At 41.5% G+C, this 63,545-nt stretch overlaps 3 protein-coding genes across 14 annotated transcripts; 2 read left to right on the top strand and 1 right to left on the bottom strand.

Annotated features, from left to right (window-relative positions):
- The first annotated feature begins 2,798 nt into the window (after nucleotides 1–2,798).
- Nucleotides 2,799–14,322, top strand: smg5 (SMG5 nonsense mediated mRNA decay factor). The gene is made up of 22 exons (XM_047037002.1): nucleotides 2,799–3,278; nucleotides 4,010–4,108; nucleotides 4,480–4,603; nucleotides 5,137–5,293; nucleotides 5,566–5,655; nucleotides 5,900–5,989; nucleotides 6,399–6,477; nucleotides 6,759–6,884; nucleotides 7,180–7,248; nucleotides 7,452–7,687; nucleotides 7,879–8,016; nucleotides 9,240–10,106; nucleotides 10,275–10,444; nucleotides 10,545–10,620; nucleotides 10,784–10,959; nucleotides 11,739–11,897; nucleotides 12,189–12,248; nucleotides 12,367–12,526; nucleotides 12,662–12,752; nucleotides 12,987–13,061; nucleotides 13,431–13,569; nucleotides 14,200–14,322. The coding sequence occupies exons 1-22, from the start codon at nucleotides 3,214–3,216 to the stop codon at nucleotides 14,281–14,283; spliced, it is 3,330 nt and encodes a 1,109-aa protein (XP_046892958.1). The 5' UTR covers nucleotides 2,799–3,213; the 3' UTR covers nucleotides 14,284–14,322.
- Nucleotides 14,323–15,932: 1,610 nt separating this feature from the next.
- paqr6 (progestin and adipoQ receptor family member VI) lies at nucleotides 15,933–27,975 on the top strand. Of its 9 annotated transcripts, none has more exons than XM_047029175.1 (9): nucleotides 16,100–16,118; nucleotides 17,172–17,302; nucleotides 20,591–20,883; nucleotides 21,406–21,533; nucleotides 21,781–22,004; nucleotides 23,274–23,400; nucleotides 24,054–24,150; nucleotides 24,422–24,566; nucleotides 24,886–27,975. In XM_047029175.1, the coding sequence occupies exons 2-9, from the start codon at nucleotides 17,287–17,289 to the stop codon at nucleotides 25,149–25,151; spliced, it is 1,296 nt and encodes a 431-aa protein (XP_046885131.1). In that variant the 5' UTR covers nucleotides 16,100–16,118; nucleotides 17,172–17,286; the 3' UTR covers nucleotides 25,152–27,975. The 9 variants fall into 9 exon arrangements, with proteins under 9 accessions (XP_046885107.1, XP_046885131.1, XP_046885115.1 ...); XM_047029159.1 differs by lacking the exon at nucleotides 16,100–16,118 and adding an exon at nucleotides 16,422–16,517; XM_047029169.1 differs by lacking the exon at nucleotides 16,100–16,118 and adding an exon at nucleotides 16,423–16,512.
- Nucleotides 27,976–29,186: 1,211 nt separating this feature from the next.
- ntrk1 (neurotrophic tyrosine kinase, receptor, type 1) lies at nucleotides 29,187–46,916 on the bottom strand. Of its 4 annotated transcripts, none has more exons than XM_047029111.1 (17): nucleotides 46,512–46,916; nucleotides 43,789–43,863; nucleotides 42,977–43,048; nucleotides 40,427–40,495; nucleotides 39,975–40,129; nucleotides 39,617–39,759; nucleotides 39,337–39,475; nucleotides 37,345–37,680; nucleotides 37,207–37,227; nucleotides 36,912–36,970; nucleotides 36,663–36,765; nucleotides 35,233–35,397; nucleotides 34,861–34,991; nucleotides 34,525–34,697; nucleotides 32,869–33,109; nucleotides 32,544–32,702; nucleotides 29,187–31,511 (listed from the first exon to the last, which is right to left on the bottom strand). In XM_047029111.1, the coding sequence occupies exons 1-17, from the start codon at nucleotides 46,718–46,720 to the stop codon at nucleotides 31,326–31,328; spliced, it is 2,436 nt and encodes an 811-aa protein (XP_046885067.1). In that variant the 5' UTR covers nucleotides 46,721–46,916; the 3' UTR covers nucleotides 29,187–31,325. The 4 variants fall into 4 exon arrangements, with proteins under 4 accessions (XP_046885067.1, XP_046885059.1, XP_046885050.1 ...); XM_047029103.1 differs by having other exon boundaries at nucleotides 34,861–35,012; XM_047029094.1 differs by having other exon boundaries at nucleotides 37,207–37,680.
- Nucleotides 46,917–63,545: the final 16,629 nt, after the last annotated feature.

Consider the following 63,545-nt stretch of genomic DNA (forward strand, 5'->3'; position numbering starts at 1 on the left):
CTATCTCAACAAAATGGGTTTGTTGGCTCATCAAGCATGCGAAGAACAGCTATGCAGACTGACATGATACTAACCTCTTTGGATTTACAAAATAAAAGGAAACACAAAACAAAGACAAAGAAGGCAGATAGCTACAACCAAGAAAGAGAGCGAGAGATACTGTACTGTGGGAAAGATGTATTTCAAAGGTGCTCTACTTCTTTCCTTTTTTGTGATTGATTTGTTTGTAAAGAATACCCATTTTAGTTTCAAATTTTTTGAATGTTCCTCCCCAATCTCTTGGTTCATCTATTTTGTAAAAAAAAAAATATTTTGATCACTCTCTTAAATCATTATTTGCCTACATTTTAAATTCCTAAACGGTTAAAACTGATCACGTTCTTTTTATCCTTAGTTTTGCAATCCGAACTTTAAGTTTAGTTATTTATATTTTTAGGTCTTTAAAATGAAATATGCACAGTCTACATACACAAGTGAAACAAGTTCAATCTTACTTCAGTGAACTTTGAAATGAACACAGTGCAATGATTTATATTTCTATAACTTATTAAAAAGTAGAAATGTTCCTGCCCAGATATGTATTTATTTATTAATGACAGACTCCTCTATCTTATGAGAGTTCATAGATTAAACATTTTATATCAACCAAGTTTTCATATGACAATCTCATGGAACATTGCCCTTTTGTGGAAAGTGATTGCCCTTGGATTGTGAACCAAACTAACAAAGAAATGGTTGTTTTACCTGCTCCCCTTACAACGATTTGCACGTTGCTGTTACCTGCACTCCATTTCTCTCTGGTAATCATGAAAGAATGGAGGATGGATGTTGTTTTTGTACTTAATAATCGCCGTGGAGCTCTCCATTAATGGACGATTTGAAATTCCCTGGATGAAGACAACCTGAATTTTGTTAATCTAATTCAGTCTACGACATGAGCTTAGTTGAGCACAGATGAGGTAACCAAGTTTTTTCAGTGGTGATGTGACAGAATTCTGGAGCCAGTTGCTAAACTTCTCTTTTATTTCTTTGTAATGGACTCCATTGACACACAACCCTATAGTCAAATCCTTATGTCACCTTCCCTCTCTACTGTAACCACTGAAAATGATTCTTGTCAAAATAGATAGAGAGAGATATTAAAGACTCATATTTTAAGTGATTGAATGGTTGTGTATGTGTCTGTAAATACAGTGTGTGTACAGTCTCTCTGTATATACTGGATAAATGTGTATATATAGTATGTCTAGGTGTATATACAGTGTGTTTGTATGCAGAGTGTATAGTTTTTCACTATCTCTAATATCTCTCTCTATCTCTCTCTATTATGTCTCCTTAAAGTAGGAATGTTGAGGCATGGAAAGTTTAAGAAAACTAGGATGCACTTTCTGTGCAGACATTTTAGTGTGGTCTGTCACTTACAGTTAGCACTTGCATTCTTTAATATTTTACACGTAATATGCCTCTCTCACATAATCTCATAAACAGGGGCATTTTTTAAATATACATTTGGGTGACCAAGCAATGTTTGTACATAATATATATAAAGCTAAATAGAATAAGACAGTATTTCCAGTGACCACCATCTGCATTTCTTTAAATTCCTGGAATTGTTTTGATTCTTCCTGGTTATCTGATTTTAAGTTGAAATGAGTACATTATATGTTTGCAATGTCATTTAAATTTATATATTTATCCAAACAACCCGTATCTATTTATCTCCCCGAACTCTGCCTTTTATTGACTCCTCTTAACATTTGTCAGGCTAAAAATTGGTGCAGATTATATTGTTACTTTTAAAATATCCTTGAATGCAGAGAAACACTAGTTATAATAATAACAACATATTTGCCATTGCCATTAAGTTCTTATTAAAGTAAGTGTACCTTCAAACCAGAGAGCCCCTCCCCCTTTACCTTTGACATTATAATAGGTCATACATTTTCATATCCCTTGACAAGCCATATAGCCCCCCAACCTCTCTATTGATGTTTTGAAAAGGACAGATATTCGGGGATTTTTGTGTATATTAATGGAAGTTGTATGGAAATTGAGTGATGTTGAAGAGTGTATTTCAATTGTATATGGATTTGTTATGAATGTGGATATTCTGATCATTTAATTATTATTGATATAATGATAATGATTATTGCCATCTTGATTTTGTTGATTAATTATTTTGATGCGGTTAATAACAAGTCCATCAGTTCTTTTTTGAAATAGCCGGAATTTATATTTTTCGGGTGGGTGAATCTTGGAAATAGAAATACTTAAATACATTAATAAATAATCAAATGATTAAATTCTTAACAAGATATGCAGTGTTTTTCTTTATCATATTTGTGTCCAAGTGTTTCACATACGTATGTTCCATGTACATTGTCACAAACAGATGCTGACTGAAACACTTGATAATATGGTTAATAATAATTAACCAAATATATATATATATATATATTTTTTTTTTTATACAATTATACTCATTTTGGGTTTGGGGATCCATTGCGAGCAATCTGATTTTACAAATCTAAATTTTTGGGATCGGATTTTTTTTTTTTAATCAAAATAAATGTATATTTACATTTTAAAGAGGTAGATTCAAATCCAACTACTTCGTTGGTGTAACATTTTCAATATTAAGTATTCAATACTTTTAAAATTCAAAATATTATGTCACTGATTTGCTTCCATAAAAATGAACATAACTAGTTACATTTTAAAAGTGAAAGTGTGATGCTATCCGCCAATCCAAATTAAAACCGAAGAATCTGTCAATCTTGAGATCCACTGCTGTAATCTCGCGTTGCTCATGCTGTCTGGCACTGCCTGAGAAGAATAATGGCCGCCCTGGTAGCGATGCCAGGAATAGGGAAGAACACAATAAACATATCGGGGTATTATAGCTGACCGAGAATTAACGATAGACTCGGGCACTCCCTCTCCTACCCGCTTTCCGAACGGATGGGTAGAGGGGGTATTGCCAAGATATACAAGACACGGAAGAGATTTTGGTTAGGTGGCTAGTGGGAAAGAAAGCTAGACCAATACACTAGCATTAGCTTTTTTTAGCGTAGCTAGCTAGCAAATCAACACTGTGCTAATTTGACACTGCTGCTGGGAAGGTAAGCCTGATCAACCCTGTCAAGTGTGGGTTTGAAAACATACTCTCATGCAAGACTGGAGTGTGTGATCGTCACTCTAACAATAGCTAATATGAGTGGACCTGGACAGGACAATGAGCCGGAGGCGAAGGTCCTTCTCATCAAGAGGCTGTACAGGTAAGTGAACTCGTCTGGTTGGCAGGCTAGCTACCTAAACGGCTAAACGCTGCTAAACGTCGTTAGCAGAAGAAACCCTGCTAGCTACCTCCTAGCTTACTTCTAGCTAGCAAGGCCCTTCACGTCGTGGGTAGCTAACTAAGGTTTTCAGCGTTAGCTCTAGCTATCTGCTTTAGTCGGTATGCTACTACCCAGTGTTTCTTTACATTTGCCACTGTCATTCATTTTTTTCGAGCTTCCTACCAATCCAGTTTGTAGAACTAAATTGGTCAACATTAGATAGATAGACAGGTTACTGTCATGTGCCTATTATTACTCTCTAGCATACATGACTGACCACATTCTTATGACAATGACTCAACGCTCATTCGGTTGCAATTTGCTTACTAGCTTGCCAGTAACGCTAGCATGTATGTTACCTAACCAGTTAACCACAACTAGCCAACAGTGTTAGAAACATATGTTATTCGACAGCGAATCAAATGAGCTTGCATAGTAAACTTGGCAGCTGCCTCACTTAAGTTGTTTTTGATGTTGCTATCCTTATGTTGTATTGGCTAAATTGGCGCCTGATTCAATGCCACACAACCTAGGCTGTCTAGCAAGCAAGTTATCTAGTCCAGGTTGAAACAATAGTACTGTTGACAATTGGAAAATTGTCAGAGACAATTCCCAACGGTTATAGTAATATGTACGACTATGTTTATGTCCTCTCTCTATTGCTTGATTAGGGCTGTGGTAGAGTCTGTGCACAAGCTGGATGTGATCATTGGCAGCAAAGCATCCCACAGAGAGGTTTTCAAACCTGAGAACATCAGCCTTCGAAACAAGTAAGTATAACAGTGACCTTGAACCAGTAATATTGATGTGCATGACCAGTTTGCCAATCTACCTATCATCATGAGTTAAGAAGCTTCTTGTTGTAGATGTGTATAACAACTACTATACGACAGTAGACTGTGACATGCTGTGATCTGAGAATTATTGCCATTTCTCAAAGATTTAAGAGCTGAGATACAATACCTAGAGTGACTGGAAGTGTAGCAAAGCAATAACGCAATCAGTTGCTGCACACCAATTGGCTGATTATAGTTACTGCCATATCCTAGCAGTAGAGGAGTTTAGGAGAGTAAATAAATGATGAATACCTATTGTTCATGAGGCGATGTGCAAGTACTTATTGTGTGTTCTGTCTGTTAAGGTTGCGGGAACTGTGTGTGAAGCTGATGTTCCTCCACCCTGTAGACTACGGCCGCAAGGCAGAGGAGCTTCTCTGGAGAAAGGTCTACTATGAGGTCATTCAGGTCATCAAGACTAACAAGAAGGTACTGACTTGGACCCATAACTGCTACACTGATCCCGACTTCTTATTTGTGATGTTATCGGATCTTGAATTTCTTTCGGGATTAGTAAAGTGAACTGAATCTGTTCATGCTATGTTGTTTCCGGGGGTTAGATGCTTTTCTACAGGTACACTCTTGCACTTTTGAGGTTCATGTTGTTTAATTGTAACTTGTTTAACTACATGCTCTTATGGTTCTTCCCTAAGGGACTCATTTGGTTTTTCACACTGTATGCTTCATGTTTTGGCTACCCGCAATGTTTGGGGGCTATCTCGTCGTTATGATCAGTGACCTGTGCACTTTTGTAAAGCTCTCTCTTGGAAGTCGCTTTGGATAAAAGCGTCTGCTAAATGCATACATGTGAATGAATCCGTTCATGCCATTATTTCCCAGGGTTAGATGTTTTGCATATCCAAATCATTGGGTTGTCAATTCCCTTACACAAGCTAGTCTGTTTCTTCACTGAACGTACCCCCCCCCCCCCCCCCCCCCCTCTTCCTTGTTTCCTCCTGCAGCACATTCACAGCCGCAGTGCCCTGGAGTGTGCCTACAGGACTCACCTGATAGCAGGAGTGGGATTCTACCAGCACTTGCTGCTCTACATTCAGTCTCATTACCAGCTGGAGCTGCAGGACTGCATCGACTGGACTCACGTCACCGACCCTCTCATTGGTGAGAGCCACACACACAAACACTCGCACACACACACTCTCACTCACACACAAACACAAGGCACAAGGAAGCGGAGTCGCTGTCGCTCTTAAAATTAAGTACACTTTATTCATCCTGAAGGAAAATCACATCGGTAGGTTATAGACCTCACAAAAAATGCGGCGTTCCGGTCGCCGCAAACCCGTGGGCAGAGTGTCATTAGAAGTGAGAATGACGCATAACAAAATGCATTTACATATTTGCATTTAAAGACACTGCATTTGTTCCTGCAGGCCGAAAGCAACCTGTGTCTGCCAGCCCCAAGGAGATGGAGTGGGCCCAGATGGCTTGTCATCGCTGTCTGGTGTATCTGGGAGATCTAGGTAGAACACACGTATTGGAACTTCTCTTCATCGGCCAGAATATGTCGGACGCATCTACACAACCTTCAGATTTTTCTTGTAGACGTTTTTAGGCTAGGTGTAATACCAAGCATGAATGTATTGACATGTATCTAGATAAGCCTATCCTCTGTATTCCCAAGGTCACCTTGGTTGTTGTAAGGGAATGGTTTCCAGCAGATGTTTGAGGTTGTCTGAGTGTGTGTGTGTGTGTGTCCCACTGCAGCACGCTATCAGAATGAGTTGGCCGGGGTGGAGTCTGAGCAGCTGGCTGAGCGCTTCTACCACCAGGCCCTGTCTGTCACGCCGCACGGCGGTGAGTGCCGACAGCCTCCTCTGCTCCCTTGTCCGATACGCGCCCCCCTTTATCTCCTGAGCACGTCAGCTACTGATTCACCTGTGCATATCAGATGCATATCAGAAGACAAGTTAATTCTTCTACATGATTGATTGTCTGCCTTTGTGATAAACATGTAGCAGTCACACGGTCAGCCTAAAGGATTTGGTTTTGAATGTTCAACTGCTGTTTGGGCCAGAAGAGGGCACTGCCCGTCTTTTTATATTGTGTTCTCTGGAAAACCTATATTTAGTTTTGGTTGATGGGCTTTATGATCAGAAATAAGCAAGTTATTCATACAAATGTTAATACATTATTTCCAAAAAACGAATCCTATGTATATATTATTTGCTGGATGTAATCACTAATTTATGTATTTGTTTTTCAGGAATGCCTTTCAATCAGTTGGGTACATTAGCAGGCAGTAAGTTCTTCAACGTGGAGGCCACCTACTACTACCTTCGCTGGTGAGAGACCTGTTAGCTATCCGTTGTTCCATATGAAACCAAATACAGTACACTAGATAGATGTGCTGGCTGCTCTTTTGATCTCTAACTCAGTTATGGCAGAAGTTCAGGAAAGTGTTTGGTCAGTATTTGAAGACTAATTCAGTTTTGTGGAAAATATAATGAAATATTAAAGAAAACAATTACATCAAATTATAAAATCAGTGGAGTGTAAGACAATGGAACTCCTGTGGTTGTTTTCACAAATGTTTTCACTCTCGTTTTGCTCCATCCTATAACAGTATCCAGTCAGAAAGTCCTTTTGAAGGTGCCTATGGAAACTTAAAGCGTCTCTTTGACAAGGCTGCCAAGATGTACCATCAGGTGAAGAAGCAGGAGATGAAGAAGCTGTCACCGTCTCGCCAAAGGTGAGTGGCATCCCTGCACGTATGAGCGCCCACAGTTCCCAGACTGTCCAAAACTGCTAAATGTTCTACCCTTCGGCTTAGCAGAGCAGCAATTATTTTGATTTGGGCACTGTCCCGATGAGGTAACAAGGTAGCCGCCCCCAATTTTTTGTTCACTTAAATGTATTCAAAAGAAATGTGAAATGAAATAGAACAACTCCTTTTACGCTTTTTTTCCGGGCTGGATAGCAGTAGATCACATTGGCTTGCATGAGTTGCATACATTTGTGTGGATTCAACCGCTATGCTTCCCCAGGTCCAAAGACATCAAGCGACTCCTGGTGAGCTTCATGTACCTTCAGAGTCTACTGCAACCCAAGAACAGGCAAGTCCTAAACACTCCCCCAACAGACCTGTTTCTGTTGATCAAAACGGCAATTGAAATCCCCCAGTAGGTCATTCAAGCGGTGATCCAGGAGGGGTGTGTCCTGCGTCTCTGCGTGACTGTTTAGTTGCGTGTGTGTGTCTGCACATTCCGAGTTCCACCTCTTCCTCATGGTCTTCCTCTTTTCCTCGACCACTCTCTAGCCTGATGGAGACGGAGCTGACGTCACTGTGCCAGTCGGTGCTGGAGGACTTCAACCTGGTGCTGTTCTACCTGCCCCCACCCGCCCAGCCCCACGCCCACGCCGGCCACTCCCCCAGCGAGGAGGAGGAGGAGCCTCAGCTGCAGCACGACTCGGCCTGCGCCCTCCTGCCCGACGCCCTGGTCTTCAAGATGGTGGTCACCTGTCTCATGGTGGTGCACAGTCTCAAAAGGGGAGGTCAGTGGCAGGATTATGATTCAATATTGGTAGAAACCAGATGTTTCCTGAGCATGGTATCAAAGGGGTCTGTCTCTTGAGCCAGCGGTGAAGAACATTTTCAGGTTATGAAAGGAGGTTCATGTGAGAGGAAAAAGTGCACATTGTGTTGGCTTTCATTCGGACTCAATTTGAACGGAACTCCTCCACAGGGTCGAAGCAGTACAGTGCGTCCATAGCTTTCACCCTGGCTCTCTTCTCCCACCTGGTCAACCACGTCAACATCCGGCTCCAAGCCGAGCTGGAGGAGGGCGACGGCCAAGTGCCTGCACTGCAGACAGACAACACTGGTAACACTGACAAATCTGGCAACCCTGCCATTTCTGGCAACGTCTGCAGCACCTTTTTATGGAGTTAGATTAGTTTCATAATTCAAACAAACAAACGCAACACGATCCAAACAAACGTAACACGATTCATACAAACATAACACGATTCAAACCAACAAACGTAACACGATTCAAACGTAACACGATTCATAAATGTATTTCGTGATTCACAAGTGTAACGCGATTCACAAATAAATGACCCTATTACATTCGTTTGCAACTTGACAAACACAAGTTACAAATCCCTGCATTCGTTGGTGTGAATCCCTGCATTCGTTCGTGTGGATTTTTGGAACTTTCCTGACGCGCTTAGATTCACAAATGCTTCACAAATATCCTCTGCAGCCTATCAGATCGTCTCTTCCAATTGTAGCCAATCACATTACAGTAACGTGTCTATGTGGACTTCAACAACCTGCCATAATGACGGACATCGTCTCCTTCAGATCACGAGCAATGTCGTCTGGTAGCATGTAGGTGAAATATTGCTTGTTAATCTTATTAAACCGATGATCATACGTGATTGGATATTGTTGAGAATGGCAGGATTCATGTTTAGTCATTTTCCGTGTTTCCTAGGCTAACGCAGAGCCCGTCTACCCATATTAGACATTCTCCGGTGATTGGCTAAAATTGGAGACATCTGATAGGCTGCAGAGGATATCTTTTAGAAAAAATGCATTTGTGAATCTAAGTGCGTCAGGAAAGTTCCAAAAATCCACACGAACGAATGCAGGGATTCACACCAACGAATGCAGGGATTTGTAACTTGTGTTTGTCAGGTTGCAAACGAATGTAATAGGGTCATTTATTTGTGAATCGCGTTACACTTGTGAATCACAAAATACATTTGTGAATCGTGTTACGTTTGTTTGAATCGTGTTACGTTTGTTGGTTTGAATCGTGTTATGTTTGTATGAATCGTGTTACCTTTGTTTGGATCGTGTTAAATTTGTTTGAATCGTGTTGCGTTTGTTTGTTTGAATTATGAAACTAATCTAACTCCATACCTTTTAAATATAATGAAATGTTTATCCAAAATATAAAAAACATATCACCCAGCTTTGCTAAACACTTGATCACTTCCGAACATGAATCATTTTAAAGGGATGGAAAACCTGTTGAAGTATCTTTGGTGTTCACCCTAACACCCCCTGCCCCCCCCCCCCCCCCCCCCCAACTAGATGACGCTGAGATGAGAGACCTGTCCGAGCCCCTGACCCCTGCGGAGAAGCCTCTGCAGAACGGCTCTCTGGAGCAGGAGGACGAGGAGGACGCGCAGGGGAGGGCTCGTCCCAGGAGCGGGCCTGCCGCCGGCGAGCAGAAGAAGTCCGAGGAGGAGAAGCAGAAACAGAAGAAGAAGTACACCCGCCTCTCGCGCCTCCGCCGCCGCCGCGCCGCTCGGAAGGAGGACGAGAGCGACCTCAGCGAGGGTTTCGAGAGCGACGAGGAGGAAGACGAGGAGGAGGAGGAGCCGAGGCCGGGCCACGGTGACGCGGGCACCCCTCCGCCCGAGGCCTCCGCCCCGAACAAGGAGAGCAAGAGGGAGCCCCTGCCCAAGCAGGGGAGCTGGGAGAGCGGCTCCGAGGAGGAGGAGGGGGGCACGGCGTTCGACGTGGAGACGGATTCGGACATGAACAGCCAGGAGTCCCGCTCCGACCTGGAGGACATGGAGGACAACCCCGACGGCACGGAGAACCTGGATGGGCCCCGAGAGGCGCAGGACGCCAAGGACCGGACGAGCCCCCCCCGCGGGGACGGGGACAGCCCTCCGGCCACCAACGGGCCCCTGCTGCCCTGCAGCGACCCCAGCATCAGCAGCAACCTCCAGGCCATGTCCTCGCAGCTCTTCCAGGCCAAGCGCTGTTTCCGCCTGGCGCCCACCTTCAGCAACATGCTCGTCCGCCCTCAAGGCTCCACCTCGGCGAACGCCGCCCCGGCCCCCGCCGACCCCAACCACTCTGCTAGCCCCTCCCTGGAGACCCCACCTCCCCCCGGAGACTCTCCCTGCGACGCTGGCCCTGGGACTGCCAACGGAACCAACGACAACGGTAACGGTAACCTAGTAATTCAGCTTCCTGTTCCACAGAGTGACAACATATGAACTACACGTTGTTCCGTTTGTTACATTGCACAATGCACCGTACTTATGTAGTTATACTGTCACATGAACACAAATGTAAAGTGTTGCCCTTTTATTACATTTGTTTCTACTACAGACTTGGATTCGGATTCAGAAGGCAGCCAGCACAGCACCCAATCAGTGCCTACTGAGAAGACCCTATCCGAAAGACTAGAGATTCTGACAAATCAGGGCCTCATCCAGGTGGTGAAGGTGTTTGTGGATTGGCTGAGGACAAACACAGATATTATACTCATGTGTGCACAGGTAAAGGAGGACCCATCATTTCAGAGTCTCCTCATTTCAAATAATGCGTTAATTTCATCCAAGGCGCTGTACAAGTCCCTTTCTTTCTCTGTCCGTGTAGAGTTCTCAAAGCCTATGGAACAGACTGTCAGTGTTACTCAACCTTCTACCAGATGGGAGCAAGATGCTGGAAGCAGGTTAGAAGCAAAAGCTTGCCTCTGTCTTTTTCCTCTATAGCATTCCTTCATTTTCGATCTCTCTCTCCCCCCTTAAAAAAACAAAAACAAAATTCAAATGATACACCTGTGACCTCTAAGGGCAAAGTTGCTTGTCTGCCCCCCCTCTCTGTTGCGGCTGTAGAGCTGGGTCTGAGCGCGGAGGTGAAGGAGCTGCTTGGTGAGTGTGAGCAGTCTGGCCTGGTGCAGAGCGTGCTGCTGCCTGAGGACCTGGCTCTGCGCCACCTGCCCGCCCTCAGCCTGGCACACCGCCGCCTCGACTTCCAGCGCCAGAGACCCTCGCTCAGCCCCGTACAAGAGGTACACACTTGCTCCACACACACACACACCTGTCTCCATTCTTGACGACCGTTTCCTCATGCTGGCTGCAGTAGACGTGAGCGCATACACAGGTCTCAGACCACACACGTTATGAATTATACATATTTGCCAACTTCTTTTTAAGTGTGGAAACCACTTCCCTTAAAGTGCCAAAAAGCCTAACTAAAATGTGCCCAGAGTTAAAGTTTCGACTTTGATATTCATGTTTAGGAATATGTTTTTTTTCTTCCGAAAGTTGGATTAAACATTAGGAAAAAGAATTGCTCCCTTACTGTGCCAATGTTTCTACAGCCAACAAATTACTTCAAATATTTGGCAAATGTGATTCCTTGACATCGATTTACAAGTGGGCTACGTCAAGCTTTTCATTTGCAGTACTTATAGTACATTACAAATTCCCTAGTGGGTAAGTGGTTTGTAACGTAGTCATAAATTCGTCTCCAAAAGTATGATATCATATATCAAGAAGACACTATTGTTCAGATAAATAATGTATGAATATATGTTATTAATAAGTGATGATAAGATTAACTTGATGGGGACATTACTAAATATTCAGTTGGAAATTCCAGCAGACATTGTAGTGAAGTGCCTAGTCATTGGACTGTAGGTCCAACCTGACCAGACTTTTTTACAATCCATCCTGCTCAACTTCTCCTTCCCATTGGTTGCTTCTTGACACTGATAGATTATCCATATTCCTCTGTAGTAAACTCACTGTCTCTGCTGTTCTCTCCTTTTCCTCTCTCCTCTCCTAGTGTGTCGTGCGCGTGTGCTGTATCCGTAGTTTTGGCCACTTCCTCACCAGTCTCCAGGGCAACGTGCTTCACTTTAACCCAGAGTTGGGCATCTTTACCAGCATCAGCCAATCAGAGCAGGACAACCTGGTACAACAGGCCAAGGCCCAGTTCCGCATGGTGAGGAACACTCATAGACTAATTACTGCAATAGAAGTCTACCAGAAATAAAAACCTGCAATGACCTTTGATAAGTTGTTTTGGCAGTATGGCGTTTTTGTGATTTGATGAAATGGTATACCACAAGTATCCAATGATTAACATTGGATCTGCAAATATTTTATATAGTGATATAATGGCCATCGTTGAGTATTTAAATCTGGCGTAGGTGTCATGCTGAAATGTAGAAGAAAACCTCCATCCTTCCCTCTGTGTGTGTGTGTCTGTGTGTGTCTGTGTGTGTGTGTCCAGGCGGAGGAGGAAGCCCGCCGAAATCGCCTGATGAGAGACATGGCACAGCTTCGACTGCAGGTCGGCATCACATCCGTCCCCGTCAAAATCCCCACCCCCAACCTCTCTTCTCCAGCTTCTAAACCGGCCGATGATTCTCGCATCCCTAACATCTCCCACCCCGCCTCTCCTCTTGCAGTTGGAGGTGTCCCAGCTAGAGGGCAGTCTGCAGCAGCCTAAGGCCCAGTCCTCCATGTCCCCCTACCTGGTGCCTGACTCTGCTGCCCTGAGCCAGCACCTCAACCTCATCAGGCAGCTGGCCAGCAGCGGGTGCTTCATCATCATCATCCCACGCACAGGTGAACGCCCGCTCGCTTCCTCCACCCTCCGCTGCGACCTTGCTCGGCTGTTTCCCTCCCCCCACCGTTTGGAATAGATAAGCCTTCGCATATTTTCGATATTTGTCAATGTTGACCCCTTGCTGTGTGTGTCAGTGATTGACGGCCTGGACGTGCTGAAGAAGGAGAATCCTGGTGCAAGGGACGGGATCCGCTTTCTGGAGGCGGAGTTTCGCAAGGGCAACCGGTACGTGTCGGGAGAGGACCGCTCCAGGGTCAGATACCATATAAAAGACTGATGGGTATTTCCCAGTGACATCTAAAAGCATTGCTTAATGCTTTTCCTTATCTTGGGGTATTTAGGAAAGCACTCAAAAGACTTTACTGTAAGTCAACCGCTCTGAATGCTAACCCCCCCCCCCCCCCCCCCCCCCCCCCCGCCGCCTCTTTTTTCACACCCTCCCCACAACTTCACCCCCAGGTACATTCGCTGTCAGAAGGAGTCCGGGCGGAGTTTCGAGAGAGACAAACTGAAACGGCAGGACATGGAGGCCTGGTAAGACCTGACTGTTTGGGCCGTCTCTTCGCACACTCCCTCTCTTGCTTCCTTGTCAGTCCCTGAACAATACGTCCTAAATACGTACCTCGGGTGCCCTCGGACAGGCCTCTTTTTTAATTCAGTGGATGAAAACCCCGACCCAAATTGAGTGTCTGCCTCACATTCCAGAGAGGCAGACTCACGGAACATGCTGTGGAAGCCAGTGCACTCTATATAACTATATGATCCAGCATAGGCTACTGATGTCACTGGTTCTTATGTTCTACTGTCAATAGCTTCACTTCAGACACACTCGTCACTAAGTGACACATCTTTGGCGCGCGTCGACATGTTCAAATCTAAAACGGTGATCTCTGGTTTGTCAAGGCATCTCTATAAGATGGTGGACAGCTGTCGCCAGCTGACCGTTTCCCAGAGTAACGGAGAGGAGGACACTGCTGGCATGGTGACCATCCTCACAGGTCACCCCGTGGAGGAGCTGAGTTCCAGATCTGTGCCTATGAAGGTCAGTGACCCAGGACATGGGCTGTGTTAGACGGGTTTCCTAGTTCCAGTAGTTTGCTTTTCTGATTGTCCTGAGATTTGTGTACTAGTGAGTCGTGACAGAGACAAAATACTATCCATAAACTGTACCGAAATTTTCGGACTATAAGGCGCACCGTTATTTAAGACGCAGCAGCTCAATTGAATGATGTGTACGTATGTAAGCCGCACTGGACTATAAACCTTAGGTGTCTTAATGTTTGATTATCATATGTAAGGGTTCGTGCACAGAGGGGATTGTCGGGAAAGAGATGGCTGCTTGAGGAAGCTCCCTTTTATTAACCGTTAGCTGTAAAAGATCCATAGATTAGCCGCACCGTTATGTAAGCCGCAGGGTCGGAAAAAATATTGGACCAAAGGCGCAGCTTATAGTCCGAAATTTACGGTATATTATGTTTTCTACGATCTGTACAAAATGAATCTCATTATATTACCCGAGACCGAGGTTGTGTTTTTTTTTTCTTCGTTTTTTAAACAAAGAACTGACGGTTTTATTGGCTGATGGTTGAATTACTGTTGATATCAGTGATGAGATTTTTCCGGGGGCGGGGTTAATAACCCTTTTTTTTTTTTTTCGTCTCCCTGGCAACAGTCTGCCATCCAAGCAGTGGCCTCAGCAGGTATGGAGCTGAAGAACATTGTGGAGTTCTACCGGCAGTGGAAGGAGATCGGCTGAGAGAGTTCGAGGGGCTCGGTCGGCATGGCGGACGACTGATCACACACTCACTGCCTCTCTCTTTCTCTCCCACTCCGTTGCTCTGTCTGTATCTGCGTCTCCAAGGAAACATCAACTCTGTGAAAGGAAGCTGGACAGAAGTCAGGAAAGGAAAGCTAGAGGTTGGGAAAGTGAAACGCCGGAGGGTAGAAAGGGAGAGTAATATGGGCAAAGGGGGGCTTATAAGAAGTAGCAGACCAACCCCCTCTCCCCTCAAACTTCCCAATCATAAAGAGCGACCTCTAGAGGTCAGGGTGAGTGTAGGCGGGGAAATGCTACACAACTTTAAAGTGCCCCGTGGTTCACATCATTACCAGGCATATACTGTTTGATATCAGCAAGTACATACGTGTCAAGAGAACGCACACACATTCACGCTCAGATACATCCATTGGTATAAATATATAGAGCAGTGTTTTGGATTTCCGTGTTCTCCTTCCCTTTTATCTGTTGAGAGTAGGGCAAAAGACGGCCAGAGGCCGTCTGTTTTGTGGAGGACAGAGGGTTACGTAGGGGGAATCTAGATCCAGTGTGAGAGCAGATCCCTGGTTTTCAACATCCCTTGCTTGCCAAGCTTCCAGCCTTGCCACACAACAAGGTGTTCTAGCTCACAGGGCTAAAGAATGGGTTGAGGTCAACGGATGTACACTTCTACGGGATTGGTTTTCTTTTGTGGCTAATCTGTTTGTCTTTTTTATTTTATTTTTTGCTGTGAACTTTTGTGACCAGTGACTAATGTATTGTGGTATCTGTGTGTAATGACAAAAAGAGTAAAAGATGATGGGTTGTTCCCTGTTGATGGTTTTAATTTGAATTTTATTTTTGTACCCAAATGTACTTTATTTTTTTGTAAGCTGCGCTAAATGAAAAAACACCTGGACGTTTGGTTAAGATGATGAGGGTTGTTGTCTTGAATTGTTCCCTAAAGCCAGTTGGATAATCCTTCTTTAAAACAACACATATTACAGATTTGTCATGTCATGCTTTGAGTTCAGCCAGAGAAAGGCTGGACACGGTGTTCAGCTGTTGCCAGTGGCTGAGGAAAGAGGGGTCTGACTCTCACAGTGGCTCACTGAGAGATTGGGTGAGATGTTTGTGTTTTGACCCCTGTGATCTCCTATATACCATCTGCCATCATCCCACCATAGTAACTGTCCCATCTTGCACAGTGCAAAGGAAATGTATGTGTGGCCATACATTGAATAATTACAAATTAAAATTTACAAATTAAAGATGTTTCTGGATATTATTCTTGAGCAATAGCAAGTAACCCATAGCAATAAAACCTGTAGGTTATTCCAATCACCAAATTGTCACCGGTACACCATTTGGAAATAGTTAAATGATCTAAATGTAGGCTTAATCTATTCTCTAACTCCTCACCGAAGCCCTTTCACTTCAGACACAGACTGTCTCATTCTGCAGTCTGGGTCTACTAACTAGGTCTCTGTGTGCTGTCCTCCACTCTGTCTCGTGCCCCATTCTGCCTTGGGCTTCGTGCCCACGGCTGCATGGCATAGAAAAGGGGGACCAATCCCCAGGCAGCAGGGTCGGTGCCACCCGAACAAATAAAAAATGTTGGCAAAGCATTGGCCCACTTTTAGGGGGGAATGGGGACAGTCCTATTCTGCGCCCATGTTAACTCTTAGGATGGTTTGTGGGAGCAAGATCGATAGGCTTTAATGGAGCACATATTTTAAGATAAATTATTGACCATTCATCGAGGAACCTCCTGTCTATAAGAAGTATTTTAAGGAGTTGGAATATGAAGTGTCCAGCCTGCCTTGACATATTGAGTGAGTGTGATAGAAGTAACTTAGCAATAACTCAACTGACGCCTTATTTTCACAACTTATAATTGTGCATGTCTTTTGATATGCATTGCCATGAGGCGCGCGTTACATTTAGTTACAGTGATGCAAATTTAACTGATTAATGACCGTAGCCTACCGCTCAACGAGGAATAGCCTGATTCTCAAAAACAAGATTTCTTGCTTGTCCTCGTCCAATGAAGTCGCCCAACCGAGGGTGGGACGTCTACATGAAGGTCTGCTGTGTTTTCATTGGCTAGTAAAGGAATGCCATGTGAAAGCTATTTGCACATATCTATAGGTGATGGAATAGTTGCATAACAAAACTAAAAAGTAGCTGGTGACTGCATCGTTTCCGAGTCGGATAAAAAACGTATCTGTAAGGTTTGTGTTTTATTCCGGTCTGTGTTGCATGCGTGTAACAAAAAAAAGTCCATACTTAAAGACTGGGCTGAGTAGGCTTAACGTTATAGATTTTTTTCAAATAACTGCGAAGTAACTTATCGACATCACTGCGCTCCCATCCCTGGACAGCTTTTGAATGTGAACTATGGGGATTTTTGAAAGATATCCTAATCTTCTTCTTTTGCATGCCGTGCAGTGTTATTCGGGACAGAGAGACTGTATTAAATTAAATATTGGGGAAACTAAACAGTCAATGTTGGCAATGTGATACTATTCAGTAGCAGTTTGCATTAAAAGTGTGATAAACTGTTAATGTGAATTATGAATGTAATGCTGATAGTTCACCATGATAATCTTATTTACCTACAGTTTTATAATCTCGACTATGCACAAACTGTGATTGAATTTAAAATGTACAATGAGTGCATAGCTTTTAAATGAAACCACAAAAAATGTTTGACGGTAAAGTTGACATTTCATTTCCCCTCTGCTTGCAGCTATGTAAAGCACGGTAGCACATTCCTACGCAGAGGACATTCTGCCCTACAGAACACATGGCTCTTGTTATTGTTGTTGCAAAATTCCACGTGAGCAGCAAGGAATGTTTCTTAGTGGTTTCCCTCGATGTTCCAGGGGTTGCCTTAGAGAGCGTACACCTAGAGGGCTACTAGATCCCTACCGCAGTAGCGAGGCCTTGCCAAAGGATTTTCTCATCTCTCCTCTGTTATATGGTATTCAATTCCTCCGCATGCCCGACTCGCACGGTAAGTGGCACTTTAAAGATGTATTTAGAAGATCTATATTATTGGTGCCACTTTCTGTTATACTAATGCTGTCTTCTGCTACCAGATGGCTAGGTTAGTCCTGTCAAGGGAAGCCAGCGGAGGGTTCTCCGATTTTCTACGGCTTGGAACTCATAAATCAATGCATATTCTTGAAAAAATATAGCTATTACAGTTAAGATGAATTTGAATTGGGACGTTGTGTTTGTGTGAAGGTATGTTCTTGAGTGATAACTTCAATATTCAAGTTGACGGGTTGCTCTACACTTTTCCAAGTCACTAATGACAATTTTAGCTGTAGATTACTTTCAATTACTTTCAGTTAGAATTCAAATTACAGCCTACACGAGTTACTTGTCATAAATTAGCTACTTATTAGAATGTAAACCATTGCAGCAAACATTCTGGTGTTTCCCATTATGTTATTTTGTAAAATAACCTATAGCTTTTCAATTTAAGAGCGTCTGCTAAATGGCTAGCGGTAAATGTAATGTAAATATGAATGTGATTCATGTATTTCATGATTGCTCCATTTCCAGATCAAATTAAGGGAGTCAGTTGTGAAGTCTGCAGAGAACATGTAAAGAATTTGTTCTTCTGTGCCAAGAGGAACCAGTAAATCCTGTTTTCCTTCATCAAACTGTTTGGTTGTGTAATCTGTCTTGACGTGTGTGCGGCGTCCCTGTGTGGGAGAGTGTGTTGGGCGTATATGGTTCCCTGTGTGTGTACATGTGTTCACACGTGGGAGTGTACAAGACGTATGTGATGTCTTCCATCCCTTGGACACGATGTTCAGTACAAAATCGTGTCGCAACACAACAATGGAATGTTCTGTGGCGTGAACTCTTAGGCCTTGGCTGTTTGAACAAAACGGACCTGAGCCCATGTTGACACAAGCCCCATATAGACATCTTTTTGTCAGCCCTTGAGTGAAAGACACCTATTGGAGTAGGTCATATGATGAAATCACGAGCAAAGGAAAGCATCTCAAATTATATAGGCTAAATTGACTTTACTGTATCTCTCTTGTAGCTCAGAGCCATTGACTAACAAAATCAATCAACAGTAGGCTTATTTTGCTGCAATGCTATTGGACAGTGTACTATTTTCTCACTCACCTTTCCTTAACAGTAGGCCAAACTTTCTACATATGTAACACTTTCACGCTCATATAAGGATGTGCCAGAGGGAGTTAAGTCCAAAGCATCATAAATGTAGGTGTTTTCTTTTCAACTGTCTTGGGAGTGTTCCTGTCAGCTGAATGCATGTTGAAGAGTTATCAGAAAGGCTACTGGGAAAACTATGAAAAGGCTTAAACTCACTTTAGAAAAACATTTACTTGGACTGAGACTCATTTAGCAAAAAGGGTGGAATTGAGTCGTGTCTCACACTTGTTTCACACTGCAGACAGGCCATCATGTTATAGGATAAACAAATGAAATATGCATCTGGTAGATGCTTTAGCAGGATGGCTTCTTTATTTTAAAGCTCATGTTGTTTAATCGAAGACTAGTGCTTCTATCCTTCCTCTGCTGCAGTTGAAACATGGTAGCTGAAAAATCCTGTCAGGGTTATGCAGATGTCACATTGTACTGTCCCTGTTCCCAACAATGGAATGGCTTTCTGTTCAACCTCAGTATACTCTATCTGCATATACTCTATGTAAATCAGCAGCATTTGCATTTGCAACCGAAAAGCCACACTGACAAATTGTTTCAGGTCCTCTGTTCCAATCATTTGCACCTCATTTGCTAATGAATCCCTCACGGACTTTGCTCATCCCGAACCCAGTGACTCTACCAGCATGGTCTCAAATGCAAGCCATTGTTCTGCATTGTGTGTGTGTGTGTCAATGTAAGTGAAAGCATGCGCTGTTCTGCGCTTCTGCCTGTGTACATATCTGTAACTGTCTGCATGTCTGTGTGAGTACTTGCGAGTCTTTGTGTGTATCTTTGAATCACAATACACTTCCCATACAGTCTGTGCGTTAGGGTGTGTGTCTGTGTGTGTGCAAAGTGAAGAACAGCCCCACATTTTCATCCATCCCAGTGTGTAACAGTCAGCACTTGGCCCTTCTCTTTTCAGACGGGACCTCACAAAGCACACATTGTACAAGTAAACAGGATAGGGTCTGCAGCTGGGCTCTCTCTCTCGCTCTCTCTGTCTTTATTTCAGCTCACACCCAATGTCCAGGAGGCCCTAGGTAGCCTCGATTATGACAGGGGAAGTGGAAGGCCATTTGTGGCCCCTCTGCCACCCAGCAGACTAGGCTGATCCCACATGGATCGGAAGGTTCTGGAGTCTGGGAGTGACGTAAGAACGCTCCCTTCAGGAAGTACTGTGGAGCAGTGTGGAGAGCTCAGTTAGTTTTCTCGGCTTTACAACATTGGAATTTGAGAGGGGTCACTAATATAGGATGGGTCGCAGGTTAAATTGTATATCATTACTTTGTAGGAATTTGTCGGTCTGTTCATTTTCACAGTGTTGTGAAAGCATAAGTTAAGTTGTGTGAAAAGAATCGATTTTTATGGATGGTGTATCAGTAGTTTTTTGGATGGGAAGCTATTCTGGCTGTTTAGTCTGGGCCCACTTGTGATCTTATAACCTGCTGTACATTACATGTCCAGAACATTACAAGTCCATGCACAGCCTAATATCTGGTTGTCTGTTTGCACGCTCAGATTCTCTTAGGTCTGTATTATTAAGGACACAGGGGAAAAAACTGATGCACAGTACTCAGTTTTGGGATAAATTGAATGTGACCAACAGCAATTTGTTTGTCTAGGCAGAGCCACCAAAGAAAAAGAATGCTGTTAGCAGAACGTTTTTACTTCTTCACCAGATTTGTGAGACTAACAATTGTATTGTTTTGCCAGCCAAAGAATGTCTGGAATATTGAACATGTTGTGTGGGTAATGCACAGAGACGGTTTTGAAGGAGACCTCTGTCCAATACGGCTGAGCCCCAGATCACATTCTTTTGTGATGCTAGCTTTGTTAGCAGCCCACAAGCTTGTGACAATGTCAACCACTGTACCCCTCTGAGTTCACGTCTGGGTATTTCTGAGAGCTGGGTTTCAGTTCCAATAGACATCACAAGTGCAAAAATAAACATGTATGACTAAAGTATGTCAACTTTTTTAGCGAACATGGTTGTTTAACTGTCTATATTCCTATTCCAAAAAATGACATAAGACACTGTCATGTAAACGCTAACCATTGTCTTCCTTCCTTTCTGCTTCCATCTACCTTTGTGTCTGTGTCCGTGCAGTGTTTCCTGTGTGGTGGAGTGGGGGGAGCAGTAGCAGAGGTTGGGGCCAGGGCTGGGGCTTAGGCTGTGGCTGCTGCATGCCATGGGAGCCAGTGGGGCAGGGAGATGTGGACCAGGACCAAGTCCAGGCCAAGGCCCCGACATTTGACTGCCCCGTCTGGTGTGTCCTGTGCCGGGGGGGGCGGGCCAAGTTCCGAGAGGCCTGCCAGAGAGGGAGAGGGGCCATCCGGCTCCCAACAGATATGCTCAGCATTAAACTGCCCCAGCTCTTCGACATCCACCAAGTCCCCAAGGTAGGTCTTGGCCCTGTCTGGGGAGTCAAATAGCTGAGGGTATAGGAAATCGGGCTATTAATCAGAAGGTTGCCGGTTCGATTCTCGGCCGTTCCAAATGACGTTGTGTCCTTGGGCAAGACACTTCACCCTACTTGCCTCGGGGGAATGTCCCTGTACTAACTGTAAGTCGCTCTGGATAAGAGCGTCTGCTAAATGACTACGGTACCAGTCAAAAGTTTGGACACATTTTCCCATGTAAAGAAATTGGAAGCTTCACAACTTTACTCAATAGCTATTTTTGGTGTACAATATTTTTTTGCCATCAAGACAAACCACACATCTGACAGTCGTCACATGCCTAGGAGTGTGTTGATGCATCCTGGCTTTCATGACCTCTCATTTCCCAACTGGCTATAACTGTGGTCATATACAAATTTGGTGTAAAACATATCCCGTGCTGATAAATGTCACAGTGTGTGTGTGTCTCTCTCTCTCTCCCTCGCCCCTCTCTCTCTCTCTGTGTGTGTGTGTGGACTTCAGGTTTTCCGGGAGGATGGCATTATCTCAGGCTACCGCCACCCCCGGAGTTCAGCCTTGGACTGCATCCTCAGCAGTTTTCAGATGACCAATGAGACGGTCAACATCTGGACCCACTTCCTGCCAACATGGTGTGTACGATGAGAAAAAGAAACCACTCCTTCTCACTTGATTGGCCCTTAACAGCTGTATGGAATATTCCCCCCCCTTTCATAAACATGAAAATGGTCTTTGTTCATTAAACAGTTCAATTAGGAAGAGTCAACTAAGGCAGTCTAGCCTGCAGTATGACGTATCGGACATCCTCTAACCCTTGTGTACGACACACGTCTGTGCTTGTCACAGACCTAACACCGCTGACGTCGCCGTCGCCATCAGTCTCTCTCTTTCCCTCAGGTATTTCCTGTGGCGTTTCAGCGTCCTGTGCTCCTCGCTGAGCTTCCTGTCAGACAGCTACACCTGGCCTCTGCTGGTGTACATGCTGCTGGTCTGCGTCTACCCCTTCACCTCCAGCTGCGCCCACACCTTCAGCACCATGTCGCCCGAGTCCAGGCACGTCTGCTACTTCTTTGACTACGGAGCCCTCAGCCTGTACAGCCTGGGTAGGACGCTCGCTGTCATTCGCCACTTCTTCTCTTTTCTTTATGCTTTCTGACACGAGGCAGGAGAGTGGACCCAAGTGCGGACAGGAAGCGGGGTAGTTTGCTGTAGAACAGTTTATTCAAGCGATCTCACAGTCCAGGGCAAGCAAGGGCAACAGAGTGGCAAGGCAGAGGTACACTGGGACAGGCAGGCTCGTTGGTCGGAGGTCGTAACGGGGCCGAATGGCAGAGGTACACTGGGGTACCAGTGTACACTAGGGAGTCAGATGGCTGAGTGGTGAGGGAGTCGGGCTAGTAATCAGAAGGTTACCGGATCGATTCCCCGCCGGGTCAAATGATGTTGTGTCCTTGGGCAAGGCACTTCACCCTACTTGCCTCGGGGAGAATGTCCCTGTACTTACTGTAAGTCGCTCTGGATAAGAGCGTCTGCTAAATGACGTAATTTAAATGTACCAGGTACCCGTGGTCGGGAGACAAAACCGAGAAGACTAGGACGAGAAAACTGATCAGAATGCTGGAAACGACTGCGAAACACATGACGATCTGGCACCTGACAGAACAGAGAACAGAGGTTAAATACAGATGACAATAGGGAACACCTGGTGAAGGGTGGACACAAACCAACAGGTGGAACGGATCAGGGTGGGACACCTTCCTTTTGTGGCCGGTGCTGACGTCATGCTTGCTCTCTGAGGATGGAGTTATTTTACTGTCGCTGCTTTTCAACTATTAGCTCATGAGCAAAAGCTTGTAATTGTATTGGTCATCCTTTGTTATACTGTAAGGGCATACGCCTATATGAGTATATTGTATTCTTTATGGTGTATATTTTGTTGAAGGGGTGTGTGATTGAATTGTTGTCTGTCCAAAATATAATAGACTTAGTTAAACTATAGCTATATTATTGTGTTCTCTACAATCTAATCGCTAATCTTCCGCAAAGCTCATTAGTGTCAAGGAATACCCTTTCTCAAATATCCCAAAGTCCATTTCAAAGATATCAAACTGCCAGTGGATTTGTTACAAATTGACGAAATAGAGTTAATGGAGTTCATGGAATGAGAACATAATGCCACAAAAGTCATTTAATTTCTAAGTTTTATGGTTTGCCACATATTAAACACTGTTACAGTATTGACAACCAATTGACACATTTCTATGACAGACATAACTTAGTTAACTGTAGTCATGTACAGTAGTCTCTGACACTGTGTGTGTGTGTTTTGTGTGTTTTGTGTGTGTTGTGTGTGCTTGTGTGCTGCTGGTCAGGTTGTGCCATAACTTACGGCTCCTACGTGATGCCAGACTGCTGGGTCAACAGTTGGCTGCACCAGCATTTTGTGCCTATTGCTATTGGCAACACGCTATTCTGCACCAGTCTGTCCTGCTATTCCAGGTAAACAAAAAACTCTTATGCTTTACTCTGTCCTTTAAATACTTAGTTTTAAGTTGCACATAAAATATACTGTCTTGGTAAAAGTTAGATTGTTTAAATCTGATTGAAGATTTGAGATATTTCAAGCTCTAGTACCAGAGATCCCATTGGCTGGTCATCACATTTGGAAATTTGGACTAATGATTCTTTAGTTGCAGCAGCTTGAAAACCTTCGCCCAACTTGTCTTTCCTGTAATTAATATATTTGACCTGAAAAACTGGCAAATCATCTGTTATATAATAGCATAAAGTTGAACCAGTTTAATCACTCGTTCCCTAATGTTGGCATTGTTATACCACATCAAAAGATGCCAAGGTCAAGGGTTAATACGATTTAGAATTTTGTAAGAGGAATCAAGATTATTATGTAACTACTGTATCAGTCAAAATAATACCCTAACTCAATTTTGCCTGCATATTCTCAGATGACCGTCAGTTAATAAACAAAGTTAAGCACACAAATCTTCTCAATTTCTCTAAAATCCTTTTTAACAAAAAAAACCTAATTAAAGACCTGTTGACGTTATAGTTCCTGGTCGTGTAAATACATTTATTTGGGCTTTAGAAGGGTTTTTTACCCCATAATTATTTCCCCTTCTCCTTCCTATCCACAGATTCTTGGAGCTGCAATACCCACACACAAGTAAAATTCTACGGACAGGGGCATTCGTCATTCCATTCATCTTTGACAACATACCACTATTTTACAGAGTGAGTGTCACATGATTAGAAACGGACTTTGACGTAAATATTCCCTAACATCATTGAGTCATGTTCTTAGAATGCTTTTGTTACGTAAATGATATTCTTTTCTGGGGAATTGGCTCAATGATGGATAATCAGATTTGCAGCTCAGTTGAAAGTAACGTTTATGCCAAAGCACAGTTGTTTCTTTTTATTTGCTGTGTGTGGGTGTGATTACCTTCTTCTTACTGTGTGCATGTGTGTGCACATGTGTGTGGATGCTGGTGTGTGTGTGTAGTTGCTCCTATGTTGTGGGGGTAACTGCAGCCACAGTGATGCACTATCCAGTCACTGCTACCACCTCCTCTTCGCCGTTCTCACCTGCTTCCTGTTCGCCTCCCACCTCCCAGAGAGGCTGGCTCCCGGGCGCTTCGACTACTTTGGTAGGTCCATGGCAACACAGCGCTACCATGGCAACTGTAGTGGTTGGCGGGAATCCAGCTACTTGACTGTGTTGTGGGTTCAGTCTTATATGTGGTTCCTAGTTATTTAGATGTAAAGTAGTGGTTTCTTGCAGCCTGTGTTACCACCTCCAAAGTCACTCATTACTTTTGTATTCATTTGCATGTCTTTTTCTGGCATTTTTACTTTCCTTCCCTCTCTTTTGCCTATGTTTCTGTTTCATGTCTTTGTTTCTCTCTCTTCTCCCTTTCATTCTATTGTTCTCACTCTCTGTTTCTGTCTTCTCCTTCTATCAAACAGGTCACAGTCACCAGCTCTTTCACATCTGTGCCGTGGTGGGCACCCACTTTCAAATGGAAGCCGTACTAGCCGACATGACCTCCCGCAGTGCCTGGCTCATCGCCCAGGGGGCGCTTCCTTCCTTCCTGGGTACGGTAGGGGCACTGGCCCTGGGCCTCCTCCTAAACCTGGGCATCATTGGCATCTTCAGTGCCCCACTGCTTTGGAACCCACGTCAGAGCTCCAATCAACCACACATGCTTCCATGTGAAGACAAGGAACATTGAGGGGGTCAATCCCCACCAGTTGGAAAAAGGCTGACCAGTACCTTTCATTGGAAAGGGATGGCTAAATCCCATTGGCTAATCTAAAAGGAAAGGCAACATAAAATAGTTGGAAGTAGAGCTTGTTTAATCCTGTCGCTTCGGTGTATTTTTTCTACCTATTGTTTTGATACTAAATCTTGTTATTATAACAACGTTATACAGGTTAAGACAAACGTGTTTACTATTGTGTTTCACTGTTTACTGAAAAAGCTGAAGACCCAGTCCTTTTGTTAAAAACTTTCAGTTAACAGAAAAGCATTTAGTGCCACCATAAAGATGGATGTTTCTTACCTCTTACCTATACTTGAAGGGCTCTGGGTTTAATGAAGCTGTGTGATATCTAAAACAGGACACCTTTCTGTGCCTTATTGTTGACAGTGACACTATTATTCACAAGGCACAAGACATAACATTACCTAAACACGGGATTCCTGATTGTGAAAATATCAGACTGGAAATATAAAATGCAGGGATTTTCTCAAATTAATGCATTTTGAGTTACCAGCCTCTTGTAATGCTTTCTTTTATCAGGTAATTATACTTATGGTTCTGGCCACAATGTATACTTTCAAACTGAAGATTTTACTGGAGTACTATTGTTCCTCAGGGTTGGAATATACACCTATCATCATCTCATTTACATTTACCTAATGAAAAGCAGTTTAGATTGCCAGGCCCAGATTGATAATTGATAGCCGTCCATAATGGCTTAAAATTATTTTCAGGCTAATGCAACACTCCTTTAGATTTTTGTCCTTTTACGGCAGTATTTAGGATTAATGTATGGCCGGGTGGAGTCGTGTCCACAATTAAAATTATGGTATGTTTCCATAGCAACTCCACAAGTCCCTGTAAACCCCTGGTCTTGGACAGCAAATTATACTGTAAATGTGCAGTAAGTGGGCAGTAAGTGTTTAATTTGAGACTGTTACATATAAAAAAAATTGGTCATCTGATGTTTTGACTCATGTTTTGAAAAAATCCTGATATTACTAATTGTATCTTGGTTTATGGTTGCGTCTAAGCAAATAACATTTCAAAATATGTCAACAGTAATTATTTGAAATTGCTCAGTTATTTTGCAAATGGTACAGTAGTGTTTTTGAAAGAAACACAATGGTCATTATCGAAGCAATTCTTGAGGAATGTTAGTAAAGAACACACCATATTGGTGACAATTTTGTCACAAATGTATACAACATTTTTTTAAGATTAGTATTACAGATTGGTTTAATGCATTACACAAACATCTTGGAACTATGTCGTGGGGGTCATTGCAAAGTTACGACAATACAACTTCCTGCGCTATTTATTTCATAGTCTGAGGCTATTGTTTACATGAATCATTGACATTATATGTTGTCTTAGATATATGTTTATTTGTAGTATATCAGCAGTTACTATCTTTAGTTAAAAATTGGTTGGGTTCTGTCGGAAGTGACATAATCGCACCCTATTTTATGAAATTAAGTTATTAGAATATCTTCAAAAGACTATTTGTATTTCATTAATAACAGTTCCCAAATTATGATATTTCAAAGTTTCCAATGTTCCACCTGAGACTTGTTTTTTTTTAAGATTGTTAACTCCAGGATATGTGCTCCTTATGCTGCTGATTCCAATTCAGATGTGCATTGTGGGAATGATTGAAAGGAAGGAAAGCAGTGAAAAGACTGACGATCCTGTAGTTCTATTACACATTACAGCTATCATAGAGAAAAACAGAGCATTTTTACATTAAAGATCAACATAGTGTTATATGTCACACCCTTAGACCCTTTCATTGACACACCCACACACAGACACACACACACACACACTTTAGGGCATTTTTGTTGGTAGCGCAGCTCTGTGCAGTATGTGTAGAGGCTTTGGAGAGTTATGAGGGAATAGTACGTGATATTGTGGTCTGTGAGGGAGCAGGACGTTGTATAGCAGAAGTTTGACAAGGTAATGCTGAATATAATGCATGTGCACTGTAGGATAACTGCAGAAACACACTTACAAACACACACACACAGGCTGGTCGGCTGCCAAACCTGAAAAGATGTAGCCTTCAGACCTGTCTGACTGAATATTTTATTGCCAGAGTGAAATCATTTTTGGCTTACAATGTTGTACCTAGGTAATGCTTTGCTAGATTTTAATCAAGCTGGTAATCTGAAAATGTTTATTTTTATTTTTTATACAGCATTTAAAAAGTGTTCACCACACTTTTCTATGGAAATGTGTCATTACCAGCCTTTGCTGGGCCATATTGATGAATGGCATCTGAATTCACATACTCTCAAATTGTGACTAAGTTCAGATCATAAAAATAATTAACTATATTCTTCAGAGACAAAACACTATTTTAAATGTTGCCAATTATGTCAAAACCGATTGACTAGGTGTACATATTTGGTTGAGGGTATTGTTATAGTCATTGTTCACATTCAGTGTATTGGTACATGGTGCCGTTTCAGTATTGAGAGCAAAATGTACCTAAACTCAGTGGTCATACTGTCAAATGAAGTAAAACAAGGATGAAGTCACAAGTCTATCAAAATGAAACATCGTAAACATAAGGTTTGAGTATAGCAAGGAGACAAGAATAGTGGAGCCAAGTGATAGTAGATTTTTGCACCACTGATATTGTTTAAATATTATACAAGCTGCTTCAGAAAAAAATATAACTACCATTTGGAGAGAAATGTTTTGTAAGATTATAGTTTATTTTGTATAATTAAACTTTGTGAAAAACATGTAATCTTCACTGGAATACTTGTTCAATAAAAAAGACTTACCACTTATTTTGTATTCTCTCATTTTTATTCAACATTGTAATTGCATAAAGAACAATGTAATACGTGTTGTGGTACAGTACCTCATATTAACATTGCACTTCCACCAGATTAGGAATTCATGCTTTAGAATTGTATTTCATCAGGTACTTAAGGTACTTATTAGGTATTGTATTTCCCATGTTCAAGTTCATTTTAGGGATAACCTTAGTTAGTGAGAACCTTGGCCACACAATAAATACTCTCAATTCTGGAGAATTTCTATAAGTATGGGCTGAACTTGAATGAATTGTCATACCCTGTAATATAAATTACAGTACCCATGGAATTGCAGTGCGTTATTACAGAGTGTTTGGCGATACATGTGATGTTACTGAAACTTAATGCAATCTTATTACATGTCACTACAGCACTGAAATATAACAACACACTATGAAGAGCTACCACATATATGATCTTTCTCAAGACAATTCAAAGGTATTACTGATGATCTTCTCTGCTGTTTTTATATTGTATGGCTTTGCAAGTGTACAAGACTACAAACTACATTGCATGTGTTTGTCAATGCAGTAGGGGGCAGGACAATACAAGGTTTACCATTGTAGCCCTCACTCCATGAAATGTTGCTTGTTCCTGATTATATTAGATTGATGGAAAATATGTACACCGTTATCTTACATATAACTATCTTCATGTAACTATCATAATTTTTTTTATAGATGAATAACACCTGAATCATGTATTGTGGTTTTGTGTGGTTGTCACAAGTAATTTCAAGGTACATGCAGGAAATCTCCGTGTACCTATCATCTTTATGAAGAGCTTCCATACAGACAGTATCAGTGGTCCACACATCGGTCTGAGATATGTTTTCATCTCCAGTACACTGAAGAGAGGGAGAGAGCCAGCGATAGCATTACTCACAATCCATTACCACTCCCTAGAGAGTGTCTATGAAGAAAGAAGTGAGAGGGGAAAATATGACGTGGAAAGAGCCCATTAAAGTCATGTTTTTACTTTTTGGGAAGGTGATGATTACGAGCAGTTTCCCTCCAGTTTTTCACCTACATGTTCAAGTTTTAGCAATGCAAACTGATATTGAAGCATATGGAAGTATCTGGAAATTATTATAGTAAAACTACAGTTTCTATAGTGCCATCTCAAAGAGATTACTCATTACAGTATGTAATCAATTAAAGGGAAGAGACTGATATCTTAAACCAATGGTGGCTTTAATTGAGTAGATAATAAAAGTGCTTATGTAACAAGATTTAAAGATGACTTCTTCTGTAACAGTGACACAGTATTTACATATTTACATTCCAAGGTATCACTCTACTTTGTTTCTATCACACATACTTTCCTTTCTCGTTTGTAGGTGAAAGGTTGAATTGAAACATGGTCCAGGCAGCTTGCTGTTTTGCACATACATTTGTTTTGAGTCGTATGGTTGTACCCCTCTTTTCATTTCACCTCCATCTGTCACTCTCCCTCTGCAGTTTCAATCCCTTTCATCCATCTGTTACATTCGAAACTATCTCACCGAATCTGTCACTATCTTTCCAATACTGGATTTTTGCACATGATTTTGATGTCAAAGGTTACTGAAGGTTAGCATGGTGACTGCTAAGACTGTTTAGATTTCCATGAAAGCAGTAGCTGTGGCTAAGCCAGTATGTTTAAATACCATACTGTATCGCTCAGTCGCTAAATCATTCTCTTTGTGAATCACTTTTTAAAACACCCAACGACCCTTTAACAGCAACATATTTACAGTAAGACGTATACACACACTGTACATACACAACCATGTACATATAGTTAACATGTCAGAAAACATGAAGAGTACAGGGACACAAGTTAACCCTTTCTTTTAGAAAATATTTCTTTCAATAGTAGAATAATAGAAAGAAAACAGTCAACATGTTGATAAAATAAATAACAATACATGTCATGAACGTTGAGATTTACAACTCCAGTGCTTTGTACAGAGTCTATAAATAGAATCAATTGGGAAAATGTCCCATTTTGAGAAGGACAACGTTCAGCCAATTTAAACAAACTTGCCTCAACAGTGATTATTTACTTTTATAGTCAATGCGTTTTTAAAGGAATTACAGTATTTTGTTTAATTGCCCTTCAAATAGCCACCACTTTGAAACGACTTAGTTTCAGTATTTCAAAACGGATCAATTCTTTTCAAACTGCTTTGCACGATGCTTCTTTTAAAATTGTGCCCCCAAAGCATTTTAATAATTTTTCACAGAAACTTTAGGTGGAAAGAGGTTGCCTTGATGTTAAATATAATTAAGGCTTCATATTCTTTTTTTAAAGGCCTTGCAAAGTCGTTGCTAAATGGATTTTTAAAAATTACATAGTCAACCTTCTAACCAATTAAGAGGGACGTATGGATATGGACTTTTAATTGTAATTTGCAGTGGATAGACAGCTTCAACTCTGCTTGTTTCGGAAGGGGGCCAAAGGGACAGACTGAGAGGACAATAAAACAAAGTTCAGTTGTTTCACTGGTGGCATATATATAGATAGATAGTTTGGATTAGGTCACCTCAACACCTGTTGATTCAGTTAACTGGTACATAACTTAGAAGTGACAATTCTTAAAATAACTGTGGAATTATTATTTTACACTTTTTGATGATTGTTGTGTGTTAGTACATATGTATCAAACTACCAAAAATAACGGACTCCTTATGCAATCACACAAATGACTTAACAGGGTATTTAACAGCCAAGAACCCATTCACTTCTGAAAAGAATGCCCTAGAAAGATGAGCAGAGAAGCACAATCCTTGAAAATCCATTTCAAAAAATGTTTTGTTCATTTTGTTAGGCAACAGTGACTCCCTCTAAGTTTAGTCAACATGTCAGCCATGCACAGTCCTCATCAGCCTGACACCCTAGTCAATTAAAGAACAATCAAACAGTAAACATTTGACAGTTATTAGATGCTCAGTCTCCTCCTCACTCAGTGGAGATAAGGTTGAGCCTGGACCAATCAGGTAAAAGACAGTTGAAGCAGCATAGTTCACGCCAGTGTTTTCAGGCTTCAACAAAAGCAGAAGAATCCCCCCCCCCCCTTTTCACCACCACTTTCAATATCTCTTCCCTCTCTCCAACTGTTTACATTATTCCAGAAAATGACCAGTACCTGACATTGTAATGTGGACATTTTCACCCTTGGTGGAATGAGAAGTTTAGTCTTTCTGGATCAATTCCATTAACATCAACGACGAACACTCTACCATACCACCCTTTTCACGGTCAACCTGCCCCTGGTCACTGCTCCATTTCTCTTCCCCAGGCCCCCTCTTTCAAGTACCTTCAGACTTTTCTAACCTAGGATGTCAAGATAGACTGGGGGGGTCTTGACCAGGGCCATGAGGCGACTGTGGATGTCCTTGATGATTAGTCTTTGCTGGGGCTCCCTCTGCCAGCAGCCCTGCATCAGCAAGTGCACCTCCTTAGGACAGGTCCGCGGTCTCTCCAGCTCTCGACCTTGTGTAATGCACTCAATGGCCTATTGGGGGTGCAGTAGATTTAGGTTCAGATAGTGTCATGTTTTATAGTGTTTACACAGTTCATTTCTGGGGATGTTTCTCTAAACAACCCTCCAAAGAGAGACATATTGATAGTCAGATTGGCTTATGGAAAATAATTATGTCAACCACAATGGTTACACGTTGATTCTCGTTGAAGTTTTAGTTTTTTTTTGCTTTGATAAAGTTTGGCAAAAAGAAAGACATAAAAAGTACTTAATGGTGCTATGAATAGAAAACGAATTAGTGAATTAATTATTCACTGTCAATGACTGGTAAATCTAGTTTTGTCTACTTGGATTACTCTGGGTTCTTTCTTTAAAGAGCTAGAGAATTGTATGCATTTACTACTGGACTAATCCAATGAACATAATAGACCTGTCAGCACCGAGCTACATCATCGAACAATGAGCTTTCAATCAGATTCCATCAACCAAGATTGATTCTGTCTTTTAAAAGGGCCGGTGCCCTTCTTCATCTAACTTGTGGAGTTGATGATTTATCACTGCCTTAGCTAACAACAGTTATAATTACACATGTCAATCATTGGATTTGGTTAACAAGGTTAAACGTCATTGGCCCTGGTTGAAAATGAGGCCCAATGAGATTACAATTGAGTCGACGGGAAAAGTGATCCACCCTCTGTTTGAAAGGAGAGAGGGTGCTGAGTTGTAATGGCAGAGTTGCGGTCACAACGGAGTCCCACTTCTTGGTGCACAACCTCAAGAAACTGGACTGCCCTTAATTGCTATGAACTTATTGATTGGCTGTGAATAAAATGCTGGAAACTCTGGTGCTCAGACCTTGCTATGCAAACAGCAAAGTAATACGTTTCATCATGTACTTGGTTTTGTTTGGAACATGCAGTGCATTGAGTTTAATAAAGTGATGTACAGTCATTATTCTTTTCCATCTCATTCTGTCATATTTCTATGATATGCAAAACCTCTTGTAAACAACATTCCCTGTAAATGTGTCATTATTTTGCCACAGATGTATGCTGACTTGCCTACCTCACTGTTGGAGAGCTGGTACCAAGGCTGTTTACCAAAGGTGAAGATTTCCCAAAGGACCACGCCAAAGCTCCAGATATCACTTTCTGTTGTGAACTTCCTGTACATGATGCTCTCAGGAGGCATCCAGCGAATGGGAAGCATGGTACGTCCACCCACCTGTCCAATCAAATAATGAATACCATAACACAACCCACACCAACTGTGAACTCTCTGGTCTGATAACTTGCAGAGATGAAATAGGCTTAAACCCCAACCATAAAACCAACCCTACTCAAGTCAATACAAGTTTCCCCAGAAATTCATTCCATTTCAACCATCATACCCGGTAGTAGTCTGTGCTGTAGATGTCCCGGGACATCCCAAAGTCTCCGATCTTGACAACCAGACCCTCCCCCACCAGACAGTTGCGTGTGGCCAAGTCTCTGTGGACGAAGTGAAGGGAAGCCAGATAAACCATTCCTGAGGCAATCTGGGCCGCGATCTGAAGCATCTGAGGAATGGTGAGCTGGCCCAGAGGTGCTATCTTCACTTCCTCCAGGATACAGGCATCAGGACCATGGGCTCTGTTAGGGGTGGGGGGTGGGGTGGTGACAGGGAGGAGGTCAAGGTTATCATAATGGCATTTGGGATATGACAAGACATGCAGCTATATGCTATAACCAAGCGGTATGAGACTTCTGTCAGAAGAAACCAAGCTTATTATGTGGGCAGATGTGGTGAGGCATGGTTTAACATTCAGTGTTGACCTAGTATTGGCCCTTCAGTGTACAACCTTTGCTTGACCCGATGATGCATCGGTGAAATGGGCATGACTGAACCATGCAATCTACAAATTGAAGCCTTTGGATGTATATGAGATCTGTAAAGTGTAATACATGGTCAGCATGAGGCCATGCCATAATAAAACAATTTAACGACGAAGCTAATATGGACCATAAGGCTTGTAATAAGCCTTGTATTAATTTCTCCATAATGTAATTTGGAGACGTATGACAACCATGCCTTGCTCCACAGTTGTTCTCAAGTCTCCAGCTTACACCCACTCATATTTGAATCCAATCACCGAATGAAAAAATCACCATTGACATGTCTCCATCCATCCTAATAGTCGACCTCTCCACTTTGTCACGTGCTCTCTTTCCATTTTGCAAAGGAAGTCTATACAATCACTATTAGTTTAACAGGCAGGTGGTAGAGTAGAAAAGCAGCTGGGATGTAGGGCCTAGACACACACATCCAGTCTGTCTGGTGGAAATGTGATTTTCATCCATCCCATCCTTGAACATATATTTCAAGTATTGTGTGTGTATGTGTGTGTGTTGGATAGAGAGACAGAAAGGGGAGTATTTGTGTGTTTCCTCATCAAGTCTCATTGTTAGTCTGGCCTCATGGACACCTGGCAGACATGTACCATCTACATCTGTTTCAGTGGCGTCCCAGACTATTTCCCAGGTGCAAAATAAGTGGTGTCGAACAACATGGCTTACAGTATAGCATCCATTCAGTTGCCTCCAAATACAAACAAATTGTTTCAAGGTTGTAGACGGAACAGTTTATGTCGGTGTCCCCTACTGATGCTCAAACTGTGTCTCGAATCACATGACCAAAAGATAATAGTATTCTAATTATTTGCAGTTGCTAAGTATGCTAACCTTTGCATAGCACTGTGGACCCATGCAGTCCACCAACATTCGCTCAAGTGGCTATAGCTTTGTTGAAGTCAATTAAGGGGCTTTGTTGAAGAATGATTGGAACAGTGGTGTTTAAAGAAGAATTGATCAAGGTTGCAGCAGTCATGTTTAATCTAATAAATTCCTTTAGCTAGTTAAAAATGGCTCAGCCTAGACTAGATCAGCAAACTATTTACAATAAGGACATACTGTCCTTATTGTCAACTGTCTATTACTCAACGAGCTCACATGTTCATAACTTAGATCCTGTGAACAGTGCTGTCAATTTCACGTGGCACAATACGTACCGAAGAAAGCGGTTGAGGTCTCCGTGCCTCATGTATTCGAACACCATGGCCAATGGCTCTCCGTCAGTACAAACACCATAGAATCGGACAATGTGTTGGTGCTGAAGAACTGTGAGGAGCTCGGCTTCTCTCTGGAAGTCTTGCCGTGTTGATTCGTTTGCATCTTTCAGAGTCTGCGTCGCAAGTCAAAGAATGCTATTTCTTGATTTCCGTTCAAATATACAAAAAGACTCAATACATCTCATAGCAGTACTACAAAGATTGATATGTCTATGTAATTAATATTAAATAGTTTAAATTACGCCAGACAAGACACTGTGGAACCCATTCTCATACCTTGATGGCCACCAGCATCTTGTCACTATCAGGGCTGAGGTTAGCACACTCTGCAAGGTAGACCTTGCCAAATGCACCTTCACCCAATTCCCACTTCAGCACAATGTCTTGTCTTTTTATATGCTGTACACCTGCACACAAAGACAGAAAGGCTGTCAGACAAAGACAAACAGAAAGCTCATTATCATGGGCAGTTATATGCAACACCAATATATGTTCAACCATGCAAAGTTCCAATATTAAAGAATGTTAGAACCCAAACTGATTACAGCAATGATAATCAGATCATTGATCTTCTGTCATACATTCCATATGCACCATTTGCTTTGGATAAAAGTTGTAATTAGGTTTTAAAACACTTTTTCCACTTACACATATCTTTATCCTTGATGATTCCACAGAAATACTGTGGATTCTCCACAAAGCTGGACATGCCTGTGTCCAAAATGCCCTCATCTGAGGAGGGGGGGCTGGCCCCAAAGTTCATGAATCTAAGGGAGACAGCCATGTCATCCTCCGTGCCCAGAACAGACGAGCCTGGCAGAGGTAAAGAAAGACAGAGGAAGAAAAAGGAGACGGGGAGATGCATGTTTTTTTTCATGTCATGTTTCAAATCTTTCTACTCCAATCCAGGCATTTACAACTCATCAATAGCCCATTTAGTCAGACAATTATCAGTTCTTAAAATAGATGTTGCTGTTTTTCTCAAAACCTATGGCTACTCGCAACAAGCAATACTAATCACAGCCATCAACAATACCGCAATCAGTACAATATTGAAAAAACACCAAAACGAAGAAAAGAATCAAAAACCCTTCGGACAGTGAGTCTGAACAGTAAGCAGCTATGGGTGCGCTAGCCTATTAAAAGCCAAACAAGTGTGCCTAAAATCGTAAAACCCACTCAAGGAGGAAAACCACAGAACCCCCCAGAGTCATCCTGATAGAAAATGGAGGATGGGAGCAGGGGAGAGCGAAAACGAACCGACACGTCAGGGAGGGGGGCACTTAGGCATTCACGTCCACTTAGGCACTTTATAGGCCAGTTGGCGTTATGTGGATGGGGGGGTGCGGGGGGGCTCCAAGAGGACCTATATATTGCACCCAGCCGGCCTCCATCAGTCTTCTTTAATGGCCCACACCGCGGTGGCTACAGGAGGGTTTCCGACGCCGTTCACTTTGCATGCTGTAATTAAGGCACTCTAGCCAACCGTGGATTGGGGCTGACAGTGTGCAAAGTTACAGCTCAGAGGAAACCTTAGATTAGACAGCCTCCTGTGCACTACTTTCCAAAAGCAACTCAATTCCTGCTGCGGAACGGTTGGCCATTTCAGTGATGACAGGGAGGTGAAAAATAGGCGGTATAGCTCCGTCCAGCGTGGATGTTCTTTTGCAAAGTCTTTTTAGATTAATTATGCTTGGACTATATATACATACAAAATGATATCAATTATAACATCTTCATTTAGAACTATGTTAGATTACACCATATTCCCTTTGGATTTAGGCAAGTGGTGTAATGTTTTCAAGGAGATATACACTGGCCCTGGGACACATTGTTTTCTTGGCAACACTTTACATTAGACCTACGTGAACTAGCATGCAACTACACAGCAATATGTTATGCGTACATACAGTAGAAATTGCCATGTAATTAAATAGTATTAAGTGTTAGAGGCATCGTATTACAAAAGTGTAAGAATGCACAAGTCTTTCTGGGGAAAATTGCAGGTAAGCTTGATTGTTCTGTGCTTCCTTTTCTGAATTGTGTATCATGACTTTTGGACATTGAGTGTAACTTACGATGAATGCCAAACTTGGAATGTTGGCCACACTTGTTGATGACCAGGACCATGATCAGAAGGAAAGTGCAAACAAACACTGCTAGCCCCACTGCCACAGACACCTGCATTCAAAGACAGGAGTTGAGTATCAATCAGAGGAATCGTACATAGCAAAACGGCTAACTGCGTTATCATTAACATTGTGTGGATAAGCATACCATGCACTGAAATATTATTAACATTTTAGATGAATGGAATATTCACTTACCCCAAACACTCGACTCTCCAAGTTTTCAGTGACATCCTCCAGAGATTTCTTGGTGGGAACTGTACGAATTATAGACACAAAATAAATGTATAGTTTTTGGTTAGTAATAGAATCGTTTTTCTTCTTCATACAGTATTTGTTGCAATTTGACAAATATTGAAATGGAACACAGACTGCTGATACTGGTGAGAATGACAGAATTTTTGACTTCACAGTGGAGTGGAATTTTCCAATGAGTCCAATCCATCCATCGACTGAAGTAATATAAATCTCAGGAATCATTCAAAACACTTACTTGGATCATCATCATTTAGGACTGGCATTGAGAGAGGAAACATGGAGTTACTCCAAGCATACATTTTAATATTTGAATTTCCAATAATCTGAATATCCACTGGAATGGAAAACAAAATCCTAATTGCCACATGCTCACCAGGAAACATTCCCTCTGGGGAATCAAACAGGTCAAAGGGGTTGTCCATGAACTTGCCCGTGGCTGTCACTCGGTCACTCCCCAGTTTGTTCTCCACTATGAGGGTATAGTGGCCATTGTTAAGGTGGGTGGGCTTGTTGAGAAACAGACATCCATGTTTGACGGAGCCGTCGTCTGAGTCGGGAATGAGCTGTGTGTAGGTGTAACGGGTCTCATTGAGGGTAGAGCCGTTGTACAGCCAGCGGATGGTGGGCTCTGGATTGCCGTCCACTGCAAAGGGGAAACACCAGTGGTGCTGTGGCTCTGCATCTCTTAGGAAAATGATCTTGACTGGAACTGTGGAGGGATCGGAAAATAGTGGAAAATCACTCAACGTGGACTAATAAAATGAGAAAACTTTGGATTTTTACTGTAGAAGTTTAAAGAGCATCAAGAATGACAAACATTTTAGTTACCCTTGGTTGAAATCATAATCAGCTGTTTAAATGTAAAAAGGTAACGTAAAATAGCAAGAGACCAGCATGTCAGCAATGTCATTTAAAGAGCCCTTTACAGTAGGTTCCTCATTATGAGTTATGAGTCTATGTTGTCTTCCTGTACTGAACCTGTTGACCTGCCATGAATAATGAATCTGGGACTCCTATAGGGCCCCTAACCACAAAGGCTACCTGGAATAAACGAGAAGCTAGAGGAAATGGTCTGCTAGATCGAAGATGGAGCTGATGGACAAAGTCCCTTCTTTTTTCAACGTTCATTCCACTGCTCTTAACCCATGACCCTGTCTGAGAAAGTGCAGCGCGAAGCAAGATACTAGACATGCGTGCCGTTGTGTGTGCTCCTGTCAGCAATATCACTAGCAAAAATTTGCAATCCACATGGTTGTACTAATGGTCTCAAATGACCCAATTTAAGCATTAAAGAAAAATAAACCCTCTTCTGAGGTTAAATGTCAGTCTGTCCTTACTTTGTCCTGGCCAATATATATGATTTTGCAGAAGCAAAGCTTTGGTATTTCAAACCCAACAGCAACACTACTTGGTTTTATTATGTTCCATGGGAAATGGCTACACAAATCAAATGAATCTGTGGTACAAAGAGACACTCCATGAAGCGACCGAGCCCTGTAAACATCCCTCCGATCGGGGGCAGTAATTAAGGGTAATTAAAGGACCGGTGGTTAACGAGTGTCCGTCCACCATGGGAGCTGATGTTGATAGATTAGACATGCTAACGCACTTACTGACTGCCAATCACCGCCAACCAAGCCTTTTTCCGGAGTTTGAGGGAAAAATCCATTAGCCAAAAGCTCAAATCAGATTGCACAATGGTTATCAGCAGACATTTTTCGAACGCTCATCATTTGTCCCTTGATGCTCGTGCATTTTTGGCTCCTGTTGACTAGTCCCCCATCCACTCTGTTCAAGCTTTTTTCCAATGAGTGTCACTGAGGCGATGATAAATGATACAGTTTGAGCCATATTTTCAGTAATGTACTGCTAATGCATCACACGCTCTCTCCATTGGGCCCAGTGGGTCTTGTCATTCTTTGATGGTGTTCAAAATGAACTTTAAGATTTCAAATTGAACTTTCAGACAGCACTAATGCATGGCTGAAGAGTAAACAACATCTGAATTCTCCAGTGTATAGTTGCTACATGATATAATTAGCATGCATTTGACGGCGAGAAGCTCTTGGACTGTTCTCATGCTGTATTTCTTTGACCTTACTGCATCTTTGCAGAATGAGCGAGAGCTGGCACAAAGTTGTAATGAAAAGTGAGGCGGGAAGGGGGTGCTCTATTTCAAGTCATATATCATTACTCAGAACTCTATGTGCTAACATTTTCTTTCTGGCTTCCAGCATGTCATCTGTGGAAAATGGAACACAGAGTGCTCATTCGGATAATCGGATAATCATACATTAATGACGAGAACTTTAAAGGAGTGTGTAAGCTTTCAAGAGCTTGGTTGAGCATTTTGTTTGGCACTTACATTCAATGTCCAGCATAACCATGTCATCGTCAGGTCCAGCCTGGTTCTCAGCCTCGCAGGTCAAGTTGTGGAGGTTGTCTTTGGAGGACATATTTGTCAGATGTAAGACGAGCTCCAGGGTGGCGCCCCAGATCCGTTCCTGAAGATGAGGAGAAACACCACAGCAGTCTATTCAAGTAAAGGTTTACAATACATCTGAGATACTAGTGTGTCAGTATCATTTCATTTCATTTAATAAAGATGATGGCATGTATGTCTAACAAGGATAAAGTTCCTCTACCTGTATGTAGTAGTGGGAGTGCAGTTGGTGTGTGCGCCATCTCACGATGGGAATGGGAACTCCTGTCACATGACACTCAAAGGTGAGGTTTCCACCTTCCTGGATTTTGTTATTGGATTGCAGGATGGTCACCTCAGGGACACCTGCAAGAAAGTTGAGCGATGTGATCTCATTAGCTTCCACTACATGTTTATAAAGAAGCAAAACGTTGCACTCCATGTACACTCAGTGACTATAAGATGTTTGCCATGTTTGCAAGGAAATCCTCAAAAAAACATATCATTCTCTACCAGATATAACCAAAAGTAGAATCTTTCTTAGATTCCCATAAGGTCACAATTATGTCAATGTTACATACTGCAGTTTTCCATGACCAAGGAATTTAATGATAGGCTGTGGCCATCAGAGGAGCAATGCAGTAGTTGGTTGTCCAGGTCGCCACGTTCATTTTGCTGCCATTGCTGGAGCCAATGAATATCACATGAACACACAAGCGGGTTGTCCCTCAAGATCCTGAGAAAGAAAACAATTATTTGTCATAAAATACATGAAATTATAAAACCCATTCCTTCCTTTAAAGGAGTGCTTCGATTGCTATTCGGGCATTGCTATTAGAGCACTGACACAAGGGGGCTGTTAGCCATTACACCTCCTGCAATGAGTTTAAGAACATGTAATAGTGTTAATATAAAGTGGCTGATTTGGATTACACGATTCATGGTTTGACAAACAATGAATGGGACACTATTTGTTTGCCCTGGGTCTACTGAAAACAAATCCACAAATACTTGTTTACAGTGTTTTACTCACAAGTTTAGCAGGGGTAGAAAATGGAAGACCTTCCAACTGATGTGCTCCAGAGAGTTGGATGCCAGGTTCCTACAGAATGAATAAAATATGACTGAGTTCATGGGTTTAATGTGGACACTTCATACAACAGCATAAATCATCTGAATGCTACTGTTACATGCCCATACAGAACACAATATATGCTTCACCTGAATTTACAGTTTCTTCTAACTGTTGAAAAGAAACTGCTGTCCCACAGTGACTTCAGTAATAACTTTAGTACAATGCATAACTGCTTTGAATTATTCTTTGCCTGAAAACATTAATGACTCCAAATGGAAACTGATAAATTAAATTTGCAAGTGTTTCTTATCACACCATTGGCAGGCCTCTCATGTTCTCTCAATGTTCAGTGCATTAGATAATTACTCTGAAGTCATAAACACTTGTCTGAAGGAAAACAATGTTTGGTCACAGTCTGAGAACCAAACAATAAGCTTGATGAATTTGCCTTGCACTTTTTGGATCTGAATGTGTTCAAATACAGTTGATACAGCATTACACAAAATATATACTGCAGGTAATGTAATTAAGATACTATTGTTAGACATATATTAACTACTAGGATTGTAGTTCTCCTCAAGTTGCTGTTGAACGACTGCTCTGATCTGATCCTCAGATGACCAAGCAGGTAAATGAAAACCCCTCAGAAGATGATAGCAGACCACACCAGGGAGGGCTCTGATGCAAACCGATACATATTCACTTTGGCAGGGGCAAAGGGGGCCAGCAGGGGTTAAATTATTTGTTTTCCCATCTCCCAAAAGTTCATGTCAGATGGGTTAGCCATTGGGGCCTATCTATTACAAGCTCGATTCTTCCACAGCCCACAGGGGAGGAGCATAGCCGGGAATAGCAGTTGCGTCTCTCTGCCTTCGCATAAGTTCTGCATACATCCAAAATGAACAGCGGTTATCGGTAAACAAGTGACAGACGTTGAGGAAAAAAAGATGGATGTGGTGTGTCTCTCCCACCCCCCATCACACACACACCCCTTCTACAACAGTATCAAAGTAACAATCACCACATGTTCATGTGCTCTTTGGGTGAAGTCCCCAAATCTATAAGACACATCTGTTACACTCTGCAGCCCCTCCAGTAAAATATTGATTAAGTGATAATGGACCCTTAGTGGAGTGGATTTATTATGCATCAGTTGTCAATAATCCGCCAAAGCGAGCGAGTAAAAGGTGACTGGTGGATGTCTTCTCTGATTTCTCCCCAACCCAGTCTCAGACCCCCTCCTCCTTACCCAAAAGGGCGGCCTTTCTAGTAAACAACATTGGACATCGCACACACTCTGTAAAACAATGAGGACAAGATGGTCACGATAAGGGTCAACTACAGATGGATAGGATAACTGGCGTGTCTACAGCAAAGGCCACACAAGAATTGAAAGAGGCACTACCTAGATTTAAGTAACTTTGTGATGACTATAGTAACCAATGCCATAGTGCCTTCCACCAATGCATACATTAGGCTTTTAAATATTGTTTAAAATATAGAAACATATGAACTAAATGTGTCTACATGGTAACACTATTTTCTAAGTGAATCTGAAGATATATACTCAATAAATCATCAACAAATTGTAAATTACTTTCGGCTGACACTTTAACTCTGAGTTGTTATTGTAATTATGTTCGTTTTTTGATGGTTTGAGCATCTACAGATGGTCCACAGGGGATTCTGAAAATACAGTGGAACTGTCTACATTTAATGGCCACATTATTAGGTACGCCTTACAAGTATTGGGTTAGACCCCCTTTAGCCTTCAGAACTGGCCAAAAATGTTGTGGCCTAGAGTCATCAAGGTGCTGGAAACCTTCCGCTGAGATTTTGTCTGTCATTGTCATGTCGAAGAAACCAGTTTGAGATGATTTGAGCTTTGTGACATGGCACATTATCCTGCTGGAAGTAGCCATCTGAAGATGGGTACACTGTGGTCATAAAGCAATGGACATGATCAACAACAATACCCAGGTAGGTTGTGGCTTTTAAACGATGCTCTGCCGGTACAAAGGGGCCCAAAGTGTGTCCATAAAATATCCCCCACACCATCACACCACCACCACCAGCCTGAACCGTTGACACAGGGCAGGATGGATCCATGCTTTCATGTTGTTTACGCCAAATTCTGACCTCACCATCTGAATGTTGCCGCTGAAATCTTTTTCTAATGTTCAATTTTCTATCGTCTAATTTAGGTGGGCCCATGCGAATTGCAGCCTCAGTTTTCTGTTGTCAGCTGACAAGAACGGCACCCGGTGTGGTCTTCTGCTACTGTAGCCCATCTGCCTCAAGGTTCGACATGTTGTACATTCGGAGATGCTCTTTTGCTTACCTTGATTATAACGAGTGGTTATTTGAGTTACTGCTGCCTTTCTATTAGCTCAAACCAGTCTGGTCATTCTCCTCTGACCTCTGGCATCAACAAGGCATTTTGGCCCACAGCATGTTTGGAGACATGAAGAGGAAAGACAGTACTTAAGTAAAAACAAGGACACTTACACATACTGGAGCTTGAGGTTGTTCTGGAAGGCATTAACAGATATATGCTGCAGTTTGCAGAATGTGATGGTGCTAGGAAAGGTATGCAAAAACACACACACAATAAACAACATACACATAACACACACACACACACGATAAACATGAAAAGCTAGGTAATCATAATCAATTCTGAACAGAAGATATTGAACAGGTCCACAAAGACTAGTCAAATAATATTGAAATTAAAAGTCCTCTTTGGGATATTGACTTACACTTAACACAAGATGTTTAGCCCTTAATAAAAGAGCTATAAAGGGAATTCACTTTTGTGTTGTAAGTTTAAGACTGCATTGATGGCTGTCGCTTTAGAATAAAGAACTGTTACAATCACTGAATAGATTAGCCAATGATAATACAATTGTAATTTCTCACTTTTTCAAAATGTATTCCTCATGTTCACCTAAACCAAGCTAGACTATGTCTATCTAAAGAAATCTACATGCGAAAAAACACTTGTTAGGTGAGTTACACTTTACAGTAAGTGGTTGATTTCACTGACTGATTCAGAAACAGTAGAGCATTTTCCCATTACCACATTTACATTACATTTAGTCCTTTACCTATACTGCATTACTGACTATTCACAACTTGCTATTACAGTAAAGAAGGCTTGATACAACTAATACATGAATGTCACATCAGTATGGAGTGGAGCCAACTTTGGATCGTACAAAAACGTCAGAACAGTGAGTTATTGGGGTTTGAACTGAAGAAGTAACTCAGACAAGCAGAAAAGTATATATGTCGGCCTACAAGGCCAAGTTACTCACAGGTTCTTCAGCTCCCTGTAGTTTTCAAGGTCATGTTTTGTAATGTTCTCCAGGGTAACCTGGTTTTCAATGTAACTGGGGGAGGAAAACAAAAATGATTTCATAAAACCAACAGAACTATTCAATTGTTGCCTTAGACTTGAGTTTAGAAGTAATTCATTTAATCTGACTAATTAAATGAATTACCCCCCCCCCCCAAAAAAGTAAAATGTTGTACACAATCGTTCAAATGTTTATTATATTTTATAATAGGATAATTCACATGATTTATTCTGGACAGGTCACAGACCAGAGAAGACCAATAATAAAAAGCAACAAAAGAAATATCCATACTCAATCTGGTTTTGAGAATCTCAATACATTTACATTTAGTCATTTAGCAGACACTCTTATCCAGAGCGACTTATGGAAAGTAATAATAGTCAATGTTTTAGAAGTGTTAGATCATTTTTTCAGATGATGTCTACTGGGTTCATCTAGACACTTCATACAACTCAATTCAACGATCACTCTATACAAGGCCACAAATCTTTACCATCAACTAAATAACCAAGTTGAACCAATTTATGAAGGATTTTCATGGCTGCATTCATGTGAACAGTTTCTCTCTTTTAAGGGTGAGGCGGGAGTGAAGGAGTAGGAGGGGGACAAAGGCATGGAGGAAGATGGAGCAATGAGAACAAAATCCAGTTCATGGAAAGTTCTGTTACTGTAGATATCTTTTTTTTATCCTCTAACCACAATAAGGCCAAATGTACAACTAAACGTATTGCCTGAACTTAGTAAGACACCATCTTGTGCTCAATTGTCATCCATCTCAGGTGAATATGAAATGATTGATGAATTATAGAACCTTCCCTCAACCAAGCCTTTGTTCTTTGAGGTAAGAAAACATGGTCTCTCTTAGTTAGTCTGTACATTCTGTGTTTATATTACAGTGTGGCACACAAACAGATATTTATGCATGTACGATTGACCCATGCAGCAGTAATGTGATAAGAGGGCAGGTGGAACCAGAATCACCCATCACCCCCCCCCTCACTGGATTGAGCCAAGTGGGTAATATATCATCCATTGTTCTCCTGTGGGGGGCATTCGCTTGGCAATTCTTACAATTGCATTTATAACTTAGCACATGATGAATTTCTGGCTCGTTCCTCAGTTAATGGCTGCTTGTTTGTTTCTCATATCAGCTAGTGTTCTTTTGCACCCACAGTAAAGTGTTGTCATTTACTGGCACACTACATGGAGAGGTAAACACATGCCAACAGAGCCTTCTTGCTTATTGATTGAGTGACTCATAGTGGATGTAGAAGAGCTTCTGAAGTCTGGGGTTTCATGTTTAGATACAGGTACAGAGAAGGTGTTCAAAGAGTGAGGAGAGAGAAGGCAAGAAACACAGAGAAAGAGAATGTGAGTGAGGGAGGGAGATTGAAAGTAAGAAAAAGCTGTAGAGAGAACGACAGAAAAAACGAACAAAATGACAGAGAGAGAGAGAGAGAGGGAGAGAGGGAGAGAGAGAGAGAGAGAGAGAGAGAGAGAGAGAGAGAGAGAAAGAGAGAAAGAGAGAAAAGAAAAGAAAGAAAGACTACTTGACAGAAGCAGAGGTGACCAAAATTGACTTCTGTATAGCTGTTCACAGATGTGGTTCGTTTTTAACAAGTGTTAATTGCCCATTTCTGAAAAGGAGAAAAAAGACAGAACAGCATGGCAGTATGGCAAAATTATGCCATAATTCAATCTTGACATATTTTTCATTTACCAGTACTTCGTTGTTAAGAGTGTAGCTGGCTTCTGTGAATCACTGTGAATCACAGAAGTGGCTTTTCTGTTCTCTGAAATGAACAGAAGAATAGCTTACACATGTACTCTATAATGCACATTTTGACCATCAGTACTATCACTACCATCAGTCCTGCTCTCATGGACAGTGTCTTCTTACAGTGTATCAAACCAGGTTGTTCTAATTCAAGTGACACAAGACCACGACAACCTCAACGACCAGAAATTCTTGGACTGATTACTCTTTTTGGGATATAATTGGGAAATTCCTTTCCACCCACATCGAGCCTATATCTACCTTAGATTTCACAAATTAGATTGTAGTCTTCCGGTTATAAAAGTACTTCATGAACCGGTAAACAAACATGACGTAAACCTCACTCTCTAATACACATAACTCTCTCAGGTCTCCCCAAGTTCCAATACTGGAATATAAGTGCAAGACATCCTAAAAATTAATTGAAGTTTGCATTGACCCCATGTTGTTGTCAAACTGTTTGTCACAATTTTCAAAACCAACCCACCATGCTGTACAATATTGATGTACCCACATCAATATTGTCTTTAGGTCGAAATTGTAATCTATTGAAAACACCAAATTGATGCAAATATGCCGCAGATGTGCCATGAGGTGACAAGTTGTATCTTTCTATTGTTGCAGTGAAACTTCTGAACACTTGTTGTTCTGTGCCAAGCATTACAGCATTACACCAAGTACAAACCAATACAGTTGCAACCTGAATTACCATCAAAGCAACAAAATGGTCTAAATCAACGTTTCCAGTGTAAAATACTCGAAGACAAAATACAAGGACTAACATATTAAGGTAGAACAATATCAAAGAAAAGACATGATAGAAATCAACGCATTCGCAAGAGGCATGACAGAACTTATCGATAGACAAACCAACCAATACAACCAACCAACGAAGCACACTCACATCTCTGTGACGTTTTCGCTCTCCTGTGGTGCCAGTGCAGGGATGCTGGCAATGCCATCAGGCTCCAAGCACTGCAGCATGGCAAAGGAACACCGGCAGGCTGCCGGGCACCCACCCAGGACAGGTGATGGTGCCCAGCCGAGTGCAGTGAGGGCCAGGGGCAGAGCCAAGGCCAGTGGGAACGTCCATGGAGAGGTGCTCAATGCCATAACCGTGATGGAAAACGTGGTCTTCTCAATGAAAGGAGTAGTGTTGTTGTCAAGTAGAAGACGTGGTTGTATGGATAAGATACAAGTGACAGGATAGTAGCTTCCACACACAGTAGCTCTTCTCTTGGCTGTCTGGCAGGGTTGTGATTCCAGCCAGGGGGTTTTGGTATTGAGCCACAAGCAGCAATGAGCAGAAGGAGTGAGATGCAGGCAGGCAGGCAAGGGGCCCTGGGGACATTGGAGGGCTGCAGCCGCCCTCCCTCCCTATGTCTTTCTCGTTCTCTCACTCTCTCACAGAGGGAGGGGCAAGGCAAGGCCATTAGTTGACTGTGTTTGAGAGCCACAGTTATCAGACACCTAAGGGAAAGGCTGGAAGGAAGGAAAGGGTGGATGATGATGGGAGGAGAGAAGGGAGATAAAGGACAGGATGAGGTATCATCTGAACAAGAGTAAGATGTCTCTTGTCCCAGCAGTGATTAGGATTATGGGACAAGTCAAGATGTTAGGACTCTTGGAGAACAGTTTGGATAGCCATATCTACAATGTATCTTTCAATCTAATGGAATAGTTGTAAAGGTTTTTGCTTTGAGAAATATTTCCAAAGCAGTCAAGGTTGAAATGAGTTCAGACCATGAAGGTAAAGATGGGGTATTACTGTGTTTTTCCTTGACCTAAAATAAGTAAATACCTATGAGGAGAAAAGAGAAAGCAAGTGCTTATGATACTTACATCCACATGTTGTTCTTATCCATTAAACTCAGTGACCTGATAACTCATTTTTACCAGCGTATATATCCCTCCATTTATTTTATGTTCAGCATAAGTCTCTGACATAACCATAAAAAAAACAAAAACATTACGAATGAATGCCTTTATTGTCATTGCGTTTTTCCTGGTGGTGACACATAGTATGACAGGACAATATAGTAAAACATGAATTAACACATAAAAAAGAGACCCAATCATATACTCAATCAAAGTCTATGCAAAAGTTTCAAAGAATGTTCCAACCGATCATTTACTTGCAGCAGTAAATATGAGGACTTAATACGCTCTGAATCATATCAGTCTGTACAGTAATATTATATCCACGATGGAATTCATGGAATCTAAAGTACCCCAAAAAATATATATATATCAAGAATGTCTGTCAGAACATCTTTTGAAAGAAACGGCCTCCAACTGCTAAAATAGATATAAATGCTAGCATTAGCTAACTGCTGAGACTTATGGCCATCCATCTCTTGCCGCCTATATGAGTGGAGCACATTTTTACCCTGGGGACAAATATTGGCCCCACCCCTATCACTCTCCGTCGCTTCACACGAGTAAGGTCGTAGGGTCCCAACCACAATTACGACCCATACGCTGAATTGTCATTTTTGCTGAAGTAATCAGGACTATAGTGATGGCTCAGTACTTCTTCACTCTCTCACTTCAACTGAGCTCAGCAACTAGAGTGAAGACACAGGGATCCTATTCATGGCAAAAGTCTTCTAGAGGAGGAGAGGACAATTAACTTGTTGTGAAGCATTATGGGAGGCATTTGATATGTGGCATGTTCTTACCTATTCAACCAAGAGATGATTTTATGAGAAGGGGATATGAGTAACTAAATGGTAGAGCATCTGTCTGTAAATCGGGGGGTCAGATGGCTGAGCGGTTAGGGAGTCGGGCTATTAATCAAAAGGTCCCTGGTTCGCTTCCCGGCCGTGCAAAAATGACATTGTGTCCTTGGCAAGGCACTTCACCCTACTTGCCTCAGGGAGAATGTCCCTGTACTTACTGTAAGTTGCTTTGGTTAAGAGCTTCTGCTAAATGACTAAATGTAAATGTAAATCAAAAGATCCACACCTGCACATCAGCGTGGATAGAAGTGTCTGCTGAATTTACATAATTTCTTAATCAAAGTACATGATATTTGTGGGTAAATTGTGAACGTAATCTGGTGAATATGTTCAATGTTCAATGTTCGCATCTGCACTGGCGAACTGTTCTGAATGCATATGCATTCTTTGAGGTCGTGGAACTCATAGTCATTTGTTCTGGCTATTGAAAAAAAACGAGAATAAGGAAAGGCGTGTGTTTATTAAAATGTTTTTTTGTTGTTTTTGTTCCACATCTATAATGATGTAATTAGAGTTAGGAAGTCTCCAATAATCAGTGACTGAGCAGGATACCCTGACCAAAGCAACCAATTTAGACAATGAGTAATCAAATGAAGTACAATGCACTTACCACCCCCACACATCATCAACCCTTTTCAGAACTGTTGTCACCAAATGAAAAAAAAGAAAAGTTTTCAGTTCCAAAACACCATTTAAAGAAAAAAAGCTGTTTGGTCATAGTACTGGTAAATCAGCATTTTGTGTCCCATTCCTACCTTCCATCAACAAGTCCACCACTTATTCTGAAATAAGCAATTTATCGTACAAGTAACACATCTTTCGTGAAATACGATATGAGTTAGGCCATACAACACTAGGACTAAAATATCTAGGCTATTAATACAACCTATATTTCCAAACTGTTGACATTAAATTACTATGGCAGTGCATCATTTTGATTGACAGTGAAATAAAGGGTCAATTATTATTGCTTCCACTCTCAGGAATCAATCTTTCTACCATCAGGTCAGATATAACCACATTGGTTGAAAGATCATTCATTTAGAAAATGGCTGATCTCTGTGGCATATGAAGCTATCACCTGTCCACCAACCATATTATTAGACCATCTTTCTTTCTCTCTCTGTTTAATTATGTAAGGATATCAAATAGAGTGGACCCCTTGACAACATCAGATGTGCATCTTGGCTCAGGTACTGCCCTTTACTATGTATTCAGAATTTGTTCACCACCTTGATTATTTATATTGTAGGCATTAGCTGATTGACTGAATCGTCTGGTTTAATCTGATATATTTTAAGTGGCTTGCATTTCAAATGAATAGACAAAATCTAAGAAATCACCATTACCATGAATACAATTAAAAGCGATGACAGACAGAAATGGATGTTCATTATGACTACACCATCTTTATTCTTCAACATCTCTTCATTTCTCCTGAATATCAAAGACATCTGATCCCATTAAAACGATATTGAAGAAAAAGAGATAGAGAGAGATGATAGTGCCGTTGGTCTAAGAGAGGCTGCTTGTCTGTCTGACATTAAAACAATACTCTTCATATTAATTCCCTGCATCAGGAGTGAGGCCGGGCGAGCATGTGGAGGAGAGTAAAGACAGAGCTAGTAAAAGCTCTTTTGGACCAGGTACAAGGAAAGGCTTTTACACTGAGAGTGGTTAATGCATACAGCGCCCGTGTCCATACAGGCTGCGTTGCTACAGCTCCCCGAAGAAGTTGTACATTAAATTGTTCACGTACGATTGTCTCTCAGGAACGGTGCTTGTGTACAGAAGTGTGCAACATAAAGCATAGGCAGGTTTCGATTCATATTTTCTCCCTCCCTTTTCTTTGAGGATGTCCAGTTGGCTGTGATATTACGTGACTTTGATGGATGCTCCACTGCCTCAGCCAATCATCTCATGTCAAATCAGTGATAACTCAGACTTAGCCTAAAAATTCCCCAGATCTCAATCCAATCGAGCATCTTGTGGGATGTGCTGGACGAACAAGTCAAATCCATGGAGGCCCCACTTCACAACTTACAGGACTTATAGGATCTGATACTAACCTCTGGGTGCCAGATACCACAGCACACCTTCAGAGATCTAGAGGACTCCATGCCATGTCAGGGCTGTTTTGACGACAAAAGTGGGACCTTTACAATAATAGGCAGGTGGTCATAATGTCATGGCTGATCGGTGTATTTCACTGCAAGGACTGATCATCTTTTCCCCACACAATCACTTTTGTGATACAACAGCGTACGATACCATGACACAACTCTCTCGGACATCTGTAAGTAACGTCAACCTTAAGACTCTCAGGGACAACAACATCTAGTATAATGGGTATCTCCATTCCAGTTGATTCACATTTAGCCTTAAAGTCAAAATGTCAACAACAAACAGTTGCTCAATAGCTTTACGTATGTTCCTTTTTGCAAACCAAGGGCTTGAAACTAGCAGCCAGAAGTTGAGGGATGTTTGGTTTTGATTGGCAGAAGGGAGAGTAATTACTTTAGAGTGCCACAATGTAGAGAACACTAATTATAGAGAAGCAAAGCAAATAGTCAGACACAGGTGGCATAGGCTGGAGCAGTTGCAGTTGCAGGAGGTTGAGAGAAATGCCTTTCATACAGTAGCCTATTTCATTAACTGCATTTCCACTTTCAATTTCCCTAGTACTCTTCGTCTTACCCTAAACATGAATTTTATTAAATATCTACAAGAGTGCAAGACAAATGTGTGTGTGGTCTATTGCACTACTGTAACCCCCTTCTCAAAGAAAGCCTTTCCTTCTGTAAAATGTATCTTATTAGGTCTACTATGTGTTTACAAGTTGGTTATTGAGGACATAAGTCTTTTATATTTTAGATATTGTATGACCATATAGTATCAATCCCTTACCAGGTCAATTGATTTATGGATGCATGCATAACGGGAGTGTCAGTTCACCTAACCTACTGTTCTTTTACCTGCATATATCTGAGGCAGAATTACATCCCTGTTACCATCATATACAAAAAAATACCATTCCTATTCCCTGATAGGATCAAAGTAAGAGTTGAAGAAAGTAGAAATCCACCACAAAAATATATTGTGACCAACATTATTGGATATTGTTATCTTCAGATCTGAGGACTAGAGGAACAAAACCATGGACATTGCTATCACTGGCCAAAATCCACCCCACTCCCTCCTTTCCTGCCCCTTAAATCGATACGCCACCAAGCAAAACAACGGTGTAGGGTGTAGCTGTCTCAAATTCATCAGACTGTTTTTTTCTCCCCAGTCTTATTTTCCATTTACATCTCAAGCCCATCAACACCCAGAGCCCAGCCCAGCAGGCTGGTGTGTGTGTGTGTACGAGAGAGAAACTCACAGGGGTAAACCCAGGATCGATAAGCTAGGGGAGGGCGGTGTAAAGGGAGGGATATAAGGTGTAACTTGAACCCCCCCCCCCCCCCTCTCTCTCTCTCTCTCTCTCTCTCTCTCTCTCTCTCTCTCTCTCTCTCTCTCTCTCTCTCTCTCTCTCTCTCATCATGCAGATGAGAATGAAACATGAGAAGCTTGTCAGAGAAGTTAGCCCAGAGACTAATGAACACCCTGATCTCTGCTCTAATTCTCTCACATTCCTTTTACGTAGGGTAGCTAGTTTGCATTCACTTTCTTTCACTGCCTTTTTTTCTGTGCAATTCTCAGCTCTCTTTAGCATGGACGCAGTACATTCAGCAATGGACTGAGCATGGCAGCAGTATGATCAGCAATGCACTTCTATCTAAAAATGTAAAATTATTTTTATAATTATTAGTAGGCCCTATTATTTTTTAATTATTGGATATATTAAATACGTAAACTGTAAATATGAAACTCATGAATACGAGAATTCATAAAGAAACACAGACACGGATGTTCTTTTTAGACTATTTTTGTCCATTGTAGTCATATGTCTAATGGGCAGACAGAAATGTGTCGGTAATCCATGCTCAAAATGGAATAAAGCTATAAAAAAGAGTTATGATTTAGTTATTGTTATTACCTAATCTTTCATACGCATCTCACTCCAAACCATCATGTAATCCAGTCTAGTGTTTGCCATATATTCAATATAAGATATAAGTGCTTTCCTTACAGTTTGTTATGAATTTTCCTCTCAGTCTATTGATTCATGGGCGCAGATCTCAGAGAGCATCAGTTCTAATGAGTTTATGCCGGAGCACTGTGACCTAGGGTGAGAAGCAACACACCGTGTAACCTTATTAGACACAAGTACGGACCAACAGCACTTACAGTATGAACACACACACTCACATATACGAAAATGGGTGCAAAAACACACACACTCTTTCTCAGGCAGACCTCTCCTACCTAATTTTCTAAATTTTTTAAATGCACCAAAGTATTATCTTGTCTCTACACATCACCACACATCTTTCATGCTGCCATGAACTGGCTGGAACAGTATGGACTCTTTTTAAAGGAAACCTATTCTCAGCCACCTCAGTGTTCTGTATGAAAGGTGTGGAACGACTTGGCTGGGTCGTGTGATCAGAATGAAGCATTTGTGGTTAGAGATACCAGGAGGAGTCAGTGCAGTGCTTTCCAAGTCATGTACCCGGAATCCAATAGCTGTATTTAGGAGAAAGGTATCCCCTGGGACGCCATAGGCTTTGACATTTCCTTTTCTTGTGTTAAGAAAGTGTTAAGTGTTTTTGCCCATGAATTTGACATATTCGTTCCTCACTTCATAAAACGATTGAATTAGCCTACATGGAGTGTAAACAAATCAGTTCAGAAAAAAAAAACATATGGAGATACCCTATCAAAAAAAGACAGTCTGAACATGTATTCAGTTTGGATGGAAATGTGTACAGGGCCTAACTGAAACATGTTCACAAAAAATAAACATATTCAACGAGGTTGTCAATAGTAGGAAATAATCAGGGATTCAATAGTTATTGCAGTGATAGCAGTGATAAAGGTGATAAAGGTGGGAGGATTTCTGTCTTCAGTTTGCAACCCAATATCCTCCCTCTCACCATGAATGTATGGAGAAGCCTCAACCCTCTATTTCAAGGCTTTGACATGGATTCTCTCCAGCTGATGATGGATCAAGAGTTGAGACGGGGACAATCTCAGAGCTCCACTCCATTGATTAGGGGTCAGGATGATCAGAGGGCTCTGAAGCTTCCCTCGGGACACAAGACATCCAGAAGTCCTCCTTTCCCAGTCTCATGTCTGGATCCTGTCAGAACCTCCCCCCTGCCCAGTCAACACTCTCCCAAAAGAAGAGCTGGAGCATATGAAGAGTACAGCTCTTGGACTAAATCACATGTCAAAGTGGTCTAATAGTCAAACTCTTCTTCGCAATTCTGCCCTGTCCCATTTGTTGACCGAAATGGTCCTGAGGCGGCTATAAAGCTGCCAATTAGGAATGGATGGATGGTTTGGGTCCTTCTGGGTGTGAGGAGTGGCCCACCAGAAACTAATTATTTTTGATTGATGCCTTGTGGAGGACCTGGGTCAACTCCACACATCAGATGGTGATTAGCAACAGATAAAATGGGATTGTGATGCAAACTTGGTGAGATTAACATTGGGGAGAGACTCTTTCCTCCTTATCCTGCTTCAAGAGATACTAGAGATCCAGATTCAAAACCTCGCCAGCCCCTGTCCTTTGACTGATGAAGGAGATGCAGCAAGGCACTTTGAAAGCATGAAAATATGTGGTATAAAGCCAAAATATGGGAGGCTGAAAGGAATTTAAGGGTTTGTGCACATTGACAATAGGCAAACTCTACCCGAGAAAAGGTCCTAGGTACCCATAGGTGGGTATTTTGTCTTGGCTAAGTGTCCGGAAGAGGCGGAATGACTGAATGATTCTGCAACTGTCTGCTACTGCATGAGAATAGCAAGATGTTTATATTCCTTTGGCTATTCAGAGAAAAAAAGATCTGATGCACTCCCTAATTCTCCTTTTATTCTTTCCCTCAACATTATTGTTTTCCCTCCAAAAACCTAAATTAAGATATCAACATACAATACACATGACGTCCATGTCCATTGTGTAAGGAATTGCTAATTTGGCCATGTGCTTGAGTGAAACTGAATCAATGTGTGCCACGCCTAAATATCCAACATAATTATTTTATCTTCAGGTTGAAGATAAAAAGCAGTCTACATATGCAGTATGTATAACAATAACATAGTATTTGTTAACTTTTCAAAATATACCATCTTTCATTGTTGGCTGCACAGTAGCAACATAACAAGAGACAATGGAATATTCCAGCCTATTTTGTGGCATCCTTTGAGTACCAAAAATTGTATAGCTCCAAATGGCACAGCATAAACCTGGCACTATCATGTTTGGGTTGTTTGCACATGGTTATTAACCTCCTTTAGTGTCGGGCCAAACATTGTCGCGACCCAGATGACCCTCGCCCGTCCCTGGGCCAGCACCATCTCCCGGTCCATTCAGACAAATCAATGAGCGCACAGCCCCCAGGCACAGCTCCCCATTGATCAGGGACAGAGATAGCACTATCATTCAGTGTAGAAGAGCTTCAACATGTGCCTGTTACTACTGGGGATGAGATGGCAAGAAGATATGAGATTGACCCCACCCCCACCACCACCCCCTCTCTACCAGTCTACCGTTTCACAGCTACCTTTTATTGTATGTGTGTAGCCAGAGAAATACACATAGCAGTACTCTAGAAAATCCAGAGAAATACTCTCTATGGGTGTAAGAGATGTAAATAGACATATGCAGAACTGGAGAGAGGATGGGAAAATGCAAAAATCATGGAAAATACACAAATAAAGCATAACAGGCAGATATAAAGCCATAGGGACAAAAGAATAATATGGCAGACAAATGAGAGACAAATAATTTTGAGAGAAAAAGAAAGGTTAAATATTAAAGATTGAGAGAGCAGGAGAATGAAGAAACAGTGTGGAAGAACGAGATAATTGGAGGGGTGGAAGAGAAATACAGTGAGAGAAAGAGAGGAGAGAAATGATTTGTGGCATCTACTGTGTGCTAGCGTTACAGAAATGGCCCTCCAGGGCAGCATGAAAAGACTCTTGATTGCTAGGAGTGGTAACTAGAGCTCCCAGCTCCTTGCCCTGATAGATTTATTTACATTTCAGCGTCACGACCAGACTGAAAAAAAAATAGAATACGCAGAGAGGGAGGGTATCAATATTTTCTGGAGTGATCACGCTTCTTTAGCCCCCCCCCCCAGCTCTTTGTTCACAATGACTTAATGCTCTTGTTGGCTCTAAGATATGTTCTCATGCCCCATTGTACGGAGGACCTGTCTATCATTGGCTGTTTATAAAGGACTTAGCAAAGAGAGGAAATTATATTGATCCATCCTTTGAAATGGATTAATGTTATTATTGGACTTTTTAAGTTGGACTGATGCTATGGTGATCTGCCTTTGTTTGTTTTGGGGAAAGGGGTTGTTTGTCTGTCAAGATAGTCTTTCTCATGTTCAACAACTGTCCTTTATTCTGGCGGGCAGGAAATCTTGGCTACCTGGTTACAGAACCACAAACTACACAGCATCGCAGTAATACAATTTCGTACTCTATTCTCCCACCCACAGCACATTAACAGCTCTTTCAATTGACATGTCCTGCTAAAAGTTAGCAATTCGGATGAACTTATTCATCCTTTTCTTACTGTCATGGTATCATTGGAACTTTTGGTTTGAACATGGTATGTGTGAACACGCCCAGCAATCCCAAGGCTGGCAGCACACAGCTTTCTGTCCTAAGTGGAAGGGGAGTGGCTTGAGCAGCTAGACCCCCCATTTAGGATAGTGGGCTATTTAGCCTGACAACCATTAAATATGAATTAAAAACCACACAGGCCTCTTTGCCTTCCGAAATGTCATTACACATCTTTATGGCGGCAGTTGTTGAATAAGCAGTTTGCAGGACTCCCCAGGGGTGGAGCCCGAGGATGGAGTGGAGAGGATGAAGGGAGGGATGGAGAGAGGGATGGAGAGAGGGAACTGCCTGAAGAATAACCAACAGACAGGCCTGCTAGATAGGTGGAGGCCTAATAGCTGCTGAAATGGAATCTACATTAGAGGCTCTAACTGAGTGGAACACTTCAGGGGCCAGGCCCCGAGAGGAGGAAAATAACAGCCTCAGCTTGAGTAGGTGCTTCAGTTTCTCCATAACAGACTGCAAAGAGACAGGGAGATACACATATGAGTGTAGGAGGGACAACAGGGTTTATTTGTAAATTCAAAGACATCTTTATGGTTTCTTAAGGTATACAATATCTTTGGAGTAACTTCACATTTTTTCAGTTTAGTACACGCTGCAATGTGCAGGATAGTGGCACTAAATTTAGGCTGTAATCATTCTACATGATATAGGCTTCGTACAGCTGCCTTGTCATTATGACAAAGGGAAATTAAATTAGGGTATTCCACAAATGCACAGAAATTCATTAAAAAAGAGAGCACTCCAACTTTTCAAGGAGGAAATGAATGAGCAATTTTTTTCCCATTTCATGTTATATTGTTGTTTCTTGTCATTCAAAGACCTTTTGCACTGTCAACTACTTGCAAAGTGCACCTGTCTATTCTATCCTCACAAAAGAGCAATCTTTTACAGTAAAAGCTCCATTGTCACCCCCAAGTGGACTACTGCTGTTTTTAAGACCACTCTCTAATTTGCTTCCATTTTACAGCTGAACCTACCTTTTTATACAAAGCTTTCATACTATGTTCATCTACTTCGCTTGTATTGGAGTAATTGGGAATCATTAACATACGATTTTTGGTCACAGTCAATAGTAGCCCAAATTTTGAAGCAATATTTCAGTCTGTGTGACAATTAATTGGATGCATCTTTGTTTGGAAAATGGCCACGGATAAAGTATAGTTATTGAAACAGATAATTAAACCGATAATGTATATTTAGTCTACACATTAGAATGATTAATCTAATATGGAGAACAAGAACACTTTACATTAAGATTACATTCTACTTTGTCACTACACAGCAATACATACACTAAAAACATTTTAGTGTATAAGAAGACAAAGTGTGGGAGAGTAAGGGTATGTTGTGGATGTTGCATTACCAAAGACAGATCAATGTTCTCCCCTACCAAGTTTCACTTGTGTATTAATCGTTATGTTAGTAACCGTTAAGTATAACTAAGCTTAATAACAGTTTCTATGTAACTACAATGCTGTAACTATAGGTATTGCTAAGTAGTTACATGGTATTTAATGTAACCTTAATGTAAAGTGTTGCCCAGTATTAAATTGAAATTGATTTGGAGATGACTAGTATCAAGCTGTTTGTAACGCACATACAGTTACTGAGACATGAGATCCAGGCCCAACATTATTCTGACGTACCAACTGCTACAGTAAGGCACACAGCATCACTTGCTCTTTCCCTTCTCTTCATCAATCCATTTTTTTGTGGTCTTTCTTTCCTTTTAGTCCACTTAACGGCCTTTGGTTTCCAAGGAGGCCATTGTATTTCCTCCATTGCCTAGCAACCATCACCAAGGCCAGCACTCCATTGTTGAGGAGGCTGAGCACCTGAATTGCATGCTGCCTGTTTTTACTTTTCAAAATGGTACTGTAATTTCGCAAAGTGGTGTTTCAGCATTAGAGAGATGGAGTTTAGAAAATCTGTGAGGGTTTGACAATTTGGGTGGGTATGCTTATTTATACATTGGTTTGCATGTTGATGTTTCTTACACTACATTTGTTTAGGCTATTTACCTACAAAATTATGCAAGCAGTGATGAAAGTTTTGTCCACATGAGATAGCCTGACATGAAATGCAAACAAAGATCTACGATTTATTAGACAAGGCTCAAGCCTAGACTAGGACTAATTGGGGAGACTAGGTAGAGTATAATACAGTATGCATCAAGGAAAAAACTGTTTTCAGGTAACATACACCGTAGAGATACAGTGAAATATTGACTATGAGGGTATCTTTGTGGATGTGTGTTTGCATGTCTGTGTGTTTGTGTATATTGTGGGTGCGTGTGAAAGAGAGGGACCACAAGAAAGGAAAGGACAAAGTTTAATTATAAGAATGTATGATAAAATCATTGCCGAATAATTTTGATGCTTAATAATATGCTTTACAGACTTCTAGTCTGAGCAGTCATGGAATACGCTGTATTGTTAAAAGTATATATTATTACAGCAACTAAACACTTATTCTACTGTTAAGATGATAGAGTTGGACTTTTATGTTGAAAGATTTCCAGGCAAGATTTTTTGTGACGTCATTTTTACACAATTTCCTTGAATAGCACCTGTGAGCATGGGGGTTGTCTGTCTGTCAGTTCTGAGTAAAAACATAGCCCAACCATGCAGGCAAAAACATATCCATCATCATTCTTCACTGACCACGGAGACAGACTGTGTCCATACTCCCTAGAGACAGACTTTGACTATCATTTCTCTCTTTAATACAGGGCATTTGGATCTCTAGATGTTGGATTGGCCCCTTCTTCTTTTAGCCCCCACCGCAGCACGGCGTATTTATCAATTGTGTTTCTTATTTTCTTTTCTTTTCTATATTTTTTATAGATTGAATATAAATATAAATGTAAACATGTAAAATGTTTTTCAGGGCGTTCATAATAGGCAAGACTTTATTTTTCTCTAAGACAAAAATACATTTTTCCTTCTGAATTTAAGCCTTTTCCAGACAACCCCAGCTGTCTTGATTCTCAGAGTGGTGAGTACCAATATTTTTTTTTATTACATTTGCCTATTTGAGCATGCATTACAGCTAATTTGAATCTTTCTGAGTAATTACAATTCTTAATTAACATGTTTAATGTATTTACCCTCATGCAAGGTCATACCTATTGTTAGATTGATTGTCTGATTCATCTGACATCAAATTTTACTTTAAATGTATATTTCTACTGACTTTATACTGGCTTATACAAGTGGCAAACAAAGCATTCCCCCCCCTGACATATACACAAATGGTTAACAATTACACACAAACAGATCTGCACCCACACACTCACACATATACTATCCTCCATCCTAAAAATAAATAGAAAGGGATGTCCTGGAGTGAGTTCAGTAAAATAGCTTGGGGGTTAGAAGAAGGAATGATATGAGATTATCTATAAAGGTCATTTTATATATCTCATGTGTATTTCATTCATGCTGTTATGTTCTTCAGTAGATGTTATTTTGTCTATGTATATAGGATTGTTTGAAACTAAAGTTAGTCTAAATTTGTTTATGGTACTACTACCATAACAACCAATCAACAAAAAAATGTCTGATCTTTTCTATATATAAGAGTATGTGTTTTTCCTGTAGGAACTAAGGAATCGGTCCGAAATATCAAATTCCCAGCATTCCCAGTCCATGTACAGTCTCAGGTATGGTAGAAACAATTTTGCAATTGAAGCACATAAGTCTCCCAAACTAAAAGTCATCTAGTTGCTAAAAAGCTTTTAATCATAAACAGGTATCTTATTTTAAAATGTTGAATTTCATTGCATGTTCTATACCAGTCCAAAAAAGGCCATTAATCCTAAATCTTCTATTAAAGGTCATTATCTGCAAACTAAAATTATAATGCAAAACACATTGAAAATGTACTGCACGAACAAGCTCAATTTAGTTCACTGCATCTCCCACATAAAGTGTGGACCCTCATGAACCAAGTTAATCTCTGGGTATTCCCTTTAGCTAGCCACCTACCAACCTGGCACAAAGCCTGTGATAAAATTTGCCAAACTTGGAGATACAGATTGTGCCCAGATACCTCCGATATCTACTGCTTATCTAGCCTCACTGTCCATCCACATGGTCATAGCCTCATTGCCCCGGCCTCGTCCTTCAGATCACTGGCACCGAGTATCTGACAAGGATCTGACAAGCTGCACATTAACTCACCATGGTCACCTGGAGACTGAATTTCCCCTTTTTCTGAAACTTTGCATTCTCTTAAAATTGCCTGTCATGGGTGTTTCCAGACCAAGCAGAGCAAATGTATATACTGGTCTCGTGATTGGTTCAGTGACAAATTGGCTGGCTGGATTAAACATAACATCAAGGTTATTTGGAATACACATTGCCATGTTGTTTTGGGTTCACATAAGATTAATTGAAATAACTCCAGCCAATCTAAAACAATTTTTTTTTTTTTAATAAAATGGGACAGCAGTTGGGCTTACTTGATAAAAGTACTAACTAGGATTTCAGGGCAGTCGAAGAACAAATTCTGTGTAAATTAACAACATTCTTGTGTGACTGTTTGATCAAATGCAGCAATGTTGAAGATGGACCCTTGATAATTTGCCAATTCTTCACTACCTTGAGTACAAGGAGAAGGTCACTTGGAACTGACAGTTCCCTTTTAAAGCCCTCTGCCTTTCTGTTCAGAGGGTTGTTATGATGTATAGAGATACGTCTGTCAAAGACTATCTCTAATATCTTGTGTAAACCCCCTTGAGGTGAAGCTGTATGAATTATACCAAACCAGCTCAAGGAGGCCACCTTGAGTCCAGCTTGTAGCCTGGCAACATAAAAAGCAGGAGGAGAGGCAGCTGTTCATGGGGCTAAATTCCTGGCATAGGGATACATTTGTTCCACATGCAGACTAATTAGTCTATGAATAAATCAAATCAAAAAATCAAATCAAAGAGTGTGGTTACTACATTTTAAGAGGTTAAAAAGAAAGAAAGAGTAATAATACAGACACACAGGTATTGTATGGGTTAATTGCTGGTAATATTTGTGGAGCAAGACTACTTAATATTCAGGTTGTAGAAGATTATACAAGAAAATGATAATGCTCTACCTATATGAAAAAGAATGGGTCTATGGCAGTGTGGAAGACTAGTGATTTTGTTGTTGTGTGTCAATATTTACAACAAGTCATTGTCTCCCTCACTGCTTTAAGACAAATTGCACCGGATTACCCAGTAATAGCATATACTAAAGTACCTTGACTCAAGCCACCCTATTATGATGAATCTATCTAGCATAGACTTTACAAGGCTTTTTACCCTCTTACACGATGTGATGCACAAATATATCATTACTACATTGCAGTACATTACATCTTTATGTCGTTTTGGATTATAAGAATATAATTAATCGCCTATTTTGATTGGAACATGAATTTAGGTTGTTGATCGGTTCATCCTATTTCATGATAGATTCGCTCACCTAGCAAATTTCTAATAAATGTTATGAGAGGGTGGTGAAGACCACAGGGTTTTTGGGGGACGACTGTTTCCTTCTTTCGTTGCTTTAACTATATAAACCCCAGAGGACAGGTGAGCAAGGGGCAGTCCGCTTAGATTTTACCAAAAAAAAACTGAACTGACAAGCATTACTGTGGGCTAAATGAGTTTTAAATACACTGTATATTGTAGTATAGTGTATGCAATTGATGACATTTTTGTAGAGTGCATGTATGTCTATGGTTAGGATGATGTTGCAATTATATTACTGTATACCCTCTGCAGTTTTGAGGTTGGATGCTTCTGTCAAGCAGGGGCGCCGTATAGGGGGGAAACGTTAGGACAATTCCAAGGGCCCCTGACTGACAGGGGTCCCAAAAAATTGAAAAACGAAAAGAAATGATCAACAACAACAAAAGAATTAATGGAGCCCAAAATTCCTGGCGGCGCCCCTGCTCTCAAGTCACGGCAGCCTAAATGCACGATGTAGGTTTGTCAGCTATGTGGCCTCCTTCGAAAATGGAAACGTTGGCAACATCTTTGCAGTCACCTCTTCTGTCGTGAGTGCATGGACAAGATTATGGACAATGGCTTCTGAGACATTGAGGGGCTTGGATCAAGTCCTTGTCCCATGTGCAAATCAGGAAAACTCAAATTGTAACGTGACCAATGACCATTTCTGTCTTGAATTGTTTCTATGTTGGTATATTGTACATTTGCAATTTTTTTCATCAATGTTCTGCATTTCTAGTTGTGTAAATGGTTAAAGCTGTCATAGCCATTATTCAATTAATAAGTACATTAAATAATAGGGTTAGGTTAGGGTTAGGGTTAGGCAATCAATGAATCAATCAATCAATCAACCAGGTGAATATTTCTCAGCAATATCATTTTGTAAACAGACTGTCAGTTAAACTCTATCCAATGCCAACCTACATTACATTATTAGACAACGTATGATGGAGAGAAGCAAGGGATAGAACCAAAGGACCAAAGGTCAGTGATGAAGCAGAACATTCACTTCAATAAGCACTTCAATAAGCACCTCCCATTCCAACCAGCAATCCATCTCATTTGAATTTCATGCGTTGACCTTTACCCAGCAATAAATCACTTCACAACCACTGCAATAATAAATTGAATGAATCTGAATTAATTTGTCATATGTTTGCATGAGCTATAGGCAAACAATCACACACAAACTCAAAGACCACCTTCCACCATATGATTTAATGGTGGAATTAAAGTATTCAAATGACAGAGTAAAATGTAAGGACAAATATGAAACACGGATGAAGAAGGTGGGTAGTATCTTTCTCTCCTGGGTTTGGGAAGAAACAAGCTTGCTTAGTAGGTTTACTGAGGTTGGTAGCACCGGGTTGGTCTGGTCCAGAATGGCTTAATAGTTCCCAACAAGGGGCTTGACCTGACCATGCAAGTTGCCAAGCAAAGGCTCACCCTGATCCAGGATGCTGCCAAGCGGAAATGAGACCAGACCCTGCTCCGTGCAAAGTATAAAGGGAATCGGGCTAGTAATCAGAAGGTCGCTGGTTCGATTCCCGGCCGTGCAAAAATTACATTGTGTCCTTGGGCAAGGTACTTCACCCTACTTGCCTCGGGGGGAATGTCCCTGTACTTACTGAAAGGCGCTCTGGATAAGAGCGTCTGTTAAAATGACTAAATGTAAATGTAAAGTATAAGCAAGATCACACCTGCCACAGTGTCAAGCAGAGACAAGAGCCTCCATTTTGCAAACCTTCGCCATGAGCTGGGTTCTGCGTGAGTTGTCAACCAGGGCTTTGCGATCAACAAGGTATGTCCTATTTAACAATATTAAAGAATGGGGAGACAAGGTCACACTAGTGTTCCTATTTTTTCGTCTGCTCTTTGTTAATGCTGTGCATGGGCGCAGCTGAGAATTTTGGGCTCCATAAAGAGATTGCAATTTGGGCCCAACTCCCTATTTTGG

Source organism: Hypomesus transpacificus, chromosome 2, assembly GCF_021917145.1.
Source record: "Hypomesus transpacificus isolate Combined female chromosome 2, fHypTra1, whole genome shotgun sequence".
NCBI classification, from domain to species: domain Eukaryota; kingdom Metazoa; phylum Chordata; class Actinopteri; order Osmeriformes; family Osmeridae; genus Hypomesus; species Hypomesus transpacificus.

Bases quoted from the DNA above. Each gene is read 5' to 3' on its own strand.
- smg5 (XM_047037002.1), top strand. From the start codon at position 3,214: ATGAGTGGACCTGGACAGGACAATGAGCCGGAGGCGAAGGTCCTTCTC. The intron at 4,604-5,136 runs GTACTGACTTGG...TTCCTCCTGCAG, and splicing joins TCATCAAGACTAACAAGAAG to CACATTCACAGCCGCAGTGC. The intron at 5,656-5,899 runs GTAGAACACACG...GTCCCACTGCAG, and splicing joins GGTGTATCTGGGAGATCTAG to CACGCTATCAGAATGAGTTG.
- paqr6 (XM_047029124.1), top strand. From the start codon at position 17,140: ATGTTTCTTAGTGGTTTCCCTCGATGTTCCAGGGGTTGCCTTAGAGAG. The intron at 17,303-20,590 runs GTAAGTGGCACT...GTGTCCGTGCAG, and splicing joins CCGCATGCCCGACTCGCACG to TGTTTCCTGTGTGGTGGAGT. The intron at 20,884-21,405 runs GTAGGTCTTGGC...TGTGGACTTCAG, and splicing joins ACATCCACCAAGTCCCCAAG to GTTTTCCGGGAGGATGGCAT.
- ntrk1 (XM_047029083.1), bottom strand. From the start codon at position 46,720: ATGGCATTGAGCACCTCTCCATGGACGTTCCCACTGGCCTTGGCTCTG. The intron at 43,864-46,511 runs GTGAGTGTGCTT...TTCCTCCCCCAG, and splicing joins AGCGAAAACGTCACAGAGAT to TTACATTGAAAACCAGGTTA. The intron at 35,398-36,662 runs GTAAGTTACACT...TACCTCTGCCAG, and splicing joins TTCCAAGTTTGGCATTCATC to GCTCGTCTGTTCTGGGCACG.